The sequence below is a fragment of the Capricornis sumatraensis genome, chromosome 14 (genome assembly GCF_032405125.1).
Source record: "Capricornis sumatraensis isolate serow.1 chromosome 14, serow.2, whole genome shotgun sequence".
NCBI classification, from domain to species: domain Eukaryota; kingdom Metazoa; phylum Chordata; class Mammalia; order Artiodactyla; family Bovidae; genus Capricornis; species Capricornis sumatraensis.
Genome location: NC_091082.1, coordinates 9,777,328 through 9,849,030, shown reverse-complemented (window position 1 = coordinate 9,849,030; position 71,703 = coordinate 9,777,328). Strand labels below are relative to the sequence as shown.

The following is a 71,703-nucleotide window of genomic DNA, read 5'->3' as shown; positions in this document are numbered from 1 at the left end:
TAAGGTTACATAGCTAGTAAGTAGCAAAGCCTAAATTTGATCTCAGGAAGCCTCACTCCAAAATTCTCCCCTGAGCATTTATGCCATACAATCGCCCCATCCTAACTGGCCCTCTCTCTTCTTTTTAGTAGGTGTGGGGTTGAAAGGGGAGAAGGAGTCTAGAGACTAACAGAGAGGAAAGTGGAGAGCCCACTGGGCCGCCTCCCCACCTGTCACCAACCCCGCTATGTTAACAAGAGGAGGACAAGAAGGGGTCCGAGCAGGGTGAAGAGAAAGAAAGGCCTCCCTGTGCCGCCTGAGGGCTCTGCTAGTGGCTTCCAGCCGCCGTCCGTGTATCTGAGGAGGGGCCAAGCCTGCTCCCTTCGTCTGCATGTCTTTCTCTGTATCAGCTTTTGACAAGATCCTCCTGATCCTTCAAGGCTCTCTGGAAAAGCCTTCAGGAACCCTCCACCCTGACCAGGTTTATGATGACAGCCGGTTTTGCGATGATAAACGTTCACCTTTCTCTAGCTGCGTATTCCTTAAAAGCAGGGACTCCACAGTCCTCTTTATCATGGTAGTCCCCATCCTTGGTGCTTACGGACACAATGATGTTAAGCAGAAATGAATGAGGGACCTACAATGTGCAGCCACCACTAAATCCCGTGTATCTAGGAGGACTTTGCATTGTCCCTGGTTGCAGGGAACGTGTGACCCGGTAAGAGGAGCAGCTGGGCTCCTAAACGCCGCTGGCCGGCTGCATCACTGGGAGTCAGCCACTGCCCGCGAGAAATTCTTTCCTGGTAGAAGAAGATTTATAAAACCTCTGGAGGTGTTTTCTGCAGTTCTGTTACCTCTGGTTTCCACGAAGAAGAGACATCTCGAATAGAAAGACCTGCGTGCTTGTGGTTTGCAGGCGGGAGGGAGCCCAAGAAGGGGAGTGGGGACGGCCCCCTACCGGTGGTGCCGGGAGGGCGGCAGGTGGCCCCGTGCGGAGGAAAGGGAAGCTGATGCCCGGGAAGAGAGGGGGTGCCTCAGGGGCAGCCTGGGCAGAGGCCATGCCCCTGGTACAGCCGGTCTAGGTGCCAGTCCGAGGCGGCTCTGCATGGTCTGGCTCTTGCAGCAGGGTGGAAGGAGCTAGCTTCCTACTCCCCCCTCTCCTCAGGCAGCCCGACTCAGAGCCGGGGAACCTTCAGGCCACACTGGCTCCTGCAGGCCCCACACAACATTAGTTTGGGCCTTGCATACTAACTGACTCCATGCTGGGTTCCAGGACTTAATTGTGAGCCCATCACGACCCCTTCTGTCCTCAGATAGGAATGTGCACAGACTCTCAGCAGAAACGGGCTGCTCAAGTACGGGAGGCTGGAGCAGGGGCCGGGGGGGATCTCGAGTGTTAAGCTTTGCCCGAATGGATGCGTGGCCATCCTCTAAAGGGTGAGAGGAAATAAGACCAGGAGGCCCAGCCAGCGCCACAGAGGTCAGGAAGGAGGCAGTGGCCTCCCGTGAATTTCGCTAGTGGAAAACCCGGGGTTAGAACCCAGGGTGGAGAGTTAATGCATCTCCCAGATATGGGCAACTTTCTTTTTCTTCTGACCGTAGACGTTTCCCAGATGACTTGTCCAGGCCTGGCCAGCAAAGCCTGGCCTCAGCAGAACCTGGATGGATGAAGTTAGGGCAGAGAGGTCAGCACTGCCAACAGTATTCAGGAGCCCCAAATCTGTCTTCTTTCCAGAGTGAATCAGTCCAGGCTGCCCTAGCAGACAGCCTCACCTGGTCCCCACTACAGGGGCCCAGCACTGTCTGGGGTTCCAGGCCTGGACCTGGGCAAGAAGGCCTAAAGGTGTCGAAGCCCTGGATTTCCGCATCAAGTCCCTGCTGGTTCATCCACCTCTAACTTCAGACCTTAGTTCTGACAACAAGCTTTCTCCCTCATTTTTGAGGCCCAGTTCCTTACACCCTGACGATGCTGGCCTCTCTGCCAGTCATTTAGTAAAGACTCAGTCGGTAAACCCCTGCCTCTGGGGGCTGCCAGCTACTCAATCCTCCTGTTCTTGTCCAGGCACAGCAAATCTCCTCTAGGCACCCGTGGTAGCCACTGTTAATCAATCACATCACTCTTTCCTACCTTTTCTGCTGAGGTCAGACTTAAATCTCCCCTTGTCTCAGAACACAAAATGGGCACTACCAATTCATCAGATATGGTGTGGGAGTTCCCGTTCCCTCCTAATCTCAGAGAGATACTGACATTATTCTACCTAGTTTAGGAAGAGGGAAATTTGGAAAAGAAAGAAGATACAAGAATCTTCTCTGGTTCTTAATCCAAAGTGGGAAATGTGCTCTAATGAGACAGCGAAGTTCCAGAATGTCACGGGGACCACTAGCATTACCCAACGTTTTCCTCATTAAAAAAGCAAAGTTCATGATCTCCATTTACCTCAGGGGAAGTCCTACCTTTCATTCAGCAATGAACTCTCATCTCACACCTCTTTTATGCCGTTTGCTGTCAAGTACACACAGAGATGTCTACGTATATGACACTGTCCTTGCCCCGCTGGACTCAAAGTCCACTTCCTCAGTATTCGCTGAGTGTGTCTTTGGGAATCCTGAGCTCTGACTTACAATGGAGATGTAAGGGATTGGTTTCCTAAACCTTGTGCTTCAGAATCACTTGGAAGTTTGTTAAAAATACAGATTCCTGAGCTCTACCTTACTCACACTAAGAATCTCGCGGAGTAGGGCCCAAGATTCTGGTCCTATACCAGTATTTTAAAGGTTAGCCCACAGACCACTGGCATTATGAATACATGAGAACTTCTGATAAATACAAATTCTCCCTCTCTACCACAGACTCTGGAGATGGGGCCCAGCAGTCTGTGTTTAACAGCCTTTCGGGTGATTCTGGTGGATACAAAAGTCTAAGAACCACTGCCTTAGGTGGTTCTGAGATAGATTCAAGTTTGAGCACCATTGATCCAAGGGGACTTCCAGAATTCTGATTCTAGCTGCTATTCCTTTGGGCACATACAGTGCAGCCCAGTAGATGGGGAGAAAACACTGGAGCATCTTTCGTCTTTTCTAGGGGACCGGCATGTTGCAAGGGAGAGGCTGGAGGAGACAGCTTCAGGCTATTGCTGTACCTGGCGTTAGTTTCTACTGGCTGTTTGACCACTAGCCAGCCAAAGGCCCTTCTGAAAGGTTCTATTCAGAGTTGTTAAATGAGCAAACACCATCACTTTTTTCCTTTTTCCTGCACCTGGAGCTGTGACCAGAAGTGTTGGCAACTGCATCTGTGGCCCCAGAAAAGGGTCAGAGCAAAAGAAGATGAATCCTTTCCTGTGGGGGAGCTGGGTCCCTGGGAAGGAGCTAGCCAGTGGGTTAGGGAGAGAGTATGTCTACTGGAAAATTGGGGCAATTCCTTGGAGAGGGAAAACCAACCTTTATCTATACAGAATTTAAAGGAATATTCCCAGCACAGTGCTTGCATTTGAAAGGTGCCTGAATTCTGGGCTGTGCTACATGCTAAACAGATGGTCTCTGGGGCCTCTCAACCTGTGGGGAACACGTGGACAGGCCAAGCCCCCACAAACGATCCAACAGCAGCATTAAAACCAAGGCTGGAGGCTGCGCTGTAGCACAGTCAGGGGTCAGGGCACTGGGGTAGAAGCTGCAGACCCTTCAGGCTGCAGACGAAGCAGGGGTTTAAACCCGTCTTGTCCTCCACGGCCTGTATCACAGGACTGACACGGGGCTCTGCGAGGAGCTGGCTACCGAGTGGAGCGAATTACGCAGCCACGCACCCTCTCTCAGGGGTCCACACTCATAATCATTTCCACAGTGCAGGGTAAGTCCTTGGTTTTGAGGTCAACTACAGTTTACTTTTTAACTTCCCATCCATTGATTCACTCAGGGACCAGGAACAAATCCTCTGGTATTCTGTAAAGTCATGCAGCTTTGACTTGTTGAATGTGAGCCCCAGAAGGGGTCGAATGCCCTTCCTCTCCACTCCAGAAATCTCTTCTTACTAGCGCTGGCATCAGGTAACTTCCATGCCCTTTCCCAGCCTCGGTCTTTTTATCAGGAAAATAGGGACGACATTGTCAATTTCACAGGGCCCTTACATCATGTTACAGGCAATTAACGAATTCCAGCTTCCTACTCACTTTCTTCTTTGGGCTGAAGAAGCCAATACCCAAGCCACAAAGTGGTAGAAGTGGGGCCTGAGTCCGGTTTCTCCATCTCTCCATCCAGAATTCCATTGCAGTGAGTTGAGCATACCCTCAAAAGGATATGTCATAGTCCTAACCCCTGGTACGGGAGTGCATGCATGCTCAGTCACTCAGCTGTGTCTGACTCTTCACGATCCCATGAGCTGTAGCCTGCCAGGCTCCTCTGTCCAAGGAACACTGGACAGGGGTCCTGGAGTGGGTTGCCGTTTCCTCCTCCAGAGATCTTCCCCACCAAGGGATGGAAACCACGTCTCCCGCAGCTTCTGCACTGGCAGGTGGCTTCTTTACCACTGAGCCTCAAGGAAGCTGAGAACACTCCCTTATTTGGAAATAGGGTCTTTGCAGATGTAATCAAGTTAAGATGAAGTCCTATCGGACTCGCGTTGGCCCTAAGTCCAATGATTTATATCTCTATAAGAGAAAGGAGACTGAAACTTGCATTCAGAGACACACGAAGAAAAAGATGGTGTAAAAATGAAGGCAGACATGGGAATGATGTAGCTGTGAGCTAAGAAATGCCAAGAACGACTGGGAGCCACGGGAAGGTAGAATGAGGCGAGGAGAAACTCTTCCATGGGGCCTTCACAGGGACTGCGGCCTTGCCAGTACCTTGGTCTCAGACTTCTAGAACAGAAAACTGTGGAAGAATAAATTTCTACTGTTTTAAGCCACCTGGATTGTGGCAATTTGTTCTGGCAGCTTTAGGAAACGAATACCTGCATCCTTCCCTCAAACCCAAAGCATGGCTGCTGATCTTCCCTTGGCTGGCCCAGTTCCCGTCAGCAGTCTCTGCTCTTCTGCGGATCCCCACCCTTATCTGACTTTCCATAAAACAACTGAAATAATATTTTGCATGGGAATCTTGCTTTATAGTTTACAGGGCATCAACAACATACAACTTTTCACTCAACTCTCAGAGTCATCCTGAGAGATTCAAGGTTGTTGACTTAAGATATAGTCGAACCTAACAGTTGAGAGTTATATTTTATTCAGTGAGGATTTTTAGAACCTCAAGCCCAGGAGACAGCCTTGCAAGTAACCCTGAGCGAACCGCTCTGAGGCAGTAGAGGTAGTGGGGGAGTCAGGGTTATGTAGAAGTTTGCAACAAAGGGCAGGTAGTCTGAAGAAGATTATTGTTAACTATGGAAAACCAGATATCTCAAGTTAAGGAATTTAGCTCTTTTCTATCCTGGGATGATGCAAGAGTCTAGCTCACTGAAATCATTCCTTTGATATACATCTCAGCTGTCTGGGGCCAGTATCCTGCTATTATTTTTCACATCCTTAGTTCCTCACTCACTGTAGGGAGTGGTGGCAGCCTCAAGGCTGCCAGATAACAGGAATTGATCTTCCTGGGTGCCCTTGGGGCTCAGAAATTCACATTTGGATGGTTAGAATTGCTGATGACTATGATATCCTTGTTTATGGCAGGAAATACTACATTTCTCAAGGTTTGGTGAATCCATTTTATAGATGTGATAACTGAAGACTAGAGAGATTAAAATGATTAAATTATGATCTCGTGACAAATAAATGGAAAAGCCAAGGATGACCCTCTATATTCTGATCCTTAGGCCAGGATTCTTTATTTGCTGTGAAATTTAACAACATGCATAAAGATGCATAAAACACAAACGTATAGCTCAAGGTCAGCAATACCCACAGGACCACTAAGGAGGTCAAGGAGCTGCCTGGCCCCAGACAGCCTCTGGCGGTCACTCCCCATTCCTTCCGCCCAAGGTAGTCACCGCCCCTCTCCAGGCGAGTGCTCTCTGTTCCATTCTGACTTTTGCATCATTAAGAATCAACAGAAAGCACAGGAAAAGACAGAAACCTTTGTAAGTCCTCTCAACGTCCCCCGCAAGGCCCAGGAGTTCCTTGGCACTAGGACACTCTAAGGCTCCTCCCCATCCTAGTCTTTAGGAGAAAAGCAAAAACAAAACACCCAACTGGCTTTGACATTTAAGAACCACAAAATCTGGGAGTGGTTGCCACTTTTTTGAAGCAGTCAAACCGCAGACTTAACAGAGAGTGGGAGGGGGGAAGGCAGAGGACAGGCTCAAGAGCTGGGATCATAGACAAGTTAAAGAAACAAAACATAATTAGCCTCCAATTAAAATAAATAAATTTTTTTAAAAAAGAAACAAAATAAAAATTACAAAGTCCCCGAGAACACTCTGGCTGGCACTGCTCTCTCCCCATCCCATCAGAGATGCCTCGGCTACACTTGCAGAGGTTAGCTAGATCCAGTGAATTTCAGCCTAATCTTACTCAGAGTCAGGGGTGAGCCACATGGATTCTTGAATCTTCCCCGCCTGAGTTCATGACACCTCTCTTCTCCAGAAGTCTGTGCTCTGGTTCTTGGTATCATCGGGCAGGGCAGGATATGGGGAGAGTAAGAGAATGGGGGCTGATCAGAAAGCCCCAGCCAAGAATTTGTGCTCTCCTTCCCTTGCCTGACTTCTGGAAATTCACTTAACGTTTCTGGGCTGCAGATCCAGTCTTCTGAAGTGAGAGACCGGTCAAGTCCCTCTGCGGAGTTAACGCTGATGCAGACAAGAAATGCTCAAGCAGGTTCCCAAATGAGAAGGGACAAGCAGAGGGATTCTCTGTGTGGGGTGAGCCTCTGGGTCACCCCTCTCCATCCCCCCACCAAGCTGTGGACGTTCATTGTAACTATTTCTGCAGAGGAACTGAAGTCAGGCAAACCAGGGGCTCTGGAGGGACCCAGGAGCTCAGGGGAAGCAACAGCGCAGCTGGCTGTCAGTGACACTTGGTGCCACCCGCTCCCTGCTGTCAGGCTGCTGCTGCAGAGCTGAGGCCCTGGCGAAGGCAGGACAGCATGAAGGGCTGGGAGCGCAGGGTGGGTGGCCTCCCTGCTCAGGGCTCCTGTCTCTTTCCTTGGTCCAGGGCAAGACAGGTCCCTGAGCCCAAGCAGAAATTCACACTATTAGAAATTTTTTTTTCCTCTAGGGAAAAGCCATGGCCTGCGTTCATGAAATCTGTTTGAAAAAGACTGGCTCAGTGGTCTAAAATTGGAAGCCCTGGGTTTAGTTAAGATCCTGTGATTTATAGGGAGCTTGAGCAAGTGAGTTGAAGTCTCTGAGCCTCAGTTTTCTGCATCTGATAATAATAATCTTTTAAGTTTATTGAGCATATAGTATGTGCTAGGTAATGACCTAAATGCTTAATATGCATTCTCTCTAATATCTGCTCTGTCTACCTCACAGGGTAGGATCAAATAAAAAATATACTTCCTCAAAAAGTTAGACATAGAATTATGTTTACCATATTGTTACAGGAAGGGGGTCCCCTTCCAGGGCCCAAAACTGGGCTCTTGTCTACCACTTGGAAATGAATTGTCTGAGGAGACACATGCGCTGACAAAGCAAGAGATTTTATTGGGAAAGGGCGCCCGGGTGGAGAGCAGGAGGGTCAGGGAACCCAGGAGAGCTGCTCTGCCACGTGGCTCGCAGTCTCGGGTTTTATGGTGATGGGGTTAGTTTCTGGGTTGCCCTTAGCCAATCATTCTGACTCAGAGTCCTTCCTGGTGGTACATGCCTTGTTCAGCCAAGATGGATGCCAGAGAGAAGGGTTCTGGGAGGTGGTGGGACATGTGGTGTCTCCTTTTGACCTTTCCTGAACTCTGTCAGTTGGTGGAGGCTTATCAGTTCCATGTTCCTTACCAGGATCTCCTGTCATAAAACAACTCATGCAAATGGTTACTATGGTGCCTGGCCAGGGTGGGCAGTTTCAGTCAGTGTGCTTCCCCCAACAACTCCCTCCTGAGAGAATTCATACTCAAGATACTTCTTGGGAATTGGGGTGGAGGTCTCTTTCTTCTGTAACTTCTTCCTGCTGTGCACGAGCGTAGACCTGCCTAGCAGAGCAGAAGTCTCTCTCTACCTGGTCTAAGTCGAGATATTTTTTGCCTGAAACCAGCATTCACCCTTGTAATAACAGCAATTTAGTTTGAAACTGTTGGCTCCTCTCAGAGATGAAATAGACAGGGGCCAAACAGGAGACCTAACAGGATGGTCATCACTGGTCCCCAGAAACAGGAGGCAACATTTGGGGTGAGGGCCGCAGGATTTGTGACTTTTTTTTTTTTAATTGGTTGCTGGTGAGGCAAAAGAGCTGTGCTCCAGGAATCTTGTGTTTAGTCTGAAGTTACCATCCTCCACCTAGGCTGGGGCTCCAGTTCTGAAGAAGAACTCAAAAACATTGATATGCATATTTCTTTGAGTAGGAACCAGGACCCTGTCTGGAGGCTGTACCACCATTTGATTGTTTCTCCTCTGTTTCTGTATTCCCTCCCTTCCCTGATTAGCAATCGTTTGAATCCACCCTTTGGAACTCAGGGAAGGTCAAGGAGGCTGAATGAAGCCTATATCCTACAGACAAGAAATGGAGAACACAGAACAGATCTGTACTCCAGAGCCCCACAGAGTTCTGCTCAGTTTTAATTTAGGGAATGAGGCAACTATGATTGTGATAACTTCCTGTGAAAATGGGACGTAGGATTACCTCAGCCTGGAGAATAGACACTGACTTGGAAGTATTCCTGAGTTCCAAGTCCTAGATCTGAGCCTTGCATGATTAAAATCTCAACCCCTTGGTCTGCCATTTTGTTGTAACAGACCCAGTTAGAAGTAGCTGGAGGAGGGATAACTGGAATATTAATAGACAAAATAAATCTCATTTCTTCTTAGAAGAATAGGCCTGAAACTCAGTCTGGACCTGGCATTTCAGGGAGACTTGTAGCCAGGTAGCCAGTTGCCTAAATTTATAAAAAGTAAGGTTGCAGTTACTAGCTTCCAGCAGACATTGTTTTGAGAATGGTGGCGTCTAAGCCTGACACGACTCAGAAAACTCAAGTGTTTAGCAATACAACATTTAACCTGAAATTACACCCATAGTATCACCTGGTTATTTCCCAGGATGTCTGAACCATAGCTACTCTATTTTGACTTTTAATCATAAAATTGTCCTTAATAGCCAAAGCAGATGTCACCATTAATGATGTCAGTGTTTCTCTAGGTATGAGAGGATGCACAATTGGAACTTATAAAATCTTCTCCTGAAAAGACTGAACTATCTCAAGGCCTGTTCTGCAGTTTTTCCGGAGCACAGAGTGTCTCATTCCTGATTTTCACCCTGAATTCCTTTCAGGGGTGTTGAAAGTCAGCAGGTTCAGCGGCCATGATTTAATCTTCGTAGATGCAGATGGCGAGTGTCAGTTTTCAGTTGGCAGAGCCTCCTTTTACGGACTAGGCCATAAAACAGTATCCACAATTCTCTGGACCACCTGTTTTACTAGCCTCTTGGTCCAGGAAAACATTCTCTCTTGCGGCTTCTTCCCAGATCTAGAGTTACACTATCACCATCATCGATCTCATACGGAACTATATATTATTCTATCAGAGGCCTCAGACACACATTAGGCAGTGTAAGAAACAGCAATTTTGTAAAACAGGTGAAATACAAATAACATAGCCAGCAGTATTAGTAAAGTCACAAGTAAGACTTAAGCTAAGCGATTTCATTAGATGTAGCCCAGTATATCCCAGGTCATCTGACTTAGTCTATTCTGTATGAATCTTTATCTTCCAGGGAAATTATATATTGGCACTGTCTATAAGGCACATAGCCCAGTTTTCTAGTGTTACTAGACTGATTATCCTTAGCATGATTCAGTTGTTTCCACCACAGAGGAGACTTTAAACCTAAATAGCCTGGTGTTATCTATATAAATCCATCCCATAATTGTGGGAGATTTTTTCCCCCTTTGCTGAAACTTTGCCTGTTGCTCTGATTGAGCTTGAGTAATAGAAGAAAGCTCAAACGTATGGCCAGAGTCAGAGCAGGCATTATTAATTGGCCCGGTGAGGGGATCCCATCTAGTAATATCTCAGTGACCTGAATATGACTATAATCTTTTTTTTACGTAAATTTTCTCAGGGCCAACCAGTTAGAGTCTTATAGTAGGGAAATTTACCAAGGTAACCCAGAACTAGACACAAGTAATTGGCCACAAACCCAACAACTAGATTGATTTCTAAAACTAGTATAGGATCAGGCCTATGATAGAAAAGCATTTGATTTATATGCAGAGGTCTAAGAAGTCAGGAAAACATTATAAATGATCATTCGAATCAGGTCTGGTGTCTTGGGCAAGCTGTCTACCTCGGATGTCGTCATCTTCTCATCCTGCTGAAGTGTAGTCTCTCCTCTGTTGAGCATCATTTTAAGGTGAGATGCTTTTCTATAGACCAAACCAGAGTAGGCGCCTTAGGAAGCGGGAATTAATCTAAGAGTTAATTTCCTTTTAGTTTCATTGTGCATGAGCTAGTTAAGAGTACCTGATAAAGAAGTCCTTTCATCCAGGTTGAAGACAGTCCCTTAAATATGTCTTTTTCCAGTTCTGGTTGCAGGTCGTGAGGCATCTGATCTTCATCCAAAGATAGACTACTGAGATAAGCTTCAGAAACAAACTTAGGGTGTTCTTTAAGAATTCAATTAAATTTTACGTTAATATCACATAACAGCAAAGAACTGTCCAAGAGATGAGTCTTACTAGATGCAGACCTCCATTAACAAACTGGGATTTACCATTTATTGGAACATCTTCTCCCTAGAGTTACCCTCATTTTCATCAAATATAACCAAACTAAGGCTACCTTGTTTGCAAAAGATGTCTGTTCTCACTAATTTTGGTCTGATGATTTATATAACCATAATTGATCATAGACTTTTTATTTTGCATTTATAGAGTCTCAGACTGAACTTTTAAAATAAAACACGGCTGGGAAACTCACACCAAAGCCTTATCACAAATTTTGCCTAACAAATCTAGGTGAATTCTTCCCTTTTTAAGGTCTCAAAAATTCCTTGAGATTTTTGTACCTGTTAGTGAAATAACCTTCTTAACTCATTTGATAAACTTACTGGAAACCTAAGAGTTTCAAATTTCTAGAGGAGTCAGATAGAGAGAAAATATAATTGTTTTGTTTATAACATATATTTTACCAAATTATTGTCATAATTAGTTTGAGAGGAATGTTTTCCCTACTCCTGGAAAACACAAGATTCAAATCTGCAATTTTTCAGATCAAAACCATGAAAGTTATAAGCATATTCGCTGGTTCATTCAGTCCTTTGTTAACTTTTGTAAAGTCATCAGGTTTTCCATTAGAATACCAGGACATATCAGAATGTTAAGAGCTCCATATAATTTCTAGGATATCTATATTAGTAATATTTACAATATATTATAATTTGAGAGGATTTATTACTCATTTGATAATATTTTTCCTGTAATTCAACCAACCAAATAAACACAGTTTAATATCTCTCTTTGGGATGTTTCACGGGCCCTCTGAAACACCCCCAAAGTTAGGTAGAGGTCAAAAGAACTTCAAAAGAATTCGATTTAGGAAGTTTTGTCAAAAAATCAGTTAAAAGGGTTTAGAACCTTTGGTCAGATTTAGTCAGTGTTGATGGGTGTATCACTTAGCTTGCTGATGTGTTATGATGGCCGTATATATCGAGGTCAAGGTCTAGTGAAAGTCAGCTCCACCATCTTGGACCTAACCAGTTTTGACTCTAACCAGTTTCCTATAGCTGTGTCGTTCCTAACCAAATCCATTTATCTAACTCATTGTAATCCAATTTTTAAAAAATCCTGATCATGCATAACTCTTTTTAGTATTTTCCTTTAGCAACCAAGAACTAACTTTTATATTAGCATTTTATAGATTGGTAAGCATAAATAGCAGGGATAATTTCTAAAACCCTTGCTTTCTTAAAACATTTTAGGATGGCACCAAACATTATTCATTTATAGTCCCGAATTTCTTTAGTTTTTCTGTAAAAGGAAATCAGTGTTTAGTAATAAATGTTTCAAAATTTTATTTTATTTGGAAATGACCTAATTATTCAATAGACTTCCAATACTTAGTTTAGCACAACCCTTAGAAATTCAAGTTACCCCAATCTGGAGAGACTATTTTAGACAGATATTCCTAAAGTGTAATTATTCAAACTAGAGCTTATCTAAAAGCTTATCTCATTTACATTTTTTTTTAGAAGTTTCTTCACTGGAGGTAAAGTCCTTATTGATAAATTTATAACAAATATGATAATATTTAACTTATATTAAACCTAGGTATAATGAAAATATTCTACTTAATTACTCTAAGATGTGTCTATATTAGATAGGTCAACAAACAAACATTAATATCAGATATTTAATACTATATATTTAACAGTTCACAAAAGCTGGAATTTATTGTTTAATTTAGAATTATTTGATTTGTAAACATTTAACTTTCTTTGGGCTTCCCTGGTGGCTCAGAGGTTAAAGCATCTGCCTGCAATGCGGGAGACCGGGGTTTGATCCCTGGGTCGGGAAGATCCCCTGGAGAAAGAATGGCAACCCACGCCAGTATTCTTGCCTGGAGAATCCCATGGATGGAGGAGCCTGGTGGGCTACAGTCCATGGGGTCACAAAGAGTCAGACTCGCCTGAGCAACTTCACTTCACTTCACCTTTCTTCAAGCCAATTAAATAGAGCTCATTTACAAATTAACCTCAAAAATATTACCCAGAGACAAAGACATACCAAGACATATTTAGACAGACAGTGCAAGATCTAGCTTCATTTTCTAAGTTTAGTCATGAATTAGATATTACAATATAAAATTTACTAGTTTATAAAAAACAGTTGGAAAAAATAAAACTTTTAAAGGCTTTTTCCCATTTTTTCTCAGTCTCACGAGTTAGAGATGGTCTAGATAAGTGTTCCTAAGAGCCCTGGTCTCAAGGCACAGGGAAAGAAAATCAAGTTCTAAAAAAATGGCTGCACGTCTAAATGAAATGGTGGCCATACAAAGCGAAATGGCCATCAAAAATCACAACACAGAACACAGAGTTAAAACACACACCTATAAACCTGGCAGTCCTCATCAGACACTCCCTTAAATACAAGAATACAGTCTCAGCAAACCTCCTATAGAGACACACAACTTCAGATCCAAGTACTAACAGAGTAAAGGAAAATATCTCAAATCTTCAAAGATTTCAAAGGGAAGAAAGGAAGCCAGGTTGAAAGAAGAAGGGGGAGGAGGTGGGCTGCTGCTGCTGCTGCTGCTAAGTCGCTTCAGTCGTGTCCGACTCTGTGCGACCCGAGACGGCAGCCCACCAGGCTCCGCCGTCCCTGGGATTCTCCAGGCAAGAACACTGGAGTGGGTTGCCATTTCCTTCTCCAATGCATGAAAGTGAAAAGTGAAAGTGAAGTTGCTCAGTTGTGTCCGACTCTTCGCGACCCCATGGACTGCAGCCCTCCAGCCTCCTCCGTCCATGGGATTTTCCAGGCAAGAGTACTGGGGTGGGGTGCCATCGCCTTCTCCGGGAGGAAGTGGGAGAGGGGAGCAAAAAGGGTGGCCTTACAGACGTCTCCTACCACCTGCAGATACCCAGGCATTATGGGACTTTACCCTGGGCCTCCAGAGAAGGGAGGACTGGAACTCGGCTCTACCAGAAATCAGACCAGACCAGAACCAGAATTCGAGTTATCTGCCAAGAGGAGGTAATCAGTCTCCAATCCTCAGCTCAGGCTGAGGCCCTTCAACCAGATTCCTGCGTCCAGGACTAGGGGACTAGAAAAGCAGGGAAGGGTAAGAAGGGTTAAGAGAGGAAAGAGAGAGGGAAGGGGAGAGACGTCAATAAATTCTCTTGTTCCTTACCGGTCGGGGCACTCTGGCCAGTTGTCCGTGTCTGGAGGAGACCAGGGACAAAAGGGTCCCAGTTGCGGCCGCTGGGTCTGGTCCATTGGCAGGCAAGCTGGCCCCTGAGTACCTCGAGTAGTCAGGATATCAGTTTCAGCAAAGAAGAGTCCCACCAGAATTGCCATTTGTTGCGGAACGGGGGACCCCTTCCAGGGCCCGAAACTGGGCTCTTGTCTAATGCTCAGAAATGAATTGTCCGGGGAGACACATGCGCTGACAAAGCAAGAGGTTTTATTGGGAAAGGCCGCCCGGGTGGAGAGCAGCAGGGTAAGGGAACCCAGGAGAGCTGCTCTGCCACGTGGCTCGCAGTCTCGGGTTTTATGGTGATGGGATTAGTTTCCAGGTTGTCCTTAGCCAATCATCCTGACTCAGAGTCCTTCCTGGTGGTGCACGTCTTGTTCAGCCAAGATGGATGCCAGAGAGAAGGATTCTGGGAGGTGGTTGGATAGGTGGTGTCTCCTTTTGACCTTTCCTGAACTCTTCTGGTTGGTGGAGGCTTATTAGTTCCCTGTTCCTAACCAGGACCTCCTGTCTTAAAACAACTCATGCAAATAGTTGCTATGGTGCCTGGCCAGGGTGGGCGGTTTCAGTCAGTGTACTTCCCCTAACAATATGACTTAGGTATCCACTGCTAGGTATATTCTCCAAAGAACTGAAAACAGGTACTCAAACAAATAATTGTTCACAAACATTCATAGCAACACTATCCACAATAGCCAAAAGGTGGTTACAACCCAAATGTTTATCAGTGGATGAATGGATAAACAAATTGTAGTGTATACATACATACAAGGGATTATTATTCAGACATAAAAAGCAATGGAGTCCTGATAGATGCTGTAACTTTGGATGAAACTTGAAGACATTATACTAAGTGAAAGAGGGCAAAGAATCACACATTGTATGATCGTTTTTTACATGAAAAATTTAGAATAGGCAAATCCATAGAGATAGAAACCAGATTTTTGGTTGCCAGGGACTGAGGTGGGAGAAAGAATGGGGAGTGATTACTGAATGGGTGAAGGGTATTCTTCACGGGTGACAAAAATCTTTTGAAATCAGAAAAATCTTTTGAAATTAGCTTTATAACATTGCAAACGCACTAGATGATAGTGCATTGCACATGTAAATGGCTAATGGTATTTTTATTTCAATAAAATATGTACATATTTATGGAAGTCTGGCAGTGTGTGAAGTCTTCGGTGTTTATGACCACTGACTTGCTTACTCCTCTAAAATGAGAAGAGATGAGGGCAGCTTGCCTTAACTCTCCTCGAAAACATATTGCAACCACGCTTCACTACATATGGTTCAGTTCAGCCTCGCGGGTCAGTGTTGCTGCCAGACTGTGTGGGCATATGTTATCATGCATACACTGATGTGCCCACAGGCGGTGGGGCTCTGCGGAAAGCACAGTTCCTGTGTGGAGCACCCATCCCTCTGCAGTAAGCAAATAGGTCCTAATTTACCATCTCAGGTAGTGGAGAATTGTCAGCCAATCCAATGAGTTCTTATTTTCATTGAGCCTTTTCACACATAGCAGTGCCCAATAAAGGCAGGAGAGACCCCAAAGGCAATGCCAGAGGGAGACTGTGGGCAGCTGAAGGCAATGTGCAGGCAGGGTTGCTTTTCGCTGATGAATAACACACCACACTCCTCTGATGCCATCTCCAAGCACTGCTTGGAAATGGGTCCTGCTTTCCTTGGGAGGTCCCTGTAGAGGCAGAGGCCAGAAGGGACCCTGAGCCTGTAGGGTTGGATGTGCACCGTGCTGAAGGAGTATGGCCAGATTGTTGCTGCTCCAGCAACTCTGGGTTGGTACCCAAGCCCCTTGTGCTGTTAGGGCTGGCCGTTAGCCTTGGCTTTGTTACTTTGCTGAAGATCCCAGGAGGGCTGGGTGGGTGGGTGGGCGTGTGTGTGAGGTGGCGAGAGAACACTCTTGGGTGCTGTTCGCTCAACAGGAAGGCTGCTTTCTTAGCCTCCCAAACAGGAGGGCCTCCAGCTCTCCTCATCCATCCATGCCTGGGGATGCAGAGGTCTAGCAGGAGCGTGATCACCAACATTTAGAGGAGCCACCTGGCTGGCCTTGAGGCCATATCCCTAATGACCTCAGGTGAGTGGAGCCGGGTGACCTCCCTGAATCCCAGAGCTTAAAGTGGAAGTGCGTTCATGCCGCTGGGCCCCTTTACATTGGTTGGTGGGTTGGAGGGGCAGTTACTACATGAGCTGCCAGAGGTCCTGCCAGGAGCACTCAAGGCTCTCTCGACCTGGTGGCCTGTCTCACCCAGCTACCAGAAGCCAGAAGTCTTAGGTAACGGCTCCTTGCTGTTTCCTTGCATCTGCCCAGTCCTGGGACGTACTGGGCTTTAGGAGAAGCTGCCGGCAGCCCAGGACACAGACAGCAGTCTGCAGGAGGTTTTGTGGGAAGTCAGAGGGAGCCTGGACAGCCAGGCAAGCCATGTGCAGCAGTCGCTTTCCCAGGGCACACGGACCTGCTCATACACAGGCATTCGTGTGCGTAAGCAGCAAGAGAGGGAATAATGCAGAAGGGAGGAGGTTCATCAGAAGCGGATCCTCTGTAGTTGGAGAGGCGTGAACCAACAAAGAAAGAAAGAAGGGCGAAACCTGACTTTCCTGTACCTACAACCCTCTGGTGCTCTCTTCCTATCCGCACCCCCAGCCCACCCCCACCCCCCCCCCCCCACCGCTACGTTAAATTAGGAGAGGGCCTCATGCAGCGGAGGATAGGACACTAACTGAAGCATCACTTTGTGCCTGGACCCCAGTCATTTTTTCCTCTCACTTAAAATGCCTCCTGATGATATCCCTACACAGTTCAGAGCCTCCATGGGGCTCCCAGCCCTGGGTTGCAGACAGAGGTCTCTAAGAACAACAGTACGACTAAGCAAGAACACGTCTCAGCTACTAACCTTTCAAATCTTCCTTCCCTTTCAGAGAGCAGCGCTTGTTCATGCCGAATCCCACCAGCTGCTGACACTAACGCCTCTCCTCCAGCGAACCCACAGCAGCCAACTGCAGACCGAGGCCTGACTGACCCCAGATCCCCCTGCTCCCTCCCCAGCCTCGCCCTCCCCTCCCCTCTTCCTTGTCCTGCCCGGCTCTCTTCCCTCCTGCTGAGGCAAGATGATATGGCTGGCAGCTGTCAACTCAGTGCACTTTCTCAAACCCTGACTGGACGAACACGAACGATGCCCTAGGCCCAAATGCAGAGTCACAGGAGCTGTTCCTTCAGCAACGTCAGTACAAGCAAGGCCCCGAGTCAGAGAAAACTAGGCCAGAACACAGAAAAAGAAAGAAAAAGAGTCAAAGAGCACTTTGACTTCTGCCCCCTTCAGGCGTAGTTCTCATGGAAGCCTGAAGAAGAAAGAGACGGGAAAGGAAGAAAAAGAGACCCGGAAGCTGGGTGCCCTGCAGCAGGTCAGGGGGCTTCCCACAGCTCCGGACCCTGTGCTAGAGACCGTAGGAGCGGATCTTCTGGAGTTGGGGCTTTCTAGAAGTTCCTTCTTCTAGGAGAAGCCCTATATACCATTTGCTTGTGTTTAAATCTTAGTTCGCCTCTTTGAGGCTCAGCATGAGTTCAGTTCAGTTCAGTTCAGTTCACTCGCTCAGTCGTGTCCGACTCTTTGCGACCCCATGAATCGCAGCACACCAGGCCTCCCTGTCCATCACCATCTCCCGGAGTTCACTCAGGTTCACGTCCTTCGAGTCAGTGATGTCATCCAGCCATCTCATCCTCTGTCATCCCCTTCTCCTCCTGCCCCCAATCCCTCCCAGCATCAGAGTCTTTTCCAATGAGTCAACTCTTCGCATGAGGTGGCCAAAGTACTGGAGCTTCAGCCTTAGCATCATTCCCTCCAAAGAAATCCCAGGGCTGATCTCCTTCAGAATGGACTGGTTGGATCTCCTTGCAGTCCAAGGGACTCTCAAGAGTCTCCTCCAACATCACAGTTCAAAAGCATCAATTCTTTGGCGCTCAGCCTTCTTCACAGTCCAGCTCTCACATCCATACATGACCACTGGAAAAACCATAGCCTTGACTAGATGGACCTTAGTCGGCAAAGTAATGTCTCTGCTTTTGAATATACTATCTAGGTTGGTCATAACTTTTCTTCCAAGGAGTAAGCGTCTTTTAATTTCATGGCTGCAATCACCATCTGCAGTGATTTTGGAGCCCAAAAAAATAAAGTCTGACACTGTTTCCACTGTTTCCCCATCTATTTCCCATGAAGTGATGGGACCGGATGCTGTGATCTTCGTTTTCTGAATGTTGAGCTTTAAGCCAACTTTTTCACTCTCCACTTTCACTTTCATCAAGAGGCCTTTTAGTTCCTCTTCACTTTCTGCCATAAGGGTGGTGTCATCTGCATATCTAAGGTTATTGATATTTCTCCCTGCAATCTTGATTCCAGCTTGTGCTTCTTCCAGCCCAGGGTTTCTCATGATGTACTCTGCATAGAAGTTAAACAAGCAGGGTGACAATATACAGCCTTGACGTACTAATAGAGATAATTGTAGCCATGTTCCACAGTGCTGGGCTTCCCTGGTGACTCTGACGATAAAGAATCTGCTACAATGCAGGAGACGGGTTTAATCCCTGGGTTGGGAAGAATCCCTGGAGAAGGGAATGGCTGGCTACCGACTCCAGTATTCTTGTCTGGGGAGTCCCATGGCAGAGGAGCCTGGTGGACTACAGTCCACGGGGTCACAGAATTAGACTCGACTGAGTAACACTTTCACTTTCTTTCCAGAGTTTTATAAAGTTTAAATGAAAGGATGTGTGAGAACTTAGCCTTAAAAATATTAATTCCCTCTGTTTCCTTTTTCTAGGTTTCCAGAAAGGAGGCAGATCCTCCTAATCCTGCACTCTACATCCCAGTTATACCCTCAAACCAGAACATGTTTGCTCCTGGAAGATGTTATTTTATTGATATTTATGAAATGAGGTGTTGGAGGAGGGGAGGGGCAGGTCCAGAGGAACGTAGCAGGCAAGACAGAAATGTCTCAAGGTGGGTGAAGTTTGGGAGGCTGGCTGCTGGCAGGGAGGTGAAGGAGAGACCAAATTCTCTCACAAGGATGTGCTTCCTAAACTGGCTGGAGACCGAAGAAGTGGAAGAAGAGGGAAGAGAGTCTTTCTGCATCTTGACTGAAGATCAAAACGATTTCTATTCTTGTAAATTCCTTTAGAAATGTGGTCTCATGAGGATTGGGAAAGGAACTCACTTCTTCACAAACTTTTGCTAAGCTGCCTGGCCAGGAGCCATTGGCAGTTTTTCTAGTAAGAAAGCTGTGTAGGAAGCAGCAGTGTCCCTCCTCCGGCTACAGCAGCAGACCGCAGGGAGCTGGGCCGGTCAGTTCCCACGCTGGGTGACCCCACGGCCAGCATACATCTCCGAGATGCACAGGGGCACCCCTGCACCCCCACCCCTACAATCACCAGCTGCTCCTCCAGTGACTGAGGTGCTCACCAGCCAAGGTGAATGACCTAAAACTGTGCTATTCAATTTGGAATTCCTGGGATTCACGAGGCCCTGGAAAAGCAAGGCGTATCTGAAGCATCCTTTTTACTAAAGGAGATTTTGGGGGGCTGTGATGTGCTCAGTCGTGTCTGACTCTTTGTGACTCCATGGACTGTAACCCACCAACCTCCTCTGTCCATGAAATTTTCCAGGCAAGAATACCAGAGCAGACTGCCATCTCCTACTCTAGGGGATCTTCCCAACCCAGGGAACATACCCTTATCTCCTGAGCCTCCTGTATTGGCAGATGGATTCTTTACCACTATGCCACCTGGGAGGGCTATTTTGTGTGTTTTTTTGGTGAGGGGTAATTTCTATTGAAATAAACATGAATGTTTTATGGAACAAAATTCAGGTGATTTTTTAACATCAGATGTGAGATTTCAGTTTGAATGAGCTGCTTTGGATTATGTTCCTTGATCACTGGAGAGTACACATTCATTCTCTCCTTTTCTGGGTACTTCATTTAAAAAAATGTTTGAAAAGCCCCTTTTTTAGGAGCTAGATGTTAGGATGATCTATCTTAAAAGTCATCATTATCATCTGCCTGCCTCTAGATAGCACTCTCAAACCTGGTTACGCACTAAAACCTTCAATCAATTCACAGAAAGACGTCAGATCCCATCTGCATAAATTCTGCCTCATTTGCCCAGAATGGGGCCTGGGCCTGGGATTGTTCCAAGGCCGCCCCAGTGGCTCCCACGGGCAGTAGGGGCTGAGAACCCCTTCTCTGAAACTGAGGGCTGTATTGTCAGAATCTTAGATCCGTTGGGCCTTTGTTCTGTTTTTTCTTGTGTGTCAGGTGTTTACTCTGTTTTCTTTCCAGGCTGTCGTCAACTACAATCCTACTAAAAATATCTTCCCTCTAATCTTCCCACAGATGAAGACATAGGTCCTCCTTTTTAACCAGTTCCTGGACAAACACCCAAGGGAAGGAAAGGAATGGCATTTTCTAAGTATCTCCTATGTGCCAGGTGCTGTGCTAGACATTTAAAAATTTTAAAAACTACCCCAAGAGCTAGGTGATAACATTTCATGCTATAGATAAGGAATCTGAAGACCAAGGAAATTAAGCGGCATGCTCTAGATTCTGGGATTCAGAGTCATTCTGTCTGACTCAAAATCCCTGCCCTTTCCAAGACAACGACAAGATATTGCCCTTCCTCTTTTAGTTTTTAATGGATTTCTCTTAATTATTTTTTATTTGATTGTTAAACTCTTGCTTTATTACAGGGGCCATGGAGTGAACTAGAGTCCTAGATATCTCACAGGGTACTGGGGATCATTTTTTCTGGTCTTTGCAAATAGAACTAGATTCAAGGCCAGAGACCTTCAGGTGGACTCACGGGACCTGTTTCGAGCTTTTGCTTTGAGAATCCAGTCTTGTCCACCTCCAGGTAGGAGTTAGCCTCTCCCCTCAGCCCAGGGTGTTAGAGTGGTGCTACCAGTTTGATGGTGCTCTCTCCCCAACCCAAACCTGACTCTTACACTCCTGTCTGGGAAGCAGCTGAGGCATCTCCCTTTCTGGACCGCTCTGTACATGGCCCTTGAATTCTGACTTTTCCATGAACCCCTGGATAAGATATTTCCCCATCTATCCCCCAAAGATATTTATACATGTCTATGGAGGTTTCTACACTGACCTTATAGTCACCTCTCTTTTCCTTCCTGAGGCAGTTCAATAATTCCAGCCCTAAACTTCCTACCTCTATCCTTGGCTAACTTCTCTCTGATTGGTTTAAGTTACCAAAGTATGTTTTACTTAATTAGTTAAGTTGCTCAGTCTTGTCCGACTCTTTGTGACCCCATGGACTGTAGCCCACCGGGCTCCTCTGTCCATGGGATTCTCCAGGCAAGAATACTGGAGTGGGTTGTCATTTCCTTCTCCAGGGGATCTTCCCAACCCAGGGATCGAACCCAGGTCTCCCGCATTGCAGGCAGACACTTTAACCTCTGAGCCACCAGGGATGTCGTACAGGGAAGTTTACTACGCTTTAGTAAAATACAGCTTCCTCATCACTCATTTATTCATAAGGTTTAGAAAAGGCCTAAGACACGCCAGGCACTCGGCCAAGCATTGTGCTGAAGGAGGCACAGCACCATTGCCTTCTTCCTCGGGGAGCTTGCGATCTACTAAAGCGTCACAGGGTGCCACCATTTACTGAAGGGCCACATGTGGCAGCTCCCTACTAGGAGCCTATGTCCTGCACATTCAGTCCTCCCAGCGTCTCACGAGTTCAGGGTGACTGCCCCCGCTTTACAAACGAGAACTCCAAATCTCACTGATGCTTAAGCAATGCTCAAAGTCATGGAGACTTCAATTTAGTAAGTGGTAGAGCTGGAGTTTGAACATATACCTGTGTTCTCAACCCATGCTTTTTCCTTTACTCCGGAGATTCTATATAGCACAGTGGTTGGAAACTCAGACTCTAGAGGTGGACAGACTTAAGTTTAAAACCTCAGCTTTGCCACTTTTAATTGCTATATAATCTTGAAAAAAATAATTAGCTTTTCTGAACTTTGGTTTCCTCATCTGTAAAAATAAGATATAAAAATTCCTATCTCAGAGGTTGTGATGAGAATTCAGAAATGGTAGGTGGTATTTTAGAGCTAATATCCAGACCTGGTCTCACCTACAGCCAGGTCACATCGCAGCAGATACCAGCATCCTGGGAACTGGTCTGTCCTACACCGGTTCTCTCCAACAGCCCCAAGAACAGTCTGAGGGGCACCATCAGCTGATTTGCAGAACAAAGCTGGATATCACATACTTAGTTACTGAGAGACCAAACCCTCTAGGCTTCAAATTTCACTCTGTCTCCTTCCTCAGTTAGGTTTCACTCTCTGATCCATCCTCCCTTTCCTGACCTAAATACACGTATACTTTCCGGAAGGTGATTTTCTGGAATCCATCGTGTATGTCATCATCATGAGAATAAAGATAAGTGTGCAATAAATACATAGTAAAACCAAGTGATGCTCTCCATTAAATAATAAAGGTTGTTCTCTGCCTTATTTTTAAAGAACTTATTAGAAGGAAATTCCAAAGCCCTCAATGCATTTCCCAGAACTTGGAACTTGAGATCTTTTTCTTCTTGCATTTGAAAGAAAACAAGCCTCCCCACCCACTCCAACATCTTTGTCTCCTCTTTTGAGGAGACTATCCATGGTGAGAAGTTGGAACAAGCACTCAGTACCAAAGGAGTAAGGGAAACCTCTCCCTTAGAAACTCTGGGACACCATTTTTGGGTCCCCATATAACCAGGACTTTCCATCAAAACCTCAGACTAGTAAACAATCCCTCTCTGGCATCAAGAGTTCCCGGAATGGGCGAGCAGCAGGACCTGGCTGGACCATGATCATCTTTCTACTGACCTTTTATAGCCAACTCAATAATTTTGTTTGGGTGGATTTCCAGTCTTACCCTTCATTCCTTGGTTGATTGGGATCAGAAGTGGTGTTATAAAAACAACGACTTTTGGGTCCTATGAAGGTTGAAGAGGAAGGGTTTGGCAGCCAGAGGCACATATCTCTCTTTGCTGAGAGGAATTTGAATCAGAAGGCACTTCGGCCCTTCTAGACGGAGTGGGTCCAAACATCAAAGGCAATTAGTTTCGCCCAGTGGTTGTGGCTTAACCTGCACTTTTTCTGGGTGGGGAGGAAATAGCAATGATGTGAGCCCCTGGAAAATATAACTGACCTGAAGGCCTAAGGGTTTTCCTGGCCTGGTTGGTGGTTATTCCACCAAACACTGGGTTCTGAGGATAGGCAAACTCCGCAGAGAGCCAAAAATACAGTTCATTTTATAACCCTTTACTGATTACCTACTAAGTGCCAAGCACTATATGCCCAGCTGGGGATAGGGTTTACGGAAATGAGTAATAGTCTCTTTAGCTTCTTTGCTGTCCAGTAACTGGGCAGTGCTACTGGCTTGACAGCTCTCAGGAAGCACCAGTGTCCTGAAGGAACTTCCTTCACGTGCTGATTCCGTTGGCAATCAGCAGACATCAGGATCCCTTATTTGGTGTCCCATATTGAAACCAAGTTCTGAGGGCCTAGATGCAGAACCAGGCAGATTGAGAGGCAGTAGTCAAAATGGAGGCTAGAATTCATTGACAAAGGAATTTTTGAACAGTGAATGGTTCCCTGAAACTCTCCTCTTGACCTGATCTGGCTCATCCCCTCCCTCTTTCCTTTCTCCCCAGCCTACCTTGCAACCGAACAGACGACTAAAGACAAATCCCACCTGGGGATACTGTGTTTTTTGGTAGATCTTAGTTGGAAAGAATCCCAATCAATGTTTGGCCCCTAGACTCTACTGACTTCCATTGTCAAGTATTATTAAGTGTGGGAATATAAAAGTTGTTACATTCTCAAGGCCCTGTTTTCTGGAGACTGTCCTGTCTTACCCTTTCATTATGTACTCTTTCTCAGTCTCTTAAGACAGATGCTGTGGCTGACACGTCAGTCTCAGCAGATGTTGTTCTGCATGCAGTGCAAACTTCCTTATCTTCAAAGCCTTGCTATTGCTTTGCTGAGCTCTGTTACTAAATTCCAGATAAGTTCTCACTGAATATGCACTCAGTGTTTTCTCGGGGAGTTGCTCTTTCGAGAGCTCTCCTTGCGCTGTCTCTCATAATCCTGTGTGGTTGTGGGAATTAATTCAGTGCAACACCACCACATTTAAGTATGCTAGAATTTTAAAAAGTTAACATCTGTACCTAATGGGTAGAGTTGTCCAGGCTATCTACATCTAGCTACGAAGGGTCTCTTATGTTCAGCTGCCGAAACTAGTGTTTCCATTGGAAAGTGATTGCTTTCTGGATTCAGAAATGATGAGAAAGTTTTCTGTGCATTATTTATAACCACCTTCACATTAAGGCCGCTCTGCCTCACGCATGAAACCAGATTTTGCTCCTTATGTGTGCTCAGTAGCTCAGTCGTGTCCAGCTCTTTGCCACCCCACAGACTGTAGCCTGCCAGGCCATCCATGGGGTTTTCCCAGCAGGAATACTGGAGTAGGTTGCCATTTCCTTCTGCGCGGGATCTTCCCAACCCCGGGATCAAACGCAAGTCTTTTGCAGCTCCTGCACTGGCAGGCAGATTCCTTACCACTGAGCCACCTGGAAATCCCTTGCTGCTTATACACCTGCTTTATTTTGAGCAGGCAGTCTATCAAAACTTCTTTGTGTTTCCAGCTCTTAAAAGCATGCCAGGCATAGAGTAGATGCTTAGATGTATTAAATTGAAATGAAATATGTCCAGAGTCAGGAAACGAAACCCGGTATCCCAGACCCCTCTCATCCTTACAATCCCCTGCCACAGATTCAACCAGATTGGGCCACTGTAATTAGTTGGACTCCATATTAACTGAGTTCAACCCTGACAATAAGGTGGTCACCACCCCCTCCGCTGGTCCTCTGGCCTTGTGTTGTGAGAAAGCGTTCGGTCTTTGGAGTCATGTAGGTCAAGGTTCAAATCCTCGTTTTACAATCTAATCACTGTATACCTGCGATCCTCTATTTTCAACACAAAGTATCTACTGTGATTACTAATGAGGTAACAGCCGTAAATCATCTAGTTTATAGTAGGCAGTCAGCAAAGGCCCATCATTATATTTAATCTTTTTAAAAACTTTGAAATTTCTGAGGAGATTGGGTCCCTAACAAGGACTTTTCATATTATGCCAACAGTTCAAAACCTACTGGAGCAACCGAAAATTCCATTGTTTAAAATTCAAATTCTAAATTCTTCAAATTCAAATCTGAGGCTCTCTCAATTAGTATTTTTTTAAAAAAACAGGAGTGAGTGTTTCAAATTCAAACCTTTGTTTATTGTTGATGGAAATGTAAAATGGTATGACTACACTTCGGAAAACAGTATGGAAATTCCTTGAAAAAGATACAAACAGATTACTGTACGATCCAACAACTCCATTTCTGAACATGTAAGAAAAAAGTAATTAGAAGTAGGATCTCAAAGAGATATTTGTACACCAGTGTTCATAGCAGCATTATTTGCAATAGCGAAGTGTAAGCAACTCAAATGTACATTGAAAGATAAATGGATAAGCAAAATATAGTATATACATATTGTAGAGTATTATTTGGTCTTTAAGAGGAAGGAAATTTTGACACCCGCTACAACATGGATGAACTTTGAGGGCTAAGTGAAATAAGCCAGTCTCAGAAAGATAAATACTGTATGATTCCATTTGTATGAGTCATGTAGAGTAGTCAAATTCATAGGGAGAGAAAGGAATTCTGTCTACTCTGGTGGTTGCCAGGGCTGGGGGAGGGTGAAATGGGGCATTTTTGTTTAGTGAATATAAAGTTTAAGTTTTGAAAGATGAAAAAGTTGTGGAGACTGGTTGTATAGTGATACTTAAAACATCTGAACTGTGAAAATTGTTAAGATAGTAAATTTTATGTTATGTGTAATTTACCACAGTTAAAAAATTTTTTTTAGCGGTGTTCCTTGGATGTTAGCAGGAGGCAATTAGTTGAAGAAAGAGCATTTCAGATGCATGGATTCATCTAAGCTACTGAGATTCTAGGTAATCCAGATTCTTCTAGTACCTGACCTTCCAATTTATCCTGATATATCTAACTGCCTGCATGCTTCTGCACTGGAATGCCTAACAGGCATCTCTAACTTAGCCTCTGTCTGTCCCCGTCTTTCTAATGTGAGGAAATGGTGCTACCACCAGCCCAGTTGCTCAAACTCAAAATCAAGGACTCATCCGTCGCTTTCCCTAACTCCTTCTCTGGTCCATCTTCAAGACTTTTCAACTTGTCTAAACATACATCGTTCCCTCTTTCACTGCGCTGGCCCAATGTGCTGTTATCTCTCAACAGAGGAGAGCTAGAGCTCCGGCTTCCACACTTTCCTCCTTTTCACCGCACAGCAGTCTCTCCCACGGACTTTTTAAAATGTAGGTCAGATCTTTTCACTTCCTCTCCTTAAAACAAATTTTTAAAATACATTCAGGATAAAAGTTAAATCCATTCCATGGCCTAAAAGTCCTTTCATGGTCTAGTTCCTGCCTGCTTCTATGACCTCATCCTCCCCTTGCTCAGAGTCTTGACATCTGTAAAATGGGTGTAACAGCAACCATCTCTACCACGGACTGAGTGAGCATCAGCTGTGTGCTGGGCCAGGGGCCTCACACAAACTACCTCATAGAGGCCTTACTACAACTCAACAAGGCAGTGCTGTGAACCCGAGGGTCATCACGAGGTGGGTGTGCGTGATGCTCGTGCACAGCAAAGTGAGAGTGAACGTCGCTCAGTCGTGTCAGACTCTTTGCGACCCCATTGGCTGTATAGTCCATGGAGTTCTCCAGGCCAGAATGCTGGAGTGGGTAGCTTTTCCCTTCTCCAGGGGATCTTCCAAACCCAGGGATGGAACCCAGGTCTCTCCCATTGCAGGTGGATTCTTTACCAGCTGAGCCACAAGGGAAGCCCAAGAATAAAGGAGTGGGCAGCCTATCCCTTCTCCAGGGGATCTCCCCAACCCAGGGATCAAACTGGGGTCTCCTGCATTGCAAACGGATTCTTCACCAGCTGAGCCACAAGGGAAGCCCAGGAACACTGGAGTGGGTAGCCTGTCCCTTCTCCAGGGGATCTTCCTGACCCAGGGATCGAACCGGGGTCTCCTGCCTTGCAGGCAGATTCTCTACCAACTGCAACAGGAAGGAAGCCCTAGTGCCCAGTAAGTGACTAACAAATACGAGAGTCCCTGTCTACCTTTTTATCTCAGTGGGGAGAGAGAAATCCTACAGCCCAGACATGTCTCTCTGGTCAGGGATGGAACTGGAGCCAGAGTCCTCTCCTCTGTCCATCAGCCTAACCACTTGCCCACAGAGGGTGCTGGAGCCCAGAAAGCTGAGCACTCGCTCTCCAGTGGGACCCTGAGTTGCTGAAAGAGTTAAGATGCCTCTTGGCAAATCCTGGCCCTCCCTATCCCTGCATCTGCCCTATGGGTTTAATGAGAAATCCAGGCCTTTGTAAGAGACTGCACAAATAACCTCCAGAGCGCCACTAACTCATTCAGCAGAAAGAGACCCCAAGCTGCCAATGCTTCAGGGAAGATAAGTGAGTGGAAAGAAGGTGGTTTTTATAGCAATTTTGAGCGGTTGAGTGTGAGCTCCGCCTCTGCAGCAGCGCTGAGAAAGCCAGGATCTGGGCTCCTCAACCTCTCTCTTCACGACATCTGATTAGGAATTTGGGGGCGGGCCCTGGCCTGGCAGAGGCGTGCACACTCTCAGTAGACACACTCACTCCTCTCCTGCTCACACGCTCTCCAACCGAGGAGGCCAGACAGAGGGACGTGGTCACTCTCTGAAAGATTCACCTTCAAGGTAGGTCTGTCACTTTCCTTCAGATTTTGTCCCTGGTAGCTCCATGAAAGGAGCAAAGGAAAGAGCCTGGGGAGAGGGGACAGGGCCCAGGGCAGAAGGAGCAATTCTTCCTTCCCCATCTGGACCGTGTCCCAGGATGCTGGAGCAGGGAAAGGGAGTCGAAGGAGGGGGTTCCCACATGCCCCCTTTGTCTGACAGTTCCTTCCTGTCTGTTGGGGAACCTTCAGCTTTCAGGTGTGAAAAAGTGAAGGACCAGGTATCTGGGGAAGCCAGCTCTGCCCCACTACTACTCAGAAAGTCCACCATCCTGGACCTGTGCCCTGCAGTCTCTTCAGAGGGGCTGAGGCACCTAAACGCTCTTATATGAGGGGAGAGGGAATTTTGTGTAGTGTGTGTGTTTGTGTGTGTGTGTGCTTGTGTGTTACTGGGGTGAAAGGGAAAAAACACACAAAAGTGTTGAGAGTTGACCAGGTCCAAGGAACTGTGAAATGGGGACCTAATTCAGGTTACAAAGCAGCTTTTGGTTTGACCTCCTGGATTCTGATAGGAAGGAGACATGGTTCTCTAGAATGGAGAAATGAAAGACCAGCAGTGACTCCTGAGTAAGCTCCCCCCAACTCAGAAAGTACCAATCCTAGAAGCTTTCCACCTCACAAAACTTTGAGCACAGGAATGTCTCTAGCTTTGGGGGCGAAGTGGAGAGGATTTAAGGGTATAAAGCCTGGAGCAACATTGCTAAGAGATGGGGAAGGGGTAAAGAGAGGCATAAGCTCCCCGAGAACCCCTTTCAGCAGTCATGACACTGAAAGAGAGTCAAGTGCGTAGGATGCACAGCCCTGGAAGGCTTGAAGAGGAGGGCTGCTCTTGCCTGCCAAGGTGCCTAGTTTGGAAGGAGAAATGGAGACAGAGGCTCACTGTGCCAACCTCCAGACAGCCACCCTGGTCCTGCAGCAGCCCAGAGCTGAGCATGAAAAAATGTGCTACTGGCAGTGGGCCACTCTATCCGTTCGCTCCTGGGCAGTGCCAGGGCCCAGCCAGCGTGCCCAGGCAGTGGGCGGCTGGGGAGGCTCCCCAGGAACACTGTGGGCTCTTTGTCTGAGGCTGCTGAAGATGAGTGAGGCACCTCGTTCCTGGAGCCTGTGGGCGACTGGGATGAAGCAGGCCCGAGGGACTCGCTCGCAGGGGACAGAGAGGTGTGAGGGAGACAGTGGCCAGAAAGGGAACAGGCTGACTATCACCCCCAGGGGCTTTCTCATCAGCTCATGGGCTTCAACGTTGGGTCTTAGAGCCCTTTCTTTTTCTTGTCCCCAGCAAGGGCCAGCAGCAACGTGAACAGCATATGTGACTATGCTCAGACCAAGAAAGGTTCTAAAGTTTCTCTACCCAGGGGTGACGCTCACCCCTCTGGAGGGTGCCCATTGCTCGTAAGGGCTGTGCGGTGCTCTGGCTGTCGGTATCCAGAGTAAGACATCCAGCCGGACAGGCCGCCCTCCTCTTCCATGCCTTCAGCTTCCCTCTCGGGGGACATCAGACTCACACTTCTCTCCAAGCCTTGCCTGCTTTCATCTCACTAGCACACAAGCTCAAAAGCAATGAGCTGCCAGGCAATGTGGGGCCCGGCTACGGAGACTGGTACCCCAGAGGTCAGCACCAAGGGCTTCGGATGGGAAAGGAGGATGACAGAATCCCATTCTAAAGTCATGTTCCCCTGGGCACACTCAAGAGTCTTCAATTCCTGTTCCATTGTTTGATGTTTCTCGTTATCTCTCTTGGTCCCAGCTGGCTCTGGCATAATGTCCATGGTGCGGCGTGAGAAGTCCTAACACTTTACTAGATGCTATGGAAGACAGCCCAGGGCACTAAGACTTCATGCTCTCAATACCCCCTCTAGAACACAAGGGCCGCAATGGGGGCCACAGCCCCTCTGCAGAGAATCTGTAACTGCTGTATGATGGCCCTTGCTAGCCAAGTTGCAAGTATAGCCACAAGCTGCCAACCAGAGAGTTTCCTCACCAGTAGACCGTTACAGGTTCTGGCACTGTTACAGATGCTGGTACCACAAGCCCAAGCCTTGTGATGGCCGCAGGGGGACCACGCCCTTCTCCAAACACTCAAAACCAGAACTTCCCAAGTAGTTCAGATCTTCCCCTTTGAGACCTCAAGCCACTCCTGGGTATTTCCCAGAGATATGGAAAGAGCCAGAGGGTTTTTTCCTTGGACTCTTGGCAAACATTATTCCCTGGGGAGTTCAAAAGGGATGTAAATTCAGGCCAAATAGAGCCCACCACCAGCCCCACTCCCATGGAAGTTGCTGTGGGCTTTCTTGCTTCCCTAACAGTACCTTCAGGTTGCTAGAGGCTCCTATGGGCCTGCCCTCTGGAAAAAAAAAAAAAAAGCAATACTTCCACTCAAGCTCCTTCTGATCTCAAAGGCTCTGTTTCTGTAACGCTGTGAGCAGAGGGAAATGCACCTAGCTCCCCCAGGCAGCCAGCACTCATCTGGACCAGCGTGTGGAGGCAGTGCTGGGAGAGGCCCAGAGGAGGAGGGAGCAAGGACTCTGCTCAGAGCTGCTTTCTGCTGAAGTCAGGCCTGAAGCGCTCAAAGCCCAAGGCTCACCTCCCCTGCCTCTCTGGCTCCCTGGAGTCTCCTTCACACCTGATTCCTCTGTTTTCTCCCCCTTCTTGCAGAAACACAAAATGCAGTGGGCTTCCATCCTGCTTCTGGCAGGGCTCTGCTCCCTCTCCTGGGCCCAGTATGAGGAAGACTCTCACTGGTGGTTTCAGTTCCTCCGCAGCCAGCAGTCCACCTACTACGATCCCTATGACCCGTACCCCTATGAGCCTTATGAGCCTTACCCCTACGGGGGAGAAGAAGGGCCAGCTTATGCCTACGGCTCTCCACCCCCACCAGAGCCCCGAGACTGCCCCCAGGAGTGCGACTGTCCCCCCAACTTCCCCACAGCCATGTACTGCGACAACCGCAATCTCAAGTACCTGCCCTTCGTCCCCTCCCGCATGAAATACGTCTACTTCCAGAACAACCAGATCTCTTCCATCCAGGAGGGTGTCTTCGACAATGCCACTGGGCTGCTCTGGATTGCTCTCCATGGCAACCAGATCACCAGCGATAAGGTGGGCAGGAAGGTTTTCTCCAAGCTGAGGCACCTGGAGAGGCTGTACCTGGACCACAACAACCTGACCCGGATACCCAGCCCGCTGCCTCGGTCCCTGAGAGAGCTCCATCTTGACCACAACCAGATCTCAAGGGTCCCCAACAATGCGCTGGAGGGGCTGGAGAACCTCACAGCCTTGTACCTTCATCACAACGAGATCCAGGAAGTGGGCAGTTCGATGAGAGGCCTCCGATCACTGATCTTGCTGGACCTGAGCTACAACCACCTTAGGAAGGTACCCGATGGACTGCCCTCAGCCCTTGAGCAGCTGTACCTGGAGCACAACAATGTCTTCTCAGTCCCCGACAGCTACTTCCGGGGGTCACCCAAGCTGCTGTATGTGCGGCTATCCCACAACAGCCTCACCAACAGCGGCCTGGCCTCAAATACCTTCAATTCCAGCAGCCTCCTTGAGCTCGACCTCTCCTACAACCAGCTGCAGAAGATCCCCCCCGTCAGCACCAACCTGGAGAACCTCTACCTCCAAGGCAATAGGATCAATGGTGAGACGCTGGCACAGGGGAGGGGGGGGTGCTGTCTGTTGCACTGGAAAGAGCTGATCCTGAGTGCTGGGGGAAACACAGAAGATTTAGAAGTAGGAGAACCAAAGAATATTGATGACGCAAGTTGAGAACCCTGCCACACCCCCGTACAAGGTGGTACAGAGTGGCATGCTCTTAGATGACATGGCAGTGCTAGGAAAAGTCACTGGGGAGTGGGTTGGTATGGAAGAAGAATTCTCAGAAGAGGTAAGTCTAAATTTAGGTCCTGAGAGATAAATGGGTATGGGCTGGAGGAATATAGGGCTGAGCCATCCTTAGAGGCGCCATCGCCACAAAGGGACCAGTCATTTACCAAGTCACTTTGAGGGGATGGCTAGGTGATTCCCGTGTCTCACAGGAAGGGGTCAGGTGTCAAGCTGTGAGAAATGAGTTTGGAGAGGTTTGGGAGGGGGTGGTTCATAGACAGGGGCATTTAAGTTGAGGAGGAAAGTGGGCTGCTAAGAAACCATGGTATCTGTACTTTCTCACTGACTCCAGAGAGGACGCGCTCTCTGTTTCCCCCCGATCAGCTCGGTCTTATGCTTGAATGCTTGTGTTTTAAACATGTGGCCAGTGGACGGAAATTTGCAGCCTCTCAGAGCTGCGTGCGGCACTTGCTCTGGCTGGCTCTCCGGGAGCACGAGGTGCCCTGGGTGACACGAGCTTGACCCCTGCCAAACCCTGCAGTGGTGAGCAAGCACAAGGCCTCCTGTGTTCCCAACACTCCCCAGAAGGCCCAACGGACGGCCTGTCTGCGAGAACCAAAGTCTCCATTTCCGACTGGACTGTCCAGGCGCCTTTTGGTCCCTCTCTGGGTCTTGTGTTCAGAATGTGCTTACACTGCGCCAGAGCCTCTGACGTCTCAGCCCAGCTGGAAGGTGCTGAGCCAGCATTAACTTCTCCTCCTCTGCAGCAAAGTACCTCTCTCCCTGGGGGAGGAAGGACTCGTTAATGGCCATTGGCAGAGGGCTTTGAAGTAGAGCCTGCTGAGAGCAAACAGCACTGTCACAGCATCAAAGCACAGATAGGACGGAGGCCAGAACCTCTCCATGGATCCTTCTCTCTCCCTGGGCTCACAGAACAGATCATTCATTTGGCAAGATGTTAAGCCAGACAGCCTCCCCGAGTGAGAGAGGCACCGGTCCCAGAGGTGGACCGTGGGGTGGGAAGCTGAAAAGGTGTCTGGTTCTCTACTTTGAAGTGTAAGACACCATCATGTACACTGCAAACTGTTCTGTATTTAAAGTCTCTCTTTCTTTGGGGAAGGTCTTCCTATTCCCAAGGCAGGGTTCTCTAATCTCTCAGATGTTGCATGATGTAAAAGCTTTGACATTTACTTGTAGCTGTCTATCATCCCTCCCAGAAGTCACCGCTACTTACCTGCTGCTGCTACCCACTCTGAATCCAGGAGGTGTGTCGTAACAGAAATGTCATATAGTATCCTGTGCTTTATCAGAGTCTGACCTTGAAAATGTGACAGAAGACCAGCTGTCATGGGAGAGAAGCCAATAGTTACTGCCTAACTGTATAACCCGTGAAACTTGGGGTGGAAAAGACTTCATCACGGCATCTTGTCACTCTGCCTTCTTGCAGAACCACGTATGTCCTTTAAATATAAGGTGGTTCACTTCTTCCAAAAGCTCTGCAAAGATAAAATCACATTAGTCAGGTGTCCTAAGGTCTTGCAAGAAAGTTTTTCCTAAGTCAAACCTACAAATGTTCAGTGTTTACCCCAAATCCCTTCTTGTGCAGTTTAAGCCAAAGCTCCTCTATCTGGTTGCCCCCCTCTTAGTCCTTTTTTGGGGAGTAAATAACACCAACATCTTATTTTTCTTAATTAGTGGATTAGTACATTAAAGGCTTTGGTTCGGGACCAGGCACACAACTGAAAAAGCACTTGCTTTCAACACACGGTAACTATATTATAAACTTTTCCCCTCATTGCCACTTTGATGTTGCCAGATACAGTTTTATTTTATCTTTTGCATTGCAAACATGGGGTAACTGAGACACAGAGAAGGAAAAGCAATCTCTTCAGGTCACCCAGATCATGTGGTAGAGCCTCTGCCTTTAACATTAGAGGACTGAGAGCCAGGCTTCTCTGGCTGAGAAAGAGAGGAGTACATCTCTGATTCAGGCCACTAGCAGGAAAGCGAGTTCCCCAAGCTCAGCCACTCATCTGGGCGAATGTGAAGGAGGTCTCCCTGCAGGGGACCCAGAGCAGGGTGGGTAATGAAGGTAGGATTGAAGCAACCCTCTGAGAAGAGAGCCGAAAGGACAGGCGCTGAGTGCCGGGGACTTAAGCCTGGCTCTCTCCCTCCCTGCTTCTCTCTCCCACTAGTGTCTCCCTCAGTTTTTCCAGCCTGGCAACAGCAGGAAACACAGCTCAGAATGTTATTCAGTACCTCTGGGATCCAGTGGAGCAGGGCCAGTACACCAGGAGGAATTTGGAAAAACTTATGTCAAAATTTAGTCTGGGATGCAAAGTATCCTCCAGCATCTCCAAGCAGAAGCCCCTGTGCTATTCATGAACTTAGAGAGGACTAACATGGGGGCTCACAGTGCTCGACCTGTGGATAGAATCTATACATGCTGAGTGTTGGGCAAGTCCTAAATATGCCTCATGTTTATAGTTGCACAGTGGGGAGCCAGGACTTCAGCAGACAGTCTGAAGGCCCCAGGCTGGTGTAGAGAATCCACTGTGGAACCTCTAAGTGCAGTCGCCCAGTACAGCTGGAAGTGATATTCAAGCCAGGCCACTGCGCTTTTCTCTCCAGCCCAATCCACTCTGCCTATTCCATGCAGACACCATAGACCCAGACTTGACTCAGCCTCGACTCTGCCCCAACCTGTCCACTCAGACGTCACTTGATCTATTGCCTGGGACCAGAAAGGGGACATCCAAAAGCATTCCGGGTCTCCACCCGACCCTTCCCGAGTGCTCTCTAAAGAAGGATATTTCCCATTCTTCTCATTGTTCTTTGGTTTTTCTGTCTTACATTTGTAGCACATGTTAATTGGCTGCAGACTTCCCCATCTCCTCTTGGTCAGTTCTTAACAGAGACTGAAAGCAATCGCTAGTGCTAATTTCAAAAACAATTTCTTCATCTATCTAAGCTCTCCATAGAGAGCTTACTTTCCATACCCATAACCACAATGCCTTTGACAATCACCCCAGGAAGAGAATCAGGAAAGCCTTCCTCCCCCTCCTCCTGCCCAGCTCCAGGCTGACACACAGCTCCTGACCACTGCGGCAAGCAGAGAAATGCCTCTGGTAGAAGCAAAAGCAAGCCAAGCTCTGAGTCTGCCTAAGTGTTACAGCCCTCCAGATGTAGCCTACCAAGCCCCGACAAATAACCTCACCCAAAGTCCCTCCGGACCCGAACCATCTCTCTGATGCTCTCACAGACCATATTGAAGGCAGCCTCTATGGGCGCCAGCAGCTTTTCGGTGGTAACCTTTGCTGTCCCTGCTGGAGTTTTGGGGCTTCCCTGGAGGTGCTAGTGGTAAAGAATCTGCCTGCTAATGCAGGAGACATAAAAGATGTGGGTTCAATCCCCAGGGTGGGAAGATCCCCTGGAGGAGGGTATGGCAACCCACTGCAATATTCTTGCCTGGAGAATCCCACAGACAGAGGAGCCTGGTGGGCTACGGACCACGAAGGTGCAAAGAGTCAGACCTGACTGAAGCAACTTAGCATGCACGCAGGCTGGAGTTCTAGCTGAGCTCTTGTTTTAATCCTTCAAGTTCCTGACCCAGCAGGATAGAGACAGAGGTAGCTGATTTGTCCAAGAGAACAAGCAGAGGGAGAACCGGGTGAGTGGTAGCTGAAGAACCTGTGTTTAAGCCAAACAGAACGATTGTTTCTGTTAGGATTACAGGACTTGGAGGGTTGGGGGAGAATCTTCAAACTTCTTTTGAGATTACGAAAATGGAGAGTAAACTAATCATCTTAAATGCAGGAGGCAAGGAAATTATTTGAGTTTTGAGCTCCATGGAAGCTCGATTCATCTCTCCTTAAACCTCAGGGCCGAGATCACTCCTTTGTCTGTACTCAGAATGTACATGGGACAACCCCCTCAAAGCTCTGCACTCAGACGCACGTGTTTCTCAGTCCAAGTTTTCTCTCCTTAATTTCTTTCCACTTTCTCTACCTGCAAACTGTTAGGAAATATTCAAGATTTAAGTCCTTCCACCTACCCAGTCTTCCTTCTCAAAGCATTTGGGAAACGCCCTCCTCTTCAAACACAATCAAGGGAGAACTTCAAAGCTGCTAGGGTTCCTCTTTGACTGCCTTCTGCTGCCACCTGCTGCCCGCAGAGGGGAAAAGACCAAGGCCTGCCAGGAAGGACCTTCCAGGGTTTTGGGGGGTGGCGGGTGTGGGTAAAGAGGTGGAGCTATGCAGGTGGAGACCTCTCTCTATCCCTGGCTCTGCTCCCCAACGGGTGCAAGTTTGACTCCGATCCTGGGAAGCGCCTGCCCAACCCAGCCAAGCTCTCCCCTCTCCTTAGAAGCTTCATAGACACCGTGGGGCTTTCCTGCGGTCCCAGGCCCCTGATCTGGGCTTCTCCCCATCCCCGCCCCTCTTGTCCCCACAGAGTTCTCCATCAGCAGCTTCTGCACCGTGGTGGATGTCATGAACTTCTCCAAGCTGCAGGTGCTGCGCCTGGACGGCAACGAGATCAAGCGCAGCGCCATGCCCGCCGACGCGCCCCTCTGCCTGCGCCTGGCCAGCCTCATCGAGATCTGAGCGCCACTGGGCGCAGGGCCGTGCCCCCACGCCTCTTTGCATTTGGCTTGATGGTTTGGTTTGGCTTTTGCTGGAAGGTCTGGGACAGACCGTGTGACAGAGGTCCATGGGCTCTCTCTCTAGTCTTCTTCCCTGTAGGCAGTTTTAGGTGGAGTCAGGGGACAGGCAGCCTTCTGCTGAGGGACATGAAACGTCCGTTTCTAAGACAGAAGTGGTTGGCAGAAGGTGTAAACCCTGAAGTCCCAGTTCCCGAAATCTCATTACCCTCGAGGTCTTCACAGTTCTCCAGTGTCCTGAACCATTGCCTGAGCAATAGAATAACTGTGCTTTTGAAGTAATATCTGACTCTGAAGGCAGCGCCTGACTGCTCCCCCGCGTGCTGGGCTGGTCGTGCCGTCTGGGCTCCCACTTGCTGCTTCTCAGATATACCTCTTGCCCAACTGTCGCCTCCTCAGTCCACCTCATCCACTCAACCATGCCCCACAGATGTTTTAGGTAGAGGCAGGAGAAGCCGAGGCGTATGCGTAACTGCACAGTGACTGCGCAGAGAGCTCACATTGGTGGCTGAGGTTGGAAGGACACCAAGAATCACCTTTACCCCAGAGGTCACCAGCGTGATGACAATATTCCAGGCTTGATGTGAGAGGAGACAGCCAACCTCAGCCTTAGCTAAATGTGTGGGGCTATATTTCAGCAACTGGGCAGTTTTTGAAGGTGGGTCAGACTTCAGAAAAGGAAAGCGACCGGATGTTGCTTATTCTCAGCATCCATAATGGAGGCAAATACACCTTGAACTGGCTGAACTGAGGAGGCAGCCCCAGTAGTGTCATTCTTGCCCAGCACTCTCTGCATTCCCAGCAGCTCCCTACTTGAGTTTTTATCTTCAAAGGCAGAGGCCATGTGGTTCTTCAAGTATGAGAGAGGTAATTTGTCCTCTTATGCAAGCAGAAAGGTCGATAACCTGATTGGAGAGACAGACTCCAACCAGCCCTGGACTTGCCACCCTCATTACTGAAGCTGGCTGTCGCTTTATAGCTTGGCTGGAGAGCAATTAATCTTTCCCATTTCTGAAAGTAGCGCTGCCTGGGGACCTAACCCCTGCTTTGTGGGGTACCGCTGGGATGGGGCCATCTGGGCAGCCGTGGGCAGAGACTGAGGAGAGCTCCCTGCACAGATGCCATTGCTCCCCTGATACCGTGTATGCTTTGGAGCAGTTCCCCGAAGAAAGAAGAGGGGATCCTTGAACTATGTTCTTGGCTCCAGAACCTCAAACCCACAAAAGCCAAACCAGCTCATTTCAACCAAGAAGCTCTGATGTGAGGGGCAAGGCTGCCCCTTGGCCCAGGGCTCTTCAGAAAGCGTCTGCATGTGGACACCATCGTGCCTCTATAAAGGATCCTTGTTACAGGAAAAGCATGAGTGGTGGCTAACCCGACCAATAAAGTTATTTTGCAAGTGCACGTGCCAGAATGGATCATTTAAGGCGAACCCAGAGAAAGGTTACTTTAAGGGGACCTACTGGCATCACACAGGCCTCAGACTGGAGGAGCCCACATTCTCATCTATTCTGCTTGGGCAGATGTAGCTAAGGGTTTTTTGTTTTTTGTATAAAAATCTCTGTATAAAATCTGTACAGAAAACTGTGCTCTGGAAGTTCTTCTTTAATTCTGACTCCAATTCCACTAGCTTCACATTTCCTTCCATTTTTTTGCTCCCCAAGAGATAAAGAAAAACTGTTTTGCTTTCCACCTCCCCTCCCCCAGCCCCGTCCCAACTCATTCTAACATTTTTCTTCTTCAACTATTCTCGCACTCGGGGGTCTAGGGTATTGTCTTAAGTGCTCCTGCCCTCTAGTGGCAACTATGCAGAACTGAGGGCAGTCAAGTACTGCAAAGCGCCTGAAAGAGGAAACTAAGCAGTCAGTATCGTGGTTCCATTCCTGAGTCAGGAAGATCATGGCAACCCCCTCCCGTATTCATGGAATCCCATGGACAGAGGAGCCTGGCAGGCTACAGTCCAAAGGGTCACAAAGAACTGCACACGATTCACAAAGAACTTAGCACAGCACAGCACAGCCCGTCTGCTCTTTCGTTCAACCTCTCAATGCACATTACTTAAAAGCCTTTAAGAACATGATGCTTAGCAACTGTTATATAAGTCAGGAGGGTGGGCTAGCGCTGTGCTTTTAGGACAAAACATCATTTTCTAACAGAGAAATAACCACAACTGATATTTATTGAGCTGAATATATTATTTACTGAATATATTCACTAATGAATTCTGTGAAACTCTGTGCCAAGCGTGTTACAAATGATACAAGTTCATCTGAAGCCAGAGTGAGCTAATTTGATTATAATCCTCCGGAGCAAGAGTTAAGCAGGAATCTGAGAATGCAAAAAGATCAGTCGCAACTTCAGCCATACAGCTCTCAAGGACAGCAAGGTCAGCACATCTGCTCCAGTTCAGGGAGCTGTCACACGGAGGAGGTGGAGACACAGACACACAGAAGGGGGTCCAGCCATGCTGCAAGGAGGAATCCCTTGCCTCTCAGTTTTGCTTTTTAGCAGCTCTCATGAATATCCCAACCAAGACAGCAGGGGAAGAATCCAGAGCCAGGCTCAGCTGTGATGCAAGTCTTCCCTGATTTCTAAATCCAGGGCTTCTCAGGTTGGCAGCAGGACCGGCTTATCCATCAGCCTCAGTCAGCTCTCTTCCTCTAAGCTACCACTCATGATGGGTTAGGTGTTTTACTTACGTTGCCTCATTAGCGTTCCTAAACATTCTGTGCCAGAGGTGCTATTATTTTCAATATTTTATAGGTGGAAAGACAGGCACGAAGAGGCTGAAGTCACCCAGGAAGCAAGCATCAAGGCCAGGATCTGTGCCCAGGTCATCCCCAGCCTGCCAGTCTTGCTATCCTGCCTCTACTGCGCTAGCCTGAAGACCTCACAGTTACTGGTATATGCAGAATTACTGGAGTATGGTGGAGACTTGGGGGTAGATGGGGTGTCACAAGGTGGGCGAGGCCATCTGCCTTTATGTTCTTGTGGACCTAAATTCATTCCACTAGTATTCACAGTCCTTTGATAAATTTTCCAATTAAAATTCACTCTTCATCAATAAATACTTACAAAGAGCCCTTGGTCAGGCAATGGAGATACTGTAGACAACAAAAGCAAGCCTCCCCTGCCACTGGAGGTTTATAATCCAGCGCGGTGACGAGCACGAACCAAAGCATCACCTGAAGGCCACATGGTTACAAAGGAGAAAGGGCTGTAAAGGAGAGGAGGACAGGTTTGCATGAGGAGTATCTAGGGGCCTGGCCTAGACTGCAGGACTGGAGCAGATACTCAGACACAAAGGGAGATGAAGAAGTGAGAGGAGAGTCCAGCACAGCTCGCAGAATACATAGACCTCCTAATGCAGGGAGCCCCCTAGACCCCAAAAGGCAACAGAAATGGCTGGGGCACAGTGACAAGGAGCAACGAGACTAGAGCTGTAGGCAGCGGTAACACCATTACTGCCTTTACTCTGTTTCAGACACAAGTACCAAGAAAGCTTACTAACACTCCAAAGCCCCGCTCAATCTCACATGCCTGTCTTCCAGCAACTAGTAGGCAGCATCTCGTTTCACACCATCAGACCCTTTCCTGAAATCTTGAAAGGCAGCACTCTATTCCCACTTTCTCCTATCTGGCTCAGATCAGTACATTGGACACGTAATAAATAATCAAAGCATCCGAAGGTATGGTGTAACCAGGGAGTCCTGACCTTTGTGGCAGTCTGCCAAAGCCTATGGACCTCTTCTCAAAATGTTTTTAAAGGTATAAAATAAAATCCATTGGATTCCAAAGAAAACCAATTACATTGAAATACAGTTATCAAAATTGCATATTCATGGAATAAATTACAAGATCCAGCAACAAATCTAACCACAGTCATTTCAAAGTGCAGACGAGCACAAGTGGCATTTCTAAGTATCTTCAGTGACTGTAACGTGATATGAAAATACACCCAATTTCAGTGGGTTACAAAGCTGCAGGTTGCTAATACTGATATAACTTGGTACCTTCATAAATTTCAGATAGCAGCATGAAAAATGAAGATTCAGTGTTTTATCATCCAAGTTCCAGGACCCTCTCTAAATTGAGCCATGGAAAGACAGGCAGAAAGGCAGATCATAGAGGGAAGGCAAGAAAAGAAGGCAAATCAATGTCTTATCTTTCTACGAGCACAGCTCAATCACTCAACAAATGTTTTCTTTATGCAAAACCCTGAGACAGATAATATTAATTGCTGGTGCACTGAGTATGCACCTTTAGATTCAAGAAAGAATGAATGTAAAGGTCTCCAGGTTCTTGCTGTGGAATTTGGCGGAGACAACAATAACTAACCTGGCGAAGTAGAGAATTGTCTGTCTTTAAACTTCACATGATAGCACTTTCTGTATCACTCTGCTTCTTTCAGTGAACACTGTGTTCAAGATTTACCCATCCTGATTCTTGTAAATTCCAGTTCATTCATTCCAACCATGTTATGGAAATACTTTATTTCTCTGTTCTCCTTTTGAGGGACATTGAGATTATTTTCAATACTGTAATGTTAGAAACAAATAATGCAGTAAACCTCCTTTTACCTGTCTCTTTGAGACTGCATTTGAGAGTCTCTCTAGAGTTTACGTCAGGATTCCTTAACAGCACACTCCTGGCATTTGAGTCTGAATAATTTTTTGTTGAGAAGGGGTGGGAGGACAGAGTGGACTGCCTGTAGAATATTTAGGAGCATCTCTGGCCACTATCCACTAGATGCTAGTAGCATCTGCCTCCTCCCCAGTCCAAATCAAAAATATTTCCATAGTTGCCAGATGTTCCGTGGTGGTGGGGGGGGCGGCAGGGGGTGGGGGGAGGAGTGCCACCTGTTCACAACTACTGGTATATATGCCCGGGGGGACTGCTAAGCTGCGAAGTACGAACAAATTTTCCTCTACTCGATGCTGTCAAACCACTCTCCAAAGTGTTAGTCGCTCAGTCTTGTCTTACTCTTTTCATCCCTAAGGACTGTAGCCCGTCAGGCTCAGGCTCCTCTGTCCATGGAATTCTTCAGGCAAGAATATTGGAGCGGTTAGCCAGTCCCTTCTCCAAGGAACCTTCCCGACCGACCTAGAGATCGAGCCTGGGTCTCCCGAATTACGGGTAGATTTTTTACCATCTGAGCCACCATGTGTACTCATATCAGTCTCATATCAGTCGTACCTGAGTCCCCATTTTTTCACATCCCCATGATGCCAGTAGCTTCAGACTTCAGTAATTTGGACAGTCTGATGGATGAGACTTGGTATTGATATTTATTTTAATTTGCACACCCATCTTTTATTGTCAAAGATGATCTGTTCCTTACACTGATCTATTCCTTCTTAGAGGCCATGCTGAGGCTTTGTTGACAGTCCCCCCCCAAAAAAGGGGGCTAAACCTGCTGGTCCAACACGGAGAATCGGAGCTGGAGTCTGCCTGCTGAGCACGCAGCAACAGAACTGGTCCTCCACGTCATCGGAGATTAGGTCCCTCCACCAAGAAGGCTGAGGGAATCCACAAAGAGGATTCTGTCTGTGGGGAAAGGTAAGCAACTTCCGTCTTTTCTAGTCTACCTAGCCTGGGGAGCAAACAGAGATTAGAAGGTGTATACTAGCACTATTCTTTTTGCAAAAAGGGAAAGGAAATGGCCTCTTTTGCCGGGCGCGGAGGAAGCACACCCGCAGTGCCCCCCCCGAAGCCCACTCCAGAGCAGCTGTCGTAGCTACAGTGACTGTGACGGCGCTCCACATCAGTTTTGTAAGCAGCGTAAGCAGTGTCAGTGGGCAGGCACAGGTGGGGAAGTATCAGGAACACGAAGTGTAAGTGAAGGGCAGCATGAGACGCGAGCAGGGGAGGAGACCCCTGTGAGTGCACTGGCATCTCCCCAGACTCAGGTCACAAAGCCTCAGGCCATGGCTGGTGAACTCTGGTGAAGGCAGCAGGGAGGCTGGTTTGTAAGACCCCACACTCCACCAGGGATGGGAAGGGGGAGGCAAGAGGCCAGCAGATGTGCTAGCTGGAGCAAGGCGCGCCCACCTATCGGCTCCACTGTCACACCACCGGATCCTCCCTTAGTGTAAGCCAGAGGAGGTGGGGATCCCACAGTCAGCACCCGCACCATTTCATGTGTTAGTCGAGCAACCTGGTTAGACTGTAAATTCTTTAAGGGTGGAGATTGTGTCATATAGCCCATAACAACACAAAGCTGGGTTCAGAAGGCTTAATAACAACTGTTAGAACATATTTTGGGGGGCCAAATGGAAATAGTGGCATAAAATGGATTTAATAGCCTGTCACACACACACCCCCACACAACCGTTTTCCCCCCCAAAATATAAAGTACCTTCAACAGTATATTCTATTTTCCCAAAATATCTATAAAGAAAGGAGACAGGTCTGATTCACCCATTTTACAGACAGGGTAGTTGAGACCAAACACTTCATTGACTTGCCCCTAAAATGGCACAAACTCAACACTGAAGCCCAGGTCTACTGGCTTCCCACTGAATTACACCCCAATGCTCTGGGTTGTATCCTTGTGTACCTTGCATCCTCCCTGTCCCCAGCATTTGGGATTACTGAGATGTCCCAGACATGATTGCTTTTGTTCTTAACAACACAACACATCAACAAAGGTCACTTCTGACATCAACAGGGCACGGCAGGTGATGGAGCATGGCAGGATGACCACCAGGGGTCTGTCTGTGTTCACTGAAGAACATCTATGCACCAGTGTATAGCATTTGGAGGAGAGGCAAAGACTGCAGAAGAAATGAGTTTCTGAGAAGACAAGGACGGACTTCAGTAGAAGAGGTTTAGGAAAAACAATCAAATCTTGGTGTTAATGTTATGGAGAGATCAGGTAGGGCACTTCAGAAGTCTATGAAAAAAGGAGAATGTTAAGTCCTATAAAATGGGATTATTGTAACTCTTCAGATACTGCCGTTCTAAAATTTTTGAAAGGGACGAATCTGAATAAAAGTTCTTGAGGAAAAAAATTATCCTATCTTGCCAATAGGTCTCTCCCTTTAGAAAATTCATGAGCCAAAAGCAGGATCCATGTGAAGGCTGGGGGCTATGAGAATGTGCTAAGTGTTAACCTGAATCTTAAATTGTTTTAATGATAGAAATTTTACATGTTCCTAGAATCTAGTTGTTACCTCTAGCACCTAAACCAAGAATGGAGGACTGAGAGTAAACGTGGGAAAGGAATACTCCTTCCTTTGTTATTAATACCTAAAATAATATAATTTATTAGGCATTATGTCAGACATTTTGTCATAATAATGCTAGGAAGTAGGTGCTACCATCAGTAGCATTCTTCATTGGTAGAAACAGGTTCAGAGAGGTTAAGAATCTGCTCAAGGTCACACAGGCAGTACTCGCATGCTGTCACCATCTCTAAAGTCTTAATCTTGTTGCTACTGTACTAAATTCTTTGAATCTGTACATGTGTGTATGTTAGTGTGCATTGAGGTGGGGAACAAGATTATTCGAAATGCTTTATCTTACCGAGTTCACAATGTATATCCTCAGAAATGCATGCTCTACTAAAGTCTAGGAGGCTGCTGCCAATAAGATACTGTGTAATAAAACGGATGGTTAATTTGGTTTTAGAAGGTGGGTGAGACACAGAAGGGCATCCGCACATACAGATAAGAAGACAGGAGGGCCCTAGTGACAAACGTGGGAAAACAAATGCTCAGATCCAGAAGGGCTTTGGAAAGACGGCCGAGGAGATGCCATAAACCCAGAACCTCCAGAATGACTCAAAAAAGCCTGCACCAGCCTCGTCGTCCGTCAGGCTGTGGGGGACGTCTGAGAAATGAGCGAGAGCTTCAGACTGAAGAACCCGAGACGCTCCGGCAGCAGCGGCAGGAGGGAGGGGGCGGGCACAGCGGCCGCCCGCCGGCCCCGCCCCACCCCGCCGGCCCCGCCCTCCCTCTCCCGCTCTGTTAATCGCCTCTCCCAGACCGCAGGCGTCGGGGAGGACTTTGATTGGTTCGCTCTGCCCCCCGGCCAGCCAATCAGCAGCTTGTTGCTGAGCTTCCCAGAGTGGGAGGAAGCTGCGGCGCCAGTCCTGTTGCCAAACTGGGAAAACCGAGTAGCGAGCGCTTTTCGCAGCGTGTCTAGGTCTTAGCCAATTCCTCGTAGGGACTGAGGGACGTGGTGAGCGGCCGCGGGCTCCTCCCTCGCCCCACATCCGAGAGGGAGGTAGGCAGACACCTGCCGGCCCTCACGCCCGCGCCCGGCCGGCCCTGACGCCTGCGTCTTCCAGTCGGTACTCGGCCGCAGCGCGCCCCCGCTGGGGATGTGTGAGTCCAAGCAGCCCTCGCGGGTCGTCCGCGGCTGTCCCTGGCTGACAGGCGTCACCGTTGTTCCCGGCGTGTTGAGAGTGGAAAACTGTGTCACTGGAAGGTGCAGAAAGCAGCCTATACCCCACGTTTGAGGCTGACCACACCAAGAAGTGAGGACAGACTGAGGTACATTACACTGTGCCCCACGGTGACGAAGGGACCCCCTCATTCCTCGTGCCTTTGTGGCCTCGGCGGGGCTAATGAGAGTGAGAAGAGCCTCAGGAAGCAGAATTATATCTCAGGTCCCCTAGCCATTTGAATTTGTCATCTCGTCAATAAACTACTGCTAACAATAATGCCCAAACTGCCACAAAGTAAGAGTCTGGACCAGAGGGTATCAGAGCCCCAGACCTGGAGCTGTGTACTCGTCCTGGTGAAAGTGGAAGGGGGTGCAGGTGGGGCAGGGGGGCTACCCAAACAAAACTACTATTTTAGCAATAGCAAAAACCACACTTCCAACCATAGCTCATTACAAATGGGAGAACGGGCAGAGGCAAATAACACCTTCATCAAATTCCCCGTTTCACTCAGTTCCCATTGTGTAGCCTGTATGAATGCCTCCTGATCTGGTAATGGTAATAATGTTTAATAACATTTATTGTGTGCTTACAAAGAGCCAGACATTCTTCTAAATGCTTTACCTATATTAATGCCCTCAACCATACTGATGGAACAATTTTTTATCCTCATTGTAAAGATGAGAAAACAGGCATTGAGAAATAACTTACTTATGGTCTCAGAGCTAGAACATGGCGAAGCTGAATTCAAACTGCATCTAACTAGTATGTTTCTTCCTAGGGACCTAGGGCCCCTATGTTCTTGGGGACATATGCTGCCTCTTGAAGCAGTGTGTGCTCCCAAAAGCAGGACCTCCAATTATTTGCTTTCTCAGTATTTCGATAGATTCACTGTATGGTCTCACTTTATAAAATGAAACTAGATAAAATGGTGAATTTTGTTGTAGAAATTTTACCACAGAAAGAAAGGAAAAATCCTCCTATCCATCTGCTTAGTCCCGGTCACCACTGAACCACTCTGGAGCATCCCTAAGTGCTATTACGTTGGTGCAAACATAATCGCAGTTTTTGGACCATGAATTTTAAATCATTATAACTAGGCTCAAACATATCTTTATTAATTAAAATAGGAACCATTATAATCAACACATTTTTGCTAATGAGAAATAAGTTTGTTTATTCCTATAGCATAAAAATCCGTGCTTTAGGATTCCATGATCTTTTGGAAAGCATTTTCTGCATCCTGCTGGTTGTAGAAGCATTTTCTTTGCAAAGAGTTTTCAAGATGCTTGAAGAAGTGGTAGTCCATTGGCAAGAGGTCAGGTGAATGTGGCAGATAAGGCAAACTCTGTAGCCCAATTTGTTCAACTTTTGAAGTATTGATTGTGCAACATGTGGTTGGATGTTGTTCTGGAGAAAAATTGGGCCCTTCTGTTGACCAATGCTAGCTGCAGGCATTGCAGGTTTTGGCGCATCTCATTGATTTGCTTGGCATACTTCTCAGATGTAATGGTTTTGCTGGAATTCAGGCAGTGCTAGTGGATCAGATTGGCAGCAGACCACCAAACAGTGATCATGACCTTTTTCTGGTGCAGGTTTGGCTTTAGGAAGTGCTTTGGAGCCTCTTCTTGGTCCAGCAACTGAGTCAGTTGGTGCTGGTTGTCATATAAAATCCACTTTTTGTTGCACATCACAATCTGATCAAGAAATGTTTTGTTGTTTCTTCATAGAATAACAGATGACACTGAAAAAAAAAAGATTTTTTTGATTTGTGGTCAGCTCATGAGGCACCCACTTATCAAGCTTTTTCACCTTTCCAGTTTGCTTCAAATGCCAAATGACAATAGAATGGTCAACACTGAGTTCTTTGGCAACTTCTCATGTAGTTATGAAAGGATCTGTTCTGATGACTCTGGGAACTGCTGTCAACTGCTGATGGCCCGCCACTATGCTCCTCGTCTTCAAGGTTCTCGTCTCCTTTGCAAAACTTCTTGAACCACCACTACACTGTATGTTCATTAGCAGTTCCTGGGCCAAATGTGTTGTTGATGTTGCAAATTGTCTCCACTGCTTTATGACCCATTTTGAGCTCAAAAAAATTGCTCATATTTGCTTTTTGTCTAACTTCATTTCTCTAGTCTAAAATAAATATAAAACAAACAGCGAATAATGTCATTAGCAAAAAAGCATAAAGTGGGAAATGTGCATTAAAATGATGTATAACATAACCACATTTATTTAAGAATGTATTCCAGATGAGGAGAACAAGATGGTAGAGGAGTAGGTGGACATGGAGTACATCTTTTTCCATCGATACATCAGGAATACACCTTCAGACACAGAAGTGCACACAGAACAACAGCTGAGAGCAGACAGGAGTACATGACCACTGGAAAAGAATCTATAGACCCACGCAAAACTTGGGAGGATGAAGGAACCAGGGGGAAAAGCATGAGTATAGCAGGACTGGACCTGCCCTCGGCGGGTGGGGGAACTGCGGCAGGGGTCCCATCCCCACAGCGGGGCAGTTGTTTGGGTCAGAGGAGAAACATTTAAGGCTGGGACTGAAACAGCTGATCTGTGGCAGCCTAAATGGAATGAGAATCAGACAGCCCTTGACGCAGCCATACAGACACTGGACAGGAACGCTGGTCCCCTGAAAAGCCCAGCAGCTAGGAGCTGGAGTTTATGGATTGCTGAGCAATCCCAGGGCGAGGGCTGCTGTTGGCTGTGGAGAGATGGATCAAGGGGATGTGAAGGAGGAGACTGTGGTGGGAAATGCCTGTGGAGGAAAGCCAGGAAGCCATGGAAGCAAGGCGATACTGCTGAGTCATGTAGGGAGTGGAACCATCACCATAGCCTCTCTCTTCCCACACGCCAGCATCAGCAACTGAACAATAGAGAGGCTGGCCCATCAAACGCCTGACACACTGAACTACAGAGCAGGACCCCACCCAGGGTGCTCCTTTAAGTGACTGATGCACCAAACTACAGAGTAGGACCCCAGCCAGGGGGGCCTCCTCTATGTGCCTGATGTGCTGAACAACAGAGAAGGACCCCAGGCAAGGGAGCCCTCTAAATGCCTGAATAGGTGGAGCTACGGAGAAAGACTGGCCAAAGAGGCCTTCTGATTGCCAGCTACCAGAGGCTCGAAAAAAGACTCCGATAAGGCCATAACTCCTGCGGCGGAGGCAGTCCATGTCCCTACATAGTTGGCGCCGCCAGGGTTCCTGCAACCCAAGCAACTGCACCATCTACATGCTTACAGGGGCAGAGCTGCCACAAGCAAAAAAAAAAGTCTTCTGTCTATGCACACTGGGTCATGTCAGTCATGTGCAACTCTCTATGACCCTGTGGACTGTGGCCTGCCAGGCTTCTCTGTCAGTGGGCTCTCCAGGCAAGAATACTGGAGCATACTGGCCAATACTCTTGCCATGCCCTCCTAAAGCACTATATTTCCTGCTATCCTAGCCACCAACTCCCCTGAGTACCTGGTGCTGCCAGAACCCTTGTGACCCAAGCAGCTGCACCACCTCCACATCTGGCCCTCACAGGGGCAAACCCAAGCCATCTAGGACAGCCTCAGGTGCTAAACCCCAGCAGACGACCCACATGCAGAAGTGGAAATAAAAACACGATTGAAACCCAGGGGCGGTGTGACTAAGGAAGAAGACCTAAAACCTTCCCACCAGCTGTACAAGTAGCAGACCAACTAGGCAGACTCTGTGTCTATGGAATATATAAAAGGATATTGAGAGTTCTCACAAAAGAAAATGCACTAGCTCTGATAGCTGTGGACATTGGAGGCAAGAACACAGGAGTAGGACCAGATTAGAATCTGAGCTGTCCCCACAGCAGGTCCAGAGACCGAGACAGTGTTGGAAGGCAACCTAAGGGAGCGAGGTGGACTGTGACTCCCAGGGAGGGAAAGGACCCTGACAGCAGTGACTCAAGAAAAATATTTATTATTCATATATTTTGACTTGTTCTGAAGTTTCTTTAGGATTTTTTTTCTTTTTCTGTTTTTTTCCTCTGTTGTAGTTGTTGATTTTATTAGCACTATGGAATCTAATTAAGGTTGTGAGTTTTTTTTCAATTACACTTTTTCTTGTTATAAACCTCTGCCTCTATGTTGGCCTTTTGCAGTTCTATGGAGTTTTCCTTTTATTTATTTTTTTCCTACTTTTTTTTTCTCTTTCTACACTTTAATTTTAAAAAAATTTAAACCTGTTATTTTTTCTACATTTATTCCTTTGTTTGCTTTTCCTACTGTTCTTTTCCCCTTGCAGTTAATCTTTAATGTATATAAATCTTCTTTATCTACCACTATTTAACTTTGCATATCTATTCTTTTTTACTTTCTTTCCTTTCTCTCAACATATTTGTTGGTTAGTTTTTTTTTTTTTTTAATTGCTTTATTTCCCAGCACCTTGCTTTAGTTTTGTCTTCCAGTTTGTGCTTTAGTTAGTTTTGTTCTTAATTGGTAGATGTCATTTTTGGTTTCCTTTGTTTGCTGGGTCAATCTGTTGTACTTTATTTTTGTGGGACTGTTTTGGTTTTGTTTATGAGTGTATATGTATATGTGTATATTCCATTATTTAAATTATTACTTGCCTGATTTTATAACTGCCATTTGTCTGGGGCTCATCTTTGTTTTTTCATTTTGGGGTATTTGCTTTAATCTCACTTAATGTCATAACAAACCACTGTGGAATCTTCGTTCCTGATCAGAGACCAAGCCCTGAGCCTTTGGAGTGGGAGCACTGACTCCAAGACCCTAGACTACCTGAGAACTAACCCTAGGGAGGATCAAATATGAGAACTCACACAAAGGAAACCACTGGAATATAAGACCCAGCATCACCCAACCACCAGTAGCACCCTGTGCAGGACGCCTCATCCAAACAACAAACACAACAAAAGTACAAACCCAGTCATCAGCAGACAGGATTATCACCTCACTCAGCCCTGCCCATCAGAGGAAAACAAAACAAAACTCAGCACAAACCTCTCCCTATATGAAGCTTACACAAACCACTGAACCAACTTTAGGAGGGCAGAAACCAAAAGGAAGAAAGAATTCAACCTTGAAGCCTGGGAAAAGGAGACCTCAAACACAATAAAACACAATAAGTTGTTTTTTTTTTAATGAAAAGGCAGAGAAATACAGCACAAATGAAGGAACAAACTAGAAGCACAGAAGCCCAGAAAAATGAAGAGGAAATGTGCAAACTACCTGCAAAAGAATTCAGATTAATGATAGTAAAGATGATAAAAAACCTTGAAAACAGAATGGAGAAAATGCAAGAATCAATTAACAAAGACCTAGAAGAATTAAAGAAGAAACATACACAGACAAACAATGCAATTACTGAAATTAAAAATACTCTAAAAGGAATCAATAGCAGAATATCTAAAGTAGAAGAACAGATCAGTGAGCTGAAAGATAAAATGGTGGAAAAAACTGCTGAGAAGCAGAATAAAGTAAAAAGAATGAAAGGAACTGAGGATAGTCTCAGAGACCTCTGGGACAATATTAAACACACCAACATTCAAATTATAGGGATCCCAGAAGAAGAGAGAGAGAAAGGGTATGTGAAAATTTTTGAAGAGATTATAATTGAAAATTTCCCCAACATGGAAAAAGAAATAGTCAATCAAGTCCAAGAGGCACAAAAAGTCCCATACAGGATAAACCCAAGGAGAAACATGTCAAGACACATACTAATCAAACTAATAAGATTAAGCACAAAAGGATATTAAAAGCAGCAAGGAAAAGCAACAAGTAGCATATAAGGAAAACCCCATATGTTTAACAGATGATCTTTCAGCAGAAACTCTGCATGCCAGAAGGGAATGGCTACTGAAAGGGGAAAAATCTACAACCTGGATTACTGAACCTGGCAAAGATCTCATTCAAAACTGATGGAGAAATCAAAAGCTTTTCAGACGAGCAAAAGTTAAGAGAATTCAGTACCACCAAACCAGCTTTACAACAATTGTTAAAGGGACTTACATAGGAAATACAAGAGAAGAAAAAGATCTACAAAATAAAACCTCAAACAATTTTAAAAAATGGCAATAGGAACATATATATCAATAATTACTTTAAATGTAAATGGATTAAATGCTCCAACCAAAAGACACAGACTGGTTGAGTGGATACAAAAACAAGACCCATATGTATGCTGTCAGACCTCAAGACACAGATAGACTGAAAGTGAGAGGATGGAAAAATATATTCCATGCAAATGGGAAGCAAAAGAAAGCTGGAGTAGCAATCCTCATATCAGACAAAATAGACCTTAAAATAAAGAAGATTACAAGAGATAAGGAAGGACACTGCATAACGACCAAGGGATCAATTCAAACGGAAGAAATAACAATTGTAAATAACTATGCACCCAACATAAGAGCACCTCAATACATAAGAGAAACACTAACAGACATAAAAGGAGAAATTAACAGTAACATAGTAATAGTAGGTGACTTTAATACCACACTAACACCAATGGACAGATCATCAACCCAGAAAATTAGTAAGGAAACACAAGTCTTAAATGATACATTAGATGAGATGGATCTCATTGATAACTTCAGGAGATTCCATCCAAATGTAGAAGAATTCATCTTCTTTTCAAGTGCACATAGAACATTCTGCAGGATAGATCACCTCTTGGGTAACAAATCAAATCTCAGTAAATTTAAGATAATTGAAATTATATCAAGCATCTTTTCCAACTTCAACACTATGAGACTATATTACTTACAAGAAAAAAACTGTAAAAAACACAAACACATGGAGATTAAAGAATAATTTCTAGATAATGAACAGCTTACTGAAGAAATCAAAAGGGGAATCAAATAATTCCTAGAAACAAATGACAATGAAAACACAACTTAAAACCTGTGGGGTACAGCAAAAGCAGTTCTAAGAGGGAAGTTTATAGCAATGCAATCCTACCTTAAGAAACAAGAAAAACGTCAAATAGACAACCTAACTTTACACCTAAAACAGCTGGAAAAAGAAGAAGAACAACAACAAAAACCAAAATTACCAGAAGGAAACAAATCATAAAGATCAGAACAGAAATAAGTGAAAAAGAAACGAAAGAAACAATGGTAAAGATTAATGAAACTAAAATCTGGTTCTTTGAGAAGATAAACAAAATTGACAAAACGTTAGCCAGACTCATCAAGAAAAAAAGAAGGAGAATCAAATCAACAAAATTAGAATAGAAAAAGGAGAGGTTACAACAGACAATGCAGAAATACAAAGGATTAAGACTATTATGAACAACTATATGACAATAAAATGGATAACTGGAAGAAATGGACAGACTCTTAGAAAAATTCAGTCTTCGAAGACTGAACCAGGAACAAATAGAAATTATGAACAACCCAATTATAAGCACTGAAATTGAAGCTGTGATCAAAAAACAAAAGCCCAGGAGCACATGGGTTCACGTGAGAATTCTGTCAAAAATTTGGAGACAAGTTAATGCCTGTCCTTCTAAAAGTCTTTAAAAAATTGCAGAGGGAGAAACAGTTCCATACTCATTCCATGAGGCCACCATCACCCTGATACCAAAACCAGACAAAGACAACTCAAAAAAAGAAAACTACAGGCCAGTGTCACTGATGACCATAGGTGCAAAAATCCTCAACAAAATTTTACCAAAGAGAATTCAACAACACATTGAAAAGCTCATACACCATGATCAAGTTGGGTTTATTCCAGGGATGCAAGGATTCTTCACTATATGCAAATCAATCAATGTGATATACCGTATTAACAAATTGAAAGATAAAAATCATAAGATAATCCCAATGGATGCAGAAAAAGCCTTTGACAAAATTCAGCACTCATTTATAATTAAAACTCTTCAAAAAATGGGCATAGAATGAATCTACCCCAACATAGTAAAGGCCATATACGATAAGCCCACAGCAAGCAAACATTATTCTCAATGGTGAAAAGCTGAAAGGATTCCCTCTAAGATCAGGAACAAGACAAGGGTGTCCAATTTCACCACTACTATTCAACATAGTTTTGGAAGTCCTAGGTACACAGTAATCAGAGAAGAAAAAGAAATAAAAGGGATCCAGATCAGAAAAGAAGTAAAGTGCTCACTGTTTGCAGATGACATGAAAACCCTAAAGATAGTATCAGAAAATTTCTAGAGCTAATCAGTGAATTTAGCAAAGTCGCAGGATACAAAATCAGTACACAGAAATCACTTGCATTCCTATATACTAACAATGACAAATCAAAAAGAGAAATTAAGGAATCAATCGCTTTCACCATTGCAACAAAAAATTAAATATCTAGGAATAAACTTACCTAAGGAGACAAAAGAACTGTACACAGAAAATTATAACACACTGATGAAAGAAGTCAAAGATGACATAAACAGATGGAGGGATAGTCCATGTTCCTGGGTAGGAAGAATCAATATTATGAAAATGACTATACTACCAAATGTAATCTACAGATTCAATGTGATTCTTACCGAATTACCAGTGGCATTTTTCAGAGAACTAGAACAAAAGAGTTCACAATTCATATGGAAACACAAAAGACCTGAATAGCCAAAGCCGTATTGAGAAAGAAGAATGGAGCTGGAGGAATTGACCTTCTTGACTTCAGATTATACTACAAAGCTACAGTCGAGACAGTATGGTACTGGCACAAAACAGAAATATAGACCAATGGAACAAGATAGAAAACCCAGAAATAAACCCATGCACCTATGGGTACCTTATCTTTGACAAAGGAGGCAAGAATATATAATGGGGCAAAGACAGCCTCTTCAATAAGTAGTACTGGGAAAACTGGATAGCTACATGTAAAAGAATGAAATTAGAACACTTCTTAACACCATACACAAAGATAAACTCAGAATGGATTAAAGACGTAAATGTAAGACCAGAAACTATAAAACTCTTAGAGGAAAACATAGGCAGAACGCTCAATGGAATAAATCAAAGCAAGATCCTCTATGACTCACCTCCTACAGTAATGGAAATATAAACAAAAGTAAACAAGTGGGACCTAATTAAATGCTTTTGCACAGCAAAGGAAACTATAAGCAAGGTGAAAAGATAACCCTCAGAATGGGAGAAAATAATAGCAAATGAAACAACTGACAAAGGATTAATTTCCAAAATAGACAAGCAACTCATAAAACTCAATACCAAAAAAACAAACAACCCAATCAAAAAGTGGGGAAACGACCTAAACAGACATTTCCCCAAAGACATGCAGATGGCCAACAAGCACATGAAAAGATGCGCGAATCAAAACTACAATGAGGTATCACCTCACACCGGTCAGAATGGCCATTAACCAAAAGTCTACAAACAATAAATGCTGGAGAGGGTGTGGAGAACAAGGGAATGCTCTTGCATTGTTGGTGGCAATGTAAATTGATACAGCCACTAAGGAAGATGGTATGGAGATTCCTTAAAAAACTAGGAATAAAACCACCCTATGACCCAGCAATCCCACTCCTGGGCATATACCCTGAGGAAACCAAAATTGAAAAAGACGCATGTATTCCATTGTTCATTGCAGCACTATTTACAATAGCCAGAACATGGAAGCAACCTAGATGTCCATCGACAGATGAATGAATAAAGAAGCTGTGGTACATACACACAATGGAATATTACTCAGCCATAAAAAAGGAATGCATTTGAGTTAGTTCTAATGAAGTGTATAAGTGTATACAGATGGAGAAGTGTAAACAGATGGAGAGATATTTCATGTTCCTGGCTAGGAAGATTCAATCTTATGAAAATGAATATACTACCAAATGTAATCCACAGATTCAATGTGATCTCTGTCAAATTACCAGTGGCATTTTTCACAGAACTAGAATAAAAAATTTCACACACTAGAGCCTGTTATACAGAGTGAAGTAAGTCAGAAAGAGAAAGATAAATATCATATAATAACTCAGATATATATGGAATCTAGAAAGACAGTACCAAAGAATTTATTTGCAGAGCAGCAGTGGACAAACAGACATGGAGAACAGACTTACGGATGTGGGCAGAGGGGAGGAGAGGGTGAGCTGTATGGAGAGAGTATCATGGAAACTTATGTTACCATAGCCAGCGGGAATTTGCTGTGTGTCTCAGGAAACTCAAACAGGGGCTCTGTACCAACCTAGAGGGGAGGGGTGGGGAGGGAAATGGGAGGGAGAGTCAAGAGGGAGGGAATACCTATGGCTGATTCATGTTGAGGTTTGACAGAAGACAACAAAATTCTGTAAAGCAATTATCCTTCAATTAAAAAATAAATTAATTAAAAAGAAAAAAAAAAGAATGTATTCCAATATCAAACGGTAAATTTCAACTGTCAAAACTGCAATTACTTTTGCACTAACCTAATAGAGAAGGGATAATCACCTTCATTTCACAGTTTCGTTGTGTGTTTCCAAAATGTATATCTCTTAGGGCTGATATTAATTTTGAAGTTGAGGAGTGGTGGGCAGGAGTGCAGAAAGGAGAGAGACCTGCCCCCAGTTGGTGTAGGGAAAGGCTATGTGCAGGGCCTGCTTGGGTCTGGAGGGCAATCTCTGTTTCACTTCCCCTCCCCTATTCTCTTAGTTCCTGAGCTCTGACCTCTGGTTCAGCCCTCCTAAACTCTCCTACCCCCACCCTCACCCATCCTGCACCTGGTTCTCAGGTTCCCAGCAGCTTGGGCACACCATCTGCCTATCCCCCCCGCTTCCCCAGGGTTTTGGTTCCTTTTATTGAGACCTTTAAATAATTAAATGCCCTAAAGCCTTCCACATACTGATCCCAGTCCCTGACCTGGAGTGTTATTCAAAGACCAGGAGCTGGGCTGAAAGACTGCCAACCCCACCACCTCTATTCAGTTTCCCCCCCTTTTTTTTTCCTTCTCAGCTGCTGGGTGGCTAATGGGCCTTTCCTCATGCTCTGGCCGCTCCAGCTGCCAGGCCTTGTACACAGAAACCAAACAGAAAGAAAAAATCTGTAAGGGCGGTCCCACCTCAACCTGGGAAACGAATAGGAAGAGAGGGTAGACAGAGAGACAGAAAAGACCAGGGCAGCTTTTCCTGCTCCTCATCCCTGCAAAGGAGCCGGGGCCACCCCCTCTAACCCCAGGGAGCTGCTTGGCCAAAGCGGAGGTGAAGGGGGAAGAGGGCTGGGGTTGTCAGTCACTACGGTGTCTGGGGGCTTGGACAGCTTCCTCGTGTCAATCATCCTGATGAATCACTGAAAGTTTGCTCCAGACACAAAGCCGCTGCTTCTCTCCCCTCACTGCCTCCCTCCGCTGTCCGGAGGACCGCAGCCCCACCCGCAGTCAACCAAACAAAAGGCCAGAGCCCAGTGGTGCGTGAAGGAGTGAATGGGCCAGGCCATCCGCGCAGCCGTCCCACCAGACAGATGGCAGCAGTGGCCCCACGCGGGCTGCAAGCCTCTTTTCATCCATCTGCCAGTCATAATGGAGAATGGCCTCCGTCCCTCCAGAGTGCATCAGCTCCTCAGAGCTAGCCCAAAGACAGACAGCGGGTGGGGCGGGGTAGGGGGAGAGGCTGGCGGGGAGGTGAGAGGGGAACGGACCCTGCATGTGTGGCTGGAAAAAAAAAAGCGTTACTCGGAGTGCTGACCCTGCGGCCAGCCAGCCCACCTGCTCTCTTTGAGGTGCTCTACCCCACGCTCCTCCTCGGCTTCTGGCCAGCTCTGAGCAGCGCCAGGCCCTGGAAGCGAGGCCTCGCTTTGCGGCAGCAGTGCGACACTGTGGTAGCTTGGGGCTTTGTGCTTGGAAGGTTTTCGTTCAGTAAAAACGCCTTGACTGGGCATTTTTTGCCTCTTAAAAAATAGGGCTGAGTGGAAAAATCCACGACTTTGGGAACAGGTGGAGAATAGTGGGATCTGGGTACTCTGTCATTAAGTAATATTGTTTGAGTTGTTCTAAAGTGGGATCCTATCAAAGTAACACATGGGTGCTTTCAAGCATTGAGAGGCTAGGTGCAAAGAAGTGGACCAAGAATCAGGAGACCTGGCTTCCACACTCAGCTTCTCATCTGCCTGCTATATAATTCTAGGAAAGTCATTGAGCTTGTCTAAGCCTCAGTTTTCTCTCCATAAATGGTGAAAAAGTTACCTGCCACCTGTATATCAAAAGTAAGCTGACATGCGATCCAGTGCTCTATAAACAGCAGAGGCTGCCCAAATAGGAGCCTTTGTTTTCTTCCTTCCTTCCTTTCTTTCCTTCTCTTTCTTTATTTTTCTTTCCTGGTGTGCAGCATGTGGGATCTTAGTTCACCAACCAGGGATCTAACTTGTGCCCCCTGCAGTGGATGCGCAGTCTTAACCACTGGACCACCAGAGAGATCCCCCATGGAGGCCTTACTTTCAATTTCCCGACAGCTATAACTCCCAGGAGGGGGAGTGGGCAAGGAACTTTAAACATTTTTCAAAGTGCTTCACATCTATTATTTTGTGAGGCAATTGAGACCAGAAAGGTCCAGGCAATGCAAAGATCTTTTTTTTTAAAGAGTAGGGGTGAAGGGTCCTCCTGTCCCCTAATCTCCTGAATTTCTGATTTTTGTCTCCTTTCTCCCTCCACCCTCCAACATAAATCCAGTCTGGTTTGGGAGGATTAATGGGAACTCTAGGTTAAGGTGCTAAGGGATCTGAATAAATCCAGAATAAAAGGCAATCGTTACCTGTGTCTTAAAACAGTAAAAATGTATAGTATACTCAAAGTTATGATTCTGAGGCCACAGTCTGCACTCTTCTGGGCTGAACGCCCCAGGTTGCTCTTTCTGCTGAAGAACTGAGCTGTAGCGCTTGGAGTGAGGGGCTGAGGGGTGGGGTGGGTAGAGCCGCTCAGAGCGCTCAGAGAACAGAGCTCACTGCTCTCCTCTTTCCTGGCTCCCTACCCACCCATCTCGTTAGTGCTGGCCAAGCTGCCTGTGCTCAGAATTGTGTGGGGTTTCTTCTCTCTGACATAAGATAACAAAGGCATTTCTCACAACCTCTCTCTCTCAATCCTTGCTCAATCTAATCTCACTCATTTCTAATCTTTTCCATTTGTCTAGCAGCCATCTAAGCATTTATTTATGTATAATGTATCATTCTATATAGTTCCATTAGTTTGCATTTAATCCCATATTAGTGTTTAATGTATTCACATTTATAATGATCCCATCAACTCCTTTGGTCTGGCAACATCCTGTGGACAAAACCTCAGCTCTGCCCACCCCTACACTGTGTTTCTCACAAAGAACCATCTCTGGACGTAAGAGAGACCTTACTCCAGGACACATAATTGCCTGCCTGCCAAGCAGAAAACTGAAAACTCAACAGCATAAAAATGTGCTTCAAGCCGCACGTGCAACTGGCCCTGTGCTGGAACCTGGATATAGACCCTGGATTCCAAGACCTACACTGACCCGTTTTAATCCTTCATATTCAAATAGCACTATAATCGAGTGCTTTTATATCCTGTTCCACTCTCCGGGGCATCTTTGAATCTTGGCCCAGGACACAATCAGTGTTCCCTTTTTTTTTTTTTTTCCTCCCCCCTGGAAGGTGCCATGGGAAAAGTCTATTGGTGACTTTGATAGGGAGATTATTTTCCTTTTGTAAAAACAAGAGAATCCACAGAGACCTAAGCCTCCACCCTGAGCAGGTCCTTGTAAGAAAGGAAGTGGGTCACAGTGAACACAAGGAGTTCCTGTCTTTTGCACAAGAGCTGGGAAGTCAGCAGCTGAGGATGAAGCAGTTCACATGGCCCATTGGTCTCTACTGGATTGGGATTTCTCCAGCTGGATAGATGCAAAGAGCAAAGAGGGGAGAAAGGGCGAGAGAGAGAGGCAGATGGAGAGAGATCACTGTGCAGTTGGTGGAACTCGACTGAAGGGCATAGATTAGACTATTCGATCCTCCAGCCCTTATTGCACTCAGGCTCACACCCAGATACTGCATCAGACCCAGATGCTGTGGTGGCTGCTGAGAAATATCAGAGGTGATCTCTAGGACCTTAAATTGAAATATGACTCCTAAAAAAGAAATTTGAGGAAGACATACACAAACAAAAGACCAAATACATGAATAAGGGAGGGAATGGCAACTTCTTCCTGTAAGAGTTCAGAGGGTTGTTATATAGTTAGTCAAGGCTAGGATAAACAGCAGGGTTTCAAGGGACAGGCAGTCTGAGTTTGGACATAAAATATATGTAAGGTTGAGATTCCAGACTTCTTACCTTTTTTGACTATTTGCAATATGAACTGTGGCTTGGCATTAAAGTTTCTGGAATCCACAAGACCAGAGGACTAAAGGTGACAAGGAAAATTAGAAGACAAGACACCCTGTGTCCAGTTTTGCCTTAGTTTTTCTTTCTTCTTCTTTTTACCCTCTATTCGGCCAGTTCTGGATTTGACCCAGTTCTACCACTTACTAGCAGTATGCCTGAAGGTAATTTGCTCCACCTTCCCTGCGTCTTAGTCTCTTCACCTATAGTCTAAGAGTAATCATGTCATCCCATGGAGTTACTCTGAGAATTCAATGAGATTATATTATCTCATTATATCTCATTTGACCTTTTGTTTGTGTATGTCTTCCTCAGATTACTTTTTTACGTGTTGTATTTAAATTTAAGGTCCTAGAGACCACCTCTGATGTTTCTCAATACCCACCCCAGCATCTGGGTCTGATGCACTATATATGAGATTATATGCACTAGCGCCATTTATTATTGTGTTATTCTGTTAGCCCATTGCAAACACAAAGGCAGAAAAGAGGGAGGGAACATTCCCATTCATTCACTTTAATGTTTTTTGAGATTTTTTTTCTTTCTGATGTGAATCATTTTTAAAGTCTATGTTTGATTTTGCAATACAGCTTCTGTTTCAAGGTTTAGTTTTTGGCCACAAGGCATGTGGGATCTTAGCTTCCCGACCAGGAATCAAACCCACTCCTGTATTGGAAGATGATGTCTTCACCACTGGACCATCAGGGAAGTCTCCAGAATATTGTTGAGAACCTACTAGGTGCCAGAAAAGGCAGAGGAACCAGAGATCAAATTGCCAACATCCATTGGATCATCGAAAAAGCAAGAGAGTTCCAGAAAAACATCTATTTCTGCTTTATTGACTATGTCAAAGCCTTTGACTGTGTGGATCACAATAAACTGTGGAAAATTCTGAAAGAGATGGGAATACCAGACTACTTGACCTGCCTCCTGAGAAACCTATATGCAGGTCAGGAAGCAACAGTTAGAACTGGACATGGAACAACAGACTGGTTCCAAATAGGAAAAGGAGTACGTCAAGGCTGTATACTGTCTCCCTGCTTATTTAACTTATATGCTGAGTACATCATGAGAAATGTTGGGATGGAAGAAGCACAAGCTGGAATCAAGATTGCTGGGAGAAATATCAATAACCTCAGACATGCAGATGACACCACCCTTATGGCAGAAAGTGAAGAGGAACTAAAAAGCCTCTTGATGAAAGTGAAAGGGGAGAGTGAAAAAGTTGGCTTAAAGCTCAACATTCAGAAAACAAAGATCATGGCATCCAGTCCCCTCACTTCATGGGAAATAGATGGGGAAACAGTGGAAACAGTGTCAGACTTTATTTTGGGGGGCTCCAAAATCACTGCAGATGGTGACTACAGCCATGAAATTGAAATACGCTTACTCCTTGGAAGAAAAGTTATGACCAACCTAGATAGCATATTGAAAAGCAGAGACATTACTTTGCCAACAAAGGTCCGTCTAGTCAAGGCTACGGTTTTTCCTGTGGTCATGTATGGATGTGAGAGGTGGACTGTGAAGAAGGCTGAGCGCCGAAGAATTGATGCTTTTGAACTGTGGTGTTGGAGAAGACTCTTGAGAGTCCCTTGGACTGCAAGGAGATCCAACCAGTCCATTCTGAAGGAGATCAACCCTGGGATTTCTTTGGAGGGAATGATGCTGAAGCTGAAACTCCAGTAGTTTGGCCACCTCATGGGAAGAGTTGACTCATTGGAAAAGACTCTGATGCTGGGAGGGATTGGGGGCAGGAGGAGAAGGGGACGACCGAGGATGAGATGGCTGGATAGCATCACTGACTCGATGGACGTGAGTCTGAGTGAACTCCGGGAGTTGGCGATGGACAGGGAGGCCTGGTGTGCTGCGATTCATGGGGTTGCAAAGAGTCGGACACGACTGAGTGACTGAACTGAACTGAACTGATGCAAGCACTGGAGATACAACGTAGCATCAAGATAGAGAGCCTAAGCTCCCAAAGCCAACAGCCTTCCTGGGAGGCAGAGATGGAGTAATCATCCAGATGAGTGGATCACTTCAACTAAAAATGGGAAAACTTGAACTGCAAATATTGCCCTACCTCCTGGGAAGAGTGGCTAGGGAGAAACCCAAGACAGCATTTGTCTCCATACTGACTATCTTGGGTTGGAGAGGTTTGGTGAAAACAGACTGTGTGGTCGCTTCAGCTCTTCGATAAGATAACAGAGGCTCTGTCAAGATGGCCCCTTCTACTCTCGCCTGTGCGCCCAGCAGCAATGCCCCCCACTCGATGGCGGGTGACCCAGCACCACCTGCCCTTGTCATGTGAGTACAAGTGCTGAGGGCGACCAGGCCTTTGTCCTGTGGTCCCTATGGCCCCACACTTTGGACCCCGATCCTCTCCTCTGGGGAAAGGGGTATTGGGGTGGGAAACTTGTGGACATTTCACTTGTGAAATGACCGCTCTGTTCTGACCCAGCTGAAGCCCCTGCCCTGCTCTGCTTCTCCCTCTCGGCCGAGCACTGCTCAGGCACTCTCGGGAAGGCAGGTGTCAGGAGGCAGCTGCTGCCTGTGGTAGTCCCCCCAGATACAGGCGGCGGGCCCACCCCCATGCTGGCTTCCATTGGCTAACAGGAAGCCAAACCAGACTCCCTCTCGCAGCCCGCAGCCACCAAGCCAGCAAACAAAGAGCTACAGGAAACACCTGGAGGGCCGGGCAGCTGGCAGGGAGACGCTCTACAGGAGAAGAAAGGGTTTTCAGATTACTGGGGTCAGCCAGGAGCTGGGGGAGGGGCGCAGCTGCTTAACCGTCCTTCTCTGGGTACCCGCCAGCTGCTGAGAGCTAATGGCTGAGTTGCTCAAACGCATGTCACTGCCCCACCTCCCCAACACACACACACATACACACACACACACAGAGGGAAGGAGTCAGCCCTCTCCAGCACCAGCTTTCCTGGAACTAGGGCAAAAACACTCGTAAAGGAGATTCCTCAGAGGGCTTGTGCCTCTGGCCCTCTCCTTCCTTCAATAGCCTCCTCTGTCTCAGCCAGAATGTTTAATCCCTTTCAGACCATGTAAATTTAAACCCATGGTCTAAGCATGAAGACAAAACCCTTAAATGATGCATCAGCCTACGGAATGTGACAGCGTTTTCCCGAGATGTCTCCCTCTATTTCCAAACTCACTTATCTGGGTGTGTGCATGCCCGCCTCACGCTCATGCGTGCTCTGCGCACTCAAGTTGTGCTGACTTGCGCTCAGCTGTGTCTGACTCTTTGCGACCCCATGGACTGTAGCCTGCCAGGCTCCTCTAGTCCATGGATTTTCCAAGCAAGAATGTTGGAGCGGGGTTGCCATTTCCTCCTCCAGGGGATCGTCCCGACCCAGGGATAGAACTCAAGTCGCCTGCGTCTCCTGTACTGGCAGGCAGATTCTTTACCACTGAGCCACCTGGGGAGCCCCCAGATCTGCCTACTTATTGCTTTTTATTTCAAGTTATCGTTCCAGTTGTATGTGGAACAGACCTAACCGAAAAGACCAAATGAAGTCCTACCGTCAGAGCCCTACCGTCAGAGCTTGCTGGTGTGTAGATCATATGTTGGGAACTGTGATGTAGGCAGGGGGTCTCAGCTCACAGGGCTTCCTCACCCTCTCTTAGGAAACTCCCAAATTGGACAGTTTCCTTTTCAGGTCCCCAGGAGGATTAGAAGAGAGCAGTGAGGAGAGGTGGCTGCCCCACCTGTGGGCACACCGTAGTTCACTCAGCCCAGATCCTTTCATTCAATGGCCAGTGTTCTCCGGCAGTGGGCTTAGACTATCTCATGGAAGTCGTGAACAGCCCGCAGACGCATAAAAGGAAATAGAACACAGTGGTTCCTCCTGCACTAACAGTTGGAGATGGGATGCAAGCTTGCAAAGCCACCAGACATCAGCCAAAAGGGAGGCACGAAGATGTGCTGACTCTTTGTTATGAAAGTAGGAACAGTGATAAGTGACGTGTATATATCAAGAGATGTATCGTTAAGAGATTCTGAAGTCGAAATGTGTTATAAAAGTGCACAAATATTGAAAAACCCTGAGATAAGAATGTTTTTAAAGAGGACTAGGAGGATTATCCAGGGTAAGTATTTTGAAGAGGCAGCAGAAGAAACCCTAGAGTGTCCTCTAGGCTTTAAACCTGTTTCCACTACCCCCTCGTCTAGGTACCGGTGCTTTGCTCCATCTGTGAGCCTGAGCTAACAGCATCTCACAGTGCGCTGTGGACATTTCAAGAGACATTCCATGTGCAAGGCACCGGGCAGAATGTCTGGTAATAGCTGATGCTCAGCACATGGTCAGTGCTCATATTCTAGAAGAAAGTGTGTCAAAGTCTTTTCTATGAGGAGTTTTGGGCCATGATTATCAGAGTGGAGAAACTTGCAAGTGTGGACAGGACCACAAGGAAAGGTGAGCAGGTGAGAACCGACAAGATGAGGGGTCCTGGTGCAGACAGGCCACTGCACTGAGTGTTTGAGGTTGGAAAGACTGGACTAAGGGACTCAGAATGACCAAAAAGGCCGCAGGAAGGGAATGGCATGATAAGAACAGTTTGCACTTATCTCAGGCTGCTGACCAGGCCAGGCCATAAAGCAAGTAGAAGGCTGTTATGTTAGTTCAGTTGTGACATGTCCAGAGCACAGACTTGGACTCTGTGCTGGCCTAATGGGAGGGGAGAATCAGATTTTCCTGTTCTATGTGGAAATAGAATGGTGAGAGGGCGACTGAGCGTAAATAACTCATTTCACAGATGAGAAAACCAAGATTCAGAAGGGGGAAGTGACTTCTAAGTTGTCAAAGGTATCTATTACTAGAAACTATCAGACCTGAAGCTAAGGCCCCGATTTCCCAGCTCCTAAATCTACAGTTATTTCTGCCACCCCACAGCTGTCCTCACCAGTAGACACTGGGAAGGATTTCTGCAGACAGGATCAGTGTTCAGAAATTGTGGAGTCTATTGTCTCTCCTGCCACCTTGCTCAGAATTCCTATGTGATAGCAGCCCAGCCTTTGTTTTCTCCAGGTGATTACCCTCCAGGTAAACCCATTTAGGGAGTTAATTGTTAACTGAGGCTCTCCCAAATTATGATTTAAAGTGTGTCCACCCCTCTCTAAGTGATATTTACATTTCAACGACAGGTGCTTAAAGATCTACGGGACTGCGAGAGTCTAAGAATTTTTTCTTTTTTTTTTTAAGAAGGAGCAATCACAGGTTGGTATTTTGAGCTGAGATCTCTCACTGAAAGACCTTAAGGGGACCTGAGTTTTTTCTTCTACCTCTGATCTATTAATAAATCCCTTTCATCTATTAGCCTCTGCTCTTGGCTGCTCTTGGGCTTCCCTAGAAAAGCATCTGCCTGCAATGCAGGAGATCCGGGTTCAGTCCCTGGGTTGGAAAGATCCCCTGGAGCTAGTCCATGGGGTCACAAAGAGTCGGAGTCAGCTGACTGACTAACACACTCCTTGGCTACTCTGGCATTCATTCAAACAATATTCAAAAACATCTACTAGGCATCAAACACACACTCCTCAGGTAAGGCCCTGGCCTACACTCTAGCTGTAAACTCAGGTTAAAAGGACTAGGACAGTGGAAAAACCCGAGTATCCTGGGAACACACGTCCCAGGTCTACATCTTGAGAGACAAGAGTTAACCAGATCAAGTGAGGGGGTAGGAGCGGGCAGAGCAGGCTGGAGAAGAGGCCCGGAGACCGCAGTCCCAGGCACAGGTTGAGGGAAGGGGGAGCTGCTTCTAGCTGAGTCCTTGGAGCGGGCAGAGGCCCCAGATGTGCCCTTGTCTCTATCAGGGGTGTTCTTCTCTAAAGACCACGGCCATTGCGGCAGTCCACACTGGTGTCCTTAGGCAGAGCCTCACTGCGGGGGCGGGGGTCAGAACCCCCACACCCTAGAGGTATCCTAGGTCACAAACTGGCAGCCTAGGCAGATGCAGTCTTTGTGATTAGAACTTAGGGAGATGTCAAATAAAAATCTACATTTCAGTCTTCTCTAGAAAAATTACAATAACTGGTATTACTGGTCTCCCAGGATAACTAGAGCTAATAAATGGGGTCCTTTTCAGACAAGGCCTGAGCTAGCTCTGCGAGTTCACCGCGTCCTCTGTCCGGCCAGCCTCATCCATTGACTGTCTGGTCTTTCCCTCACCTCCCTGCTACCCACCAAACTTTAAAGAGTCCCTCCTTGCTGGTAAATCAAGTAGCTCTTGCTCCAGCCTGCCCAGCCATAACCTCTTACCTGATGTGCTCTGGGCAACCCATCAGGTTTACTAGGCTGACTAAATTAAGACCCATCCTTGTTTATGGGAATGAAGGTAGGCAGTGGAATAGCCAGGGTTCTGGTGGGAACAAAATGACCTGGAGCTGATGGGAGGTCAGAGAACCTGGCTTCTCTCAATGCCAGGGGAAGGCCTGGCTGCATGTGTGGGGTACACTTGTTTGTATAAAATTGTTGTTATCCAGTGCCCTGGTAATCTTTTAGACTAAGCTCAAATATTTTTCTTGCTAGCTCTGCAAATGAATGGTGCAGAAAGAAAGGCAGAACTCTCCAGGATTCATCACCCTTGCCTTTCTCAACTTCCCCATTTATCTGTCTTCTAGGATGGGAGAGCATGTAGGTGTGATTCCATAAGTAGGCAGGATGTAGGTAAGCAAAGGTGTTACTGGAAAATTTCTTTCTCCACCCACTTGGTGTGTGAATGAGCATGTAGCCACTTTGGTATAAATCTACAGCAGAGCCTGAAGCCAACAGGTTAAAACTGTTTAGTAGCCAATGAGATCAGCTGTCTGGAAAGAACACTGTCCATTTCAGCAACAATGACAAAGGTCAGACATCAGTTCATTCATTCATTCATCAGGTACTCAGAGAGACTGCTTGAATGGGGTTCTCTGTAGCTGCTCTTAGAGGCCTTCATAGGAACTACTACTTTTATAATGGTTTCCTTCCAGTTGTCAGAAAGTCAGAGTCCTTACTCATCTCGGGACCAATTCAGAGCCCTTGAAGAGATGAGGTCAATTTTTACTTAAAACTATAATTCTTGTTCGTTTAGTAATTAATAGAATAGTGCAAAGCACTATTCAAGAATATGGATAGAATATGCATCTCATTTAATCCTCACAACATTTTGAGATGGATTCTATTCCTAAGCCTATTTCACAAATGGGGAAATGAAGGCCTGGTGACGTAATCTGCTCCAGGTTTCACAGCCAGTAGGTAGGTGGTGGTGGTGTTTAGTCACTAACTTGTGTCCGATTCTTTGTGATCCCCCAGACTGCAGCATGACAGTGCTGTCCTTCACCATCTTCTGGAGCTCAAACTCGTGCTATCGGAGCTCAAACTCATGCTATCGAGTTGGTGATGCCATCCAACCATCTCATCCTTTGTCTCCCCCTTCTCCTCCTGCCTTCAGTCTTTCCTAGCATCAGGGTCTTTTCCAATGAGTTGGTTCTTCACATCAGGTGCCAAAGTATTGGAGGTTCAGCTTCAGCATCAGTCCTTCCAATGGATATTCAGGACTGATTTCCTTTAGGATGGACTGGTTGGATCTCCTTGCAGTCCAAGGGACTGCTTTATGGTCCATCTCTTACATCCATACAAGACTACTGGAAAAACAATAGCTTTGACTGTATCACTTTGTTGGCAAAGTGATGTCTCTGCTTTCTAATACACTGTCTAGGTAGGTGGTGGAGCTGAGATTAGATTAGATTAGGTTTCTAGGCAGGCTGACACTAGTGTCTGAGCGTCTGACCTCTTGGCAGCACTGCCTCCCTAGATCTGGGAGTTGAAACCTTATCAGTCAGGAATCTGATCCAAACAAGGGAAGATTATTACTGATTCCACTTCCTAGCCCAGATGAACTTTTGGTTCAACTAACTGAAAATGATAAGAAATGTGCTAATTTGCCTTCCAGTGATTGCCAGGATAAAGAAGATGATTTAGAACCAAAAGCTGAAGAAAGGAACAGAGGTCACCTCCTAATTTCTGATAGGAAAACTTAGGGACTTATCCAAACTCACACAGTTAGTTGGGAAGAAGAACCTGGACCACAACCCATAGATTCTCCCTCCCAGCCTAGAACTCCCTACTGTACCACTCTTTCCAGCACTCTCCTGGAAGCCAGGATTTCCCACGATCTTTCCTGACCACAGGCTGGTAAAGGAGCAGACGTCAGCCTCACTGAAATAGGTTTCTTTCCACTGGGGCTCATTTGCTGCAGCATCAAGGACTCTCCCACCCAAACCTTATCAGGAGCCAGGATGGGCTGTTAATCTGCAGCTCCTAGAGCCCTGTCTACACTCTCTGGGGTGTGCCTATCATCCAGAAACAGCTGACCGGGCACAGGTCTCCCAGGCTAGCACTGTTTACCAAGCAGAGAACCTAGGAGCAGAATGGACCAACCAATGCTTGGGCCCTGGACACAAAAAATCCACCAACTGCAACTCCTCAAGCAATTCCTGTTCCCAGCCCCCGTTTCCTCACCTGGCTAAGGGGAGCTCTCCACTCTGATTGACAGATCTAAACTGAACAGCACACTGCCTGATCACAGGACCTAGAACCAAGAGCAACTCCAAGGCCAGTCTGCCATTCTACGGGTTCCCTGGAAACAGAAGTGACTGATGGTATCCTCTTAACTTCCAGACAACCCTCCCTGAATTTCAGGACTTTGACTAAACAATGAAATATCCTTCATGAGAGGAGTCTATTGGGAAACAAGAAGATAGATGCTGATTTTGTACCTAATAAGAGCAAAAATTCAACCCTAACCTCATTTGTAAGGACCTACCAAAAAAGTAGGTCCTTGACAAATGAGTACCTAGGACATTTGTGTTAGAAGGTAGCCATGGAAATGGGGCCATTTCTTTTAAACAATTCCTTGACACAAATGGGTCTCTAACCAATTCCGTTTGTGATACAGAAGAGCTAGCTTCCCTGACTGCCATTTCCTGGCTCACCTACCCTCCCAGCATATCACACATAGCTTCCCTGGCCTACTTCCCATCTAGGACACCTAGGTCAAACTGCGTGTTTGTTGATGAAGGTCATGGAGGTATGAAGTATGCGTATGGTGGGGGTATGCCACTGTTCATGAGTCGACATGTTTAAAACTAAGTTTAAGTACCGTTCACTTATGCTTCCCAGGTGGCAGTGGTCAAGAATCCGCCTGCCGATGCAGGAGACGCAAGAGACTCAGGGTCAGGAAGATCCATTGGAGTAGGAAACAGCAACCCACTCCAGTATCCTTGCCTGGAAAATTCCATGGACAGAGGATCCTGGCAGGCTACAGTCCATGAGGGTTGCAGAGTCACATGACTGAGTGACTAAGCACGCATGCATAGCCCACTTATGGCCAACAAAAAGATACCCTAGGTCAAAAATTCACTTGTGACCTCAGTGTGAACTGCAGAGCTAGCAAGTGAAGTGGGAGCGGAGAAGCCTGTGTCAAAACCTCATGGGTGGAACCCAAAAGTCAGGGACACGGAAGGCTGCTCGTATGTCCTTACACAGATCCCATCCATCCAGTCAGAGAATCATAAATGGGTAACAAACGTTTGCTCTTGGTGTTTGATGTCAGAAGTAGCCACATTTTAGTTAACTGGTAACATTAACCTTCTGTCACATGCTCAGCACCAATGCCTGTATCCTGAGGCTCAATTGCTCTCACATAGTAAGAATAGTTAGTGTCATGTGGGAGCCCCAAAAGATCACAAGGGAACAGGACAAGAATTTTAAAAATTCTGCCCCAATCTGGAAAGGGGTTCAGCGTCCTCTGTTCACCACCCCAGTCTGTGAACGGACCGTGTCTTAATCATTTTTAATGTTTTTAGTACCAGCACATACAATAAATGCTTGCTGAATGAACTCATGAGTATGGCTGAGCAAGAACAGGATACGTAAGATGAGCCCTGGGTAACCTAGGAAAGTTCAGACTAGATCATGGGCCCATCCAGCATTTTCACATGGAAGTCAGAATATGCATTAAAGAAAGGAAGGAAGAAGCTGTTTCCCAAGAAAGAGGAAATGCTTGGAAATGTCCCTCCCACCTATGCCACAGGACTTCTGAATCCAGCTAAAGAGAAACACCGTGAGACACAACGGATTTGGATCTGAGGGAAATGCAAATTAGCCATGTGGGAATTTTATCTTCTCCACACCACAGGACTTCATCTGCTACATTTTTATTATTAAAGTAACCCAAAGAAGTGTACATGTGTCCATAAAGCTGTACATTCTTCCATATAACAACACTATCATACAATTAGTAACCTTTGTCTTTTCTGTCAGAATAGCTTACAAATGTATTTATTTTTACTTAAAAGGAGAGACAGGCCTGCTCAACAGTCCAGCTCTGGGTGTGTATTGTTTTTAAAGTGAATGTCAAAAAGAAGAGAGAAAAGATTAAGTATGAAACCACGAGGCTGCTTATAAAAAGGCAGGAAACTGTTTGCAGACAAGATGTAACAACAATCTGCAGGGATTCACAGCTTTGTTTCAACCCATATGCCAGAAAATGAGCACTTGGGTCTACCGGCCTGAAGTCAACATTAAAGCAATAAGGACTGGAAACAGGGCCTGGGAAGGAAGCTTGGGATTTGGAAAGTTCAAGAGGCAGAACTGGCAGGAATGGGTAGGGAGAGTGTTTGGTAAATAGCACCTCTGAGTCAGAATTGAGTAGTTAAGAAATCCAGGAAAGGGGACCGGCAGTGGAGAGAAAAGTCCCTCACTACGGGCAACAGCCGGACAGCAGCCAGGTTCGCCAGACACCCAGCTGTGGCCTTCGCAAGGGGACTTGGGTCTGGGAAACTCACGGCCTTGAAGACCCCTCACCAATGTCACTGAGAAACTGAAGCAATGGGATTTCTTCCCTGTGAAATTTTCCATTTTCCTCAGACCCAGAACAGTAAATATTGCACAAGTCTGTAGACATACTTGGATTGTAGGGAGAGAGACAGCAGCCTCTCCCACGGGTGCTCTGAGCACCAACGAGGAAATAACAATGCCCAAGGTCTGGCTGTTCGAGTCAGTTCTATAAGAGTACCAAGCAGTAACTTGGGGCATTCTCTCCTTCAGCCAAGAAATACCTGCAAGGCTAAGCATAAATCCATAGTCCTGATGACAGAAGGAGAGATAGTTTCCTAAGCCCACCAGGGCGCCAGGAGGTTGTGACAGCCAGTTCTCCTCCAGCTCTTCCTGGGATCCAGGAGGCCATATTGCACAGTGACTGAGAACTCCTGTCCTAGAAAATAGGGGAGTTCCATGACCCAACCAGAAGGGGAGGGGTGTGGGGGAGGGTTGCTGGGTTAAGGGGGGGGGGCAGTTGGAGAGGAGTGTGTGCTTTTAAAAAGAAGGCAATAATCAAGGACCTGAAGTTCCCTGTAGCTTTTGAACTACCTCTCGAACAGATGATGGTAGCATCATTAGGACTTCCATCTGGTTACAAAAAGAAGAGTTTTGGCCAAAAAAACATCCCAGTGGATACTCTTTGGATTCTAAAATTCCAAGTCACCCCCAAGTTAATCGCCACACGGAGCAGCATTACAGCAAGGCAAGGGTCGGTACATGATGCCCTTCTGTCCCGACTCCAGTAACCTCCAACCCCCGCCTCACTCCCCTGACCTCCAGAACAAAAAGCTTTATATTCTTGGTGGGAAGCAACATCTACAGGTCTCTGAGAATAGAATTAGAAACAAGTCATGATTTCAAGAAAAGCTACTCAGGACAGAAGGAATTAGGAAAGGCCTTTTCATTCTGTGCCTAGGAGCTCATAAAAAAATTAAAATAAAAGAGAAGATTAGGCAATATAGTATGACTTAAGTCCAGGCTTGAATGCCCTTGAGTAAGAGAGGGGCCAGGGGTGCAGGTGTCCTGGTTGGGAGAGTGAGAAGTTTGAACTCAGCCTCTTTTCTCTCCCAGGACAGATCCTGACCTCTCTTGTTCACAGTTGCTAATCTTGTTTGCTCCCTCCCACACCTTCCTGGGGTGTTAGCCAAACTTCTCTCACCTGGGCCAGAACACCATTCCTCCCTCCCACAGGCAGACACTGGCTCCCAGACTCAAGCACACAGTTCTCCCCAAAGGCACCTGCGGAGGCCACTTCAAAGCAGCATCCTTTAAGGATTTTTTTCTTTAAAAAATCTTTTGGTTTTTTTCTCCTCTTTTCTTAAAAAAAAAAAAAAATATATATATATATATATATAAATATATATATATATATAAATAGCTCTTCATTTAAAATACAGTTCCCCAGGTTGAGATACGCAGTGGCCTGCTGTCACAGCAGAGTTGAGTACAGAAGAGTGCCAGCTGGGGCTGGCAAGTGATCTAACTGGAGACTGCCATGATGTAGTTCTTTGAAGGACTGCTCCTGCCCAGTATCATTTGGTTCTTGCAGGTGAGAAGTCCATAGGATGTGGCCACTGGGGCCTCCTGGTACAGGACGCAGATGGAGCCGTCCTCCCCAATGCGGTAGGACACCTCATAGGGGTCCACCCACAAGGTCAGCTCACTGGGCAGCAATCGGTGCAGCTGAGGCTGGCTGAGTCCAATCTGGCTAGCCACTTTACTGATGATGGGGTCCATC

General features: G+C 46.3%; 2 protein-coding genes across 2 annotated transcripts in view; one reads left to right on the top strand and one right to left on the bottom strand.

Moving 5' to 3' along the window:
* The first annotated feature begins 27,858 nt into the window (after nucleotides 1-27,858).
* Nucleotides 27,859-36,374, top strand: FMOD (fibromodulin). The gene is made up of 3 exons (XM_068986208.1): nucleotides 27,859-27,895; nucleotides 30,583-31,570; nucleotides 36,208-36,374. The coding sequence occupies exons 2-3, from the start codon at nucleotides 30,592-30,594 to the stop codon at nucleotides 36,357-36,359; spliced, it is 1,131 nt and encodes a 376-aa protein (XP_068842309.1). The 5' UTR covers nucleotides 27,859-27,895; nucleotides 30,583-30,591; the 3' UTR covers nucleotides 36,360-36,374.
* Nucleotides 36,375-68,978: 32,604 nt separating this feature from the next.
* The window catches only part of BTG2 (BTG anti-proliferation factor 2), a 4,437-nt gene continuing 1,712 nt past the window's right edge, over nucleotides 68,979-71,703 (bottom strand). The window contains exon 2 of the mRNA XM_068986014.1: nucleotides 68,979-71,703. This exon is cut by the window's right edge and continues 76 nt beyond it. Coding sequence (XP_068842115.1) covers nucleotides 71,445-71,703 — 259 coding nt within the window. The 3' untranslated portion in view covers nucleotides 68,979-71,444.

Coding starts and splice junctions, on each gene's coding strand:
- FMOD (XM_068986208.1), top strand. CDS start 30,592: ATGCAGTGGGCTTCCATCCTGCTTCTGGCAGGGCTCTGCTCCCTCTCC. Junction 31,571..36,207: donor CCAAGGCAATAGGATCAATG/GTGAGACGCTGG, acceptor TTGTCCCCACAG/AGTTCTCCATCAGCAGCTTC.